A 72,089-nucleotide genomic window follows, 5' to 3' on the forward strand; every position below is an offset into this window, starting at 1 on the left:
CGGTTGAGTTGAATCCTCAACTTTTTCATTTATCTTTTCATTCTCTTCAATTCTGCCATTCTTTGCCACCATCTCTTCTCCTCCACTTTCCACCTTCACTACCGCCTCCTCTGCTAGCTTCTCAGCCACATCAGAGCCACCTAATTCTTTCTTTTTACTCTCCTCAATTGGCAGAGTTGGATCCTCAGATATCACATTCCTCTCTTCATTATCTTCAGTTATGACATCCTTTGCCACATTCTCTTCTCCAAAATTTTCCAACTTCACTACATCCTCGTCTACTAGCTTCTCAATCAAATCACCTCCATTTAATTCTTTCCCTTGTTCCTCTATGATTGGTTGAATTGAATCCATAGTTACCAAATCTCTCTTTCCATCCGCTGCAGTCTCCACCTTCTTTTCTCCAACCTTTTCCAGTTCCACAGCTTCCTCGTCCCCTAGCTTCTCAACCACATCAACCCCACTTGATTCCTTATTTTCGTCTTCTTTAATTATTTGAGTTGAATCCAAAGGAATCACATTGCTCTTCTCATTCTCTTTGGTTTCCACACTTTCTTCCCTGACCTTTTCAGTCTCCACAGCTGGCTCTTCTGCTAGCTTTTCAACCACACCGACTGCACTTATTTCTTTCTTTTCGTCCTCAGTGGCTAACTTTTCTGTGACATCAGGTAGAGAAGCATCCCCTTCCTCTTGTACTTCAATTTGAGCTTCTCGACTAAGCGAAGCCTCCTCAAGATTTTCAATTAGACTAGGCTTGTTATCTTCATCATTTTTCGCTTCTTCAACGACCGTTGAATCTTCGACCTTATCAACTGAAGATCCTTCCTCTTTCACTTTTTCAACCTCCACACTTTCCTCAGGCCCAACTTCATCATGTTTCTTTTCTTGTTCCACAAGTTTGGGCTGTTCTGTTTTTTCCTCCACAGCTAGACTAGGTGCGTCCTTTGTTTCAGTTTTCCCTTCCTCCAAGACTCTGGTAGGCTCAGCCTTTACAGCTATCGAGCCTTCATCTTTCACCGTCTCATCCTCCACAATCTCTTCAGGCTCTACTTGCTCAGGTTCTTCTAGTTTGTCCTTCACTTCAAAAAACTCCGGTTCTGAGTCTTTAATCTTTTCTAGGACTGGTGCTATGGATCCTTCGTCCGAAGTGACCTCCAATGGCTCCTCTGGTTTCTCAATGGCTTCAACTGATGATGGAGGAGCATCAACTATCGTCTGTTCTTCTAGTTTGTCCTTCACGTCAAAAAACTCCGGTTTAGAGTCTTTAATCTTTTCTAGGACTGGTGCTATGGATCCTTCGTCTGAAGTGACCTCCAATGGCTCCTCTGGTTTCTCAATGGCTTCAACTGATGATAGAGGAGCATCAACTATATTTGGTTCCTCTAGTTTGTCCTTCACTTCAAAAAACTCTGGTTTTGAGTCTTTAATCTTTTCTAGGACTGGTGCTAGGGATCCTTCGTCCGAAGTGACCTCCAATAGCTCCTCTGGTTTCTCAATGGCTTCAACTGATGATAGAGGAGCATCAACTATCTTCGGTTCCTCCACTTGCCCTACTTCAATGCTATCTATGGATGGTTCTTTCGGTGCTTCTCTCACTACAGACTCAACTACACTTTGAACCTCTGCCGGGATCTCAACAGCATCAGCCACTTGCTTTGGAATATTGAGTGTTTCTGAATCAGGAATGGATTCATTTTCCGCCTTTGTTTCTTCTACGAGTGGAACATCTGGCACCGGAGCACCAACAATCTTTGGTTGCTCCACCTGACCTACTTCAATGCTATCTGTGGCCACTTCTTTGGGCAGTTCTCTTTCTAAAGAATCAATTGCACTCTGAACCTCTACCGGGCTCTCAACAGCATCAACCACATGCTTTGGGATATCGAGTGTTTGTGAATCAGGAACGGCTTCATTTTCCAATTTTGTTTCTTCTACAAGCGGAACATCTTGCGCGGGAGCATCAGCAGCCTTCTCAGCCTCAACTGCCGGAGGCTTGGATGGTGTTGCTAGACTCTCTAAATCCTCAGTTTTGTGCACTTCTCCTCCATTTTCTTTGGTTAAAGAAACACCATCTTGTTCGATAGCCTTTTCTCCTTCAATGGTCTTCTTCTCAACTTGCTGCAATGGTTAAGAATGATCAGAGGGAAAATAAATACACAGAGAAATAAACTAGCTTTCAATCACTTTTATTTTAAAAATTATGTAACTGACATGTAAATTCATTATTGCATTAATGCTAGGGACCTTGATCAAAATTTGAATACTAATAAAATTTCAATCAAAGAACATTAGTTACTAAGGACTGGATACTAATTTTTCCTTTAAAATATATATATGTGTGTGTGTGTGTGTGTGTGTCTATATCAATTGTTGAAGATCGTACACAGACACCACCCTTCATCTGCATCATCAGATTATTCATGATACGGATATATTTTCAAAACCCTATATCGAAAGTTACATACAGTACATCCCTATATATTCTAACTATATTATCTGATAATTAAGTTTTTGATTAATTAAACAGAAAAAAAGAATTACAATCAATTTAAGCATAATATCACAAGTTAAAACAACACGTAAACTTTGGACCATCTGAATAAACTAAACTAATAAATTAATTATCACGGTAAAAAACTGAAGAAACTAACCTCATCAGTGGTAGGAATTTGAAGTGAGGCAACAGTTTCAGCAGCCATGAGAGTGATCAGATTCAGCAGCAAAAGCTAACACTTGTTCTTAGCAGTAGTAAGCGAAGATTTGGTCAAGTTCAAGTAAAAAAAGCAGAAGCAGAAGAAAAAGAAGAAAAGGAAGAAGGGGTTGGAAAGAACCCCAAAAAGAAAGCAGAAACACGCTTTAGGGAAGCAGAAGAAGATGATGAACAGCTACCACAAACTGATGAAAAACAGGTTGTCAAATGGCAGGCCACACCACATGGTCTCCCACAGCAGCAATGATTAGGTTAGAAAACCACTTTGGTAATTTTTATTCATCCACACAAATATTGTTAGATAAATGGTGAGTGTGACAACAACTATAGGTTTTTTTTTCTTCTTTTATATAATGATATTGGAGAAAGTAAATCAGATTGAAAATCTCGACTTCAAAATAAATATTTTAAACGAACTAGAGCTGTAGGTTCTTTGCGTGTGATAGGGGTCATGAGATATGAAAGGCACCAAAACCTTTTGATATTTAACGGTCTAAAAATTATTGAGTTAATGTCGTTGGGGTCATGCCGACCATGCACAGTACAAATTAAAAAAAAAATATCCCAAGATCCACTTGGTGTACTTGTTTATATATATTTTTATTATTAATATTTTAGTAATTAAGACGTAATTTATGTATAAACGTTTTTTTAATCATGGAAAAGGACTTAGAGAGATGTTCGGCTATGTATTAAGTTCTACATGTTTTATACAAAATCTAACCGTTGATTTTTGGATCACTTAGTAGTTCATACTTGAAAAAAAAAATTATTTAGACAAACAAGGATTGAAAAGTCATAGAATTTGGAACGAAAGTGATTGCAAAGTCATGAAATTTGTACCCTTGGTCACATATGAATGGTTTGAAGATTAAGGTCTCTTGGTTTGCTCCTGAACGTTGAGTTTTTAGGTTGAGAATCAAGTGTCGAGATTCTAGATTTAAACATCAGTTTAGGGTCCAAGTTGCAAAAATCAAATTGCCAAGCGTTACTTCGACTCTATGACACATCTAAGTCCCATGTAAACCCCAAATCCCATCTCGAATTCCCTCACCCGAAGTTCTGAACACACGTTTAGAAATGGATGATTACTATGTGGATGGATGTGGTGGAAATTAACTGAACATGTTATCATTACTTGTTGGTAAAGTTTCATACCCTAAAGAAAAGGGTAAGTGTAGCATGTGATGTGACTGACAATTTGAGCCCACCAAATTGACCAAACGCAAAAAGAAAAAGCCCAAAAGCTACTTGAGGGCATCAAATCATATGGCTAAGCTTCATGTAGATGAGTCATTTTATTCTTTTCAAAAAACTATGGGCCTTGTTGAATAAAAGCCCATGATGGTTACAGTTGGGTTTGGGCCTTCTTGTTTTCATCTTGGCTTCTGGGTTTGAGAAGCTTTATATCCAGTATTACCAAGTACCCGCAAAGCCTAACCAGCCAAAAAAACAAAATTGCAGACCCAGGCATTCTAGTCACTAAGGTACCGTTTGGTACGTGGGACGGGACGGAACAGAATGGGATAAGGCGTTCCATCCCACGTTTGGTGTGCCTAAAACGGGTGGAACGAGCTGTTCCACGGGACGAGTTTTGGGTGAATTTTCGTTCCACCTCACCCCCCTGGAACGTCTCGTTCCACATCCGTGGAACACAAAATTATAACCTCTCCGTCTCCTTCTTCTTCCTCCTTGTTTCCAACCGAGGGCATCTTTGCCCCCGCTCCGTTCTGTTCCGTCCTGTCCGGTCCGGTCCGGTCTCATCCCGTTCTGTCCCGTCCCGTCTGCATACCAAACGATACCTAAAGGAACGTGTATTTATATTAAGGTTCTAAAAAGTGCTATACGCTAATTCATTCTTGTTAAATGCGAGTTTGAACCATATTATTATTAACTCATTGTGAAGTTAAGTACCCCCCTCCCATTAGTGTAGATAATACCGTTTGTTCAAAAAAAAAAAACGCTAGACGTTACTCGGGTAGTGGCCTAAATAGAGGCATCGACGATTTTTTTTTTTTTTTATTTATAAATTTTGATTAACTTTATTATATAACAATAAAAACATATAAATATGTGACTGTATAAGTAGTTATATTTACAAAAAAAAAAAAAAAAAATTATATGTTTACACTTGCACTTGGACACATAAATGCAAAATGGAAGGATAATTAAATTATTAAGCACTACAATTGATTGAATACATAAAATGAAATGTGCATTCAGAGTTATTTTACAAGAAGGAAAGTTTAGAGTTCTTTTACATGAAAATTATCTTCAGACTCTTAACTAAAAAAAAAAAAAAAAATTGAACCGCCTGCCCAGATCGCTTAAGCGGCCGCTTAATTGCCGCCTAGAGGTTTCATTGTTTTTCTAAACGCCTAGTCCCTAATCAAAATGCCTGCTTTCCGCTTCGGCCGCTTTTTCGAATAGTGATTTATATTACCAATAACTGAGGTCTTATCTGTAATGTATATGATAAGAATTGTTGTGTGTTACTTAAATACTGTCAGGTTGTAATGTTTCAATGTTCAAACAGTCAATTAATTATAGGATCGCCAGTTTGAAAGTGTCATCTTGTAACCCATTGAATCTTGACTGAATGTGTATGTTGGATAACTAGATCCAATCTCTAGGCTCAAACTAGGAAGATTTAGGTACGACGGTCACATTTCATGTGATTTTATTGATCTACGTCGAAGTGTTATGATTTGAGTGACCAACATAACTAATATTTTTTTATGAATTATGTATAATATAAATGAATTAGTAACACCACGTTGCATTAAAAAGTTTCTCATTAATATACTTTACAATGGTTTCCACCTATAAGAAGTTTCCAGTAAAGTTGCATTTACAAAAATGCTGATGCTGTTCAAAATTCTAAGTTTAAACCACCCAGAAAAGCATGATGTGATGTACAAACTCTAATCAAGTGTCAAGTTCTAAGTAGTCTTTGCTGAGAAAGCATCCTCGTCAGATTCTCTTTAGAAGGATTTCGAAGATTTTATAATTACATTCGTTTATCGTACATTATGCGGTCAATTTTTATCAGGTACTATTTATATTCAATTTTAAATAAAAAAATTGACAATGATTTATGATCATATATTATACGATGAACGGATGTGATTGAAAAATCCTAAAGATCCTCACAAAGAGAATCCGGAAAGGATCCTTCTGGATCTTTGCTTATATCAGTATCTGACAATTGTAGTTCACAATTATTGATATACGAACGTGTCCATTTCACAATAAAATTTGCACATTAACGGCTAGAAGTTCAAATACGTGTGGTGGTGGTCGCAATCGAGATTTGAGGAAGGGATGGATTTAAATTCGGCCTAATTATACTGGGATGGATTAGAGATTGAAGTGTCTGCCATGTACCTCCTATTTCTTTTTTATAAATTTGATTAGACACCTCTGAAAGAAAGTCTTGGTTAGGGATAAGCAACGATTATGCTAGACAAGTAATCGTGATTATTTACCTATAATCGTTTATGTTCATACCCGCATAACCTATTAGGTAATTGCATATACGGTTATATATATATATATATCCATAATCGTTTAAAAATGGTTAATTATACCCATAACCGTGTATCCATTTAACAATAACTGTTTACCCATTTAACCACAACCATTATCCGTTTATTTTTTTTTTTTTTACCCATTTTTTCTAGACCTGACAATTTCTTACACGACCTGTTAACACGACACGAAAACAACACGAAAATAACGGGTTTCGGGTCAACACAATAACTAATCGGATCATTATCAGGTCACACGATAATAACCCGTTAATAACAGGTCCTTAATAGGTTTACACGAGAATGACACGCATGTAACTTGTTTCGACGCGATAAGAAAAAAAGTTATTTTGATGATTTTAATTTTTTAAACCACTAAAAAAAACTTACTATAAAATGCAATAGATATAATGAATATGTATATATTGTTTATTAATTATTATTCTAATATTATTTTAAAATTTAAGTTTTATTTATTTATTTATTTTTATAGTATATTATAGGCAAAGATTGAGATTAAAAATCATAAAACACATTAAAAATAAAAGTATCAAGTAATATAAAAATACCAAACACAGAAAAAAAATTAGAATAATTAATTTATATGTGCTAAAAATATGAAAAAAATATACAAACGCTCATAGTCGCATCCTCTACGCTTTGAAAATGGGTATATGATCATTTGAAAATTTTAAACCATACAAACTCTCATGAATAGTAGTTTGAAGGGAGTTGAAAATAAACAAAATTCATAATCATTAATGTATAAGTCTGAAAGATGTGAAAGTATAATAAACGTTCATAATTGCATCCTCAAACACTTAGACGATGGTTACACGGTCGTTTAGATTTTTAAAACCCTCCAAATCTCATGAACAATGTTATTTATTTGAGTGCAAAATTAATAATAATTATTGTAGAAGTGTGAAAAATATAATCACTCGTAATGAAAAGCTTTACAATTTTCATGAAGGGGTCAACTCCAAAATTTGGTATGTATATACTAATTTAGTATTATGTTTTACATTTTTTTTGGGTCAAATTATGTTTTTCATTTTCATTTTTATTGATTTAAAATATATTTTTCTTAACGGGTAACGGGTCGGGTCATATTACTTGATAATATTAACAGGTTGATTTCGGGTCGGGTCATACTACCCGTTTACTTTAATAGGTATTACACGATACGACCCGTTAAGCTATCAAATATAACACAAAAACGACACGAACACGAGAAACACAACACGAATGCCAGGTCTAATTTTTTCACTCGTCTACATGTTTTTATTTTTTAACAACTTGAAAATTACAAAAGAAAAATTTGTCATAATTTTCGTTTTCTGACAAAATGTACATTTTAGCAATAAGATCACACACACACACACACACACACACACACACACACACCTTTAATGGATTCATTTGCATAGAGGCAAAAACGAAGGAAACTATCTTATAACCATTCATAAACAAATAAATCAATAATTAATCAGATAAGTATGAAATCAGAAAAGTAAAACGCACCTTGAGGGGCGAGAAGAGAGAGATGAGCGGCGGATATGAGGGAGAGATGAGCGGCATAGATGAGAGAGAGGGTGGCGAGGAGAGATAGATGAGCGGCGAAGATGAGAGAGAGGGCAGCGTTGAGGGAGAGATGAGTGGGGGACGGAGCGTTTGAAACTCTGAATTTAGAGGAAAGATTGAAAATTTAGGGTTTGTATTTTTAATTTTATTTTTAATTTTACACATTAAATTAAATGGGTAAATGGATACTCGTTATAACCGCTGGTAATACTCATAACCGATGGATACTCGTTATAACCACGGGTAATATCCATAACTGTCAATTTAAATTTTACAGATAAACGGTTATATCCATAACCGTTTGTTTGTCTAAACGTTTGCCCATAACTGTAACTGTGAATTTTAAATGGGTAGCTAACCGCGGTTACCCAAATCCATGGGTATTTTGCCCATCCCTAGTCTTGGCGCGCTGAAAATGTTGTTGTTGTTGGTTTTTTTTTTTTTGATCAAAAGGTTACAGATTCGAGTTGTGAAAACAACCTCTTTACAAAGTAAGAGTAAGGCTACGTATGATAGACATTTCCCCCCCAAACCCTCGTAAAGCAGAAAACCTTGTTGGCTTGGGGTCGCCATTTTTTATTAGACACCTCTAATCAAAATCTATTAAGGAAAAGCCCCAATGAGAATTTGACACCACAAATGAGAATCTTCTCCAGATCCTCTTACAAAGGATCCTGGGGATCCTCAAATCGTATCCGTTTATCATACATCGTACGACAAAAAATCATTTTAAATACTTTTATTTAAAATTAAATATGAATAGTACCTGATAAAAACTGACTGTACGATGTACAATAAACGGACGCGATTTGAAGATCTCCAAGATCCTCACAAAGAGAATCCGAAAAGAATCCTAATTCTGACACCAGTTCTTAAAAGCACACTGATTGAGAAGGCAATTTCTGAGATTATTCCCATTAGAATCTCAAATTAGGGGCAGGGGCATTCCCCCAAAATTATAAGTAATCATGTAAATGAGGCAAGAAAGTTGACTATCATTTCCCACCATAAAACAAAAGCAATTATGTAATTATTCACAGATGGGGTACAGAGGGAGCATTTCAACCAGACAAAGCTTTCTATAATTGATGGGATTAATTAATTTAAATGACAACCCTCAAACCCTTCTTATTATTAGTCTTTGCCTTCTTACTAAAGTCATCCATTTCCAGAATAATTTTCACATAATCAGTTGGTCTAGCAGTATTCGGTCTCTATTTAATTGGAGGAGGTGTTGGTTCTAGCATAAATAAATGTGAAAACATTTTATATAAAAAAAAATTCGATAATAAGTTATGATAAATCGTTATTCGTTGTAGGAGAGTTAACTGTGGAATGAATAGTGGCATGTTTCACTTGCCACTGTAATTTGCACCTCCCCTCTCTCTTTTCAACTTGATTACATGTTGCTAAACCTTATTAAAATAACTAGTACATGGGGATCACTGTGGAATGGATAGTGGCATATAATACCTAATGATGGTTAATGAGATCTTAAGCTTCCACATGTGGTACTTAGCGAACGTCACGATTCATGATGCTGATGTTCTCGTGTTTTTCCTGTCATCATCACTCTCTTTCGGACAAGATAATTAAGTTTCAGTTGTGGTTTAACTTAAATCTCATGAGAAAGCCATGTGCTTGTGTTTCCAACTGGCGCTAATGGGCCAATTGAGTAGATCACATTAAGGTCATCTCAAATGTAACCTTTCTGTCTCCATTCGATCCATCTCTCCAGCAACACAATGTGGAGTGTTTCCCGCAAATTTTCTTTTTCTTTCCCTACATTCCACACCTGTATTTTGCAGCACTTTCTAGCCATAAAATTTGGGTAGTTTGTGAAAAGGTTATCTATCTCATTCACAATCTTAATGCACAAACATGCATAATCACATAAAACCCAACCAAAAGCCTAAAAAATCAGGGATATTATTCTACTCTTGGAAAGAAAATGCAGGCAGAAGATCGAGGGAGAGACTACATGCATGCGTGCTCACATTGAGAAAGACTTTGCTAGCTGTCACAATGTTCATGTAACCCTGATCATATAAGTTATCAGGTCACCCGATGAGTGCTACAGGTCACATGATGTGTGCTATAGGAACACAAGGACATATTTCGATTGTTTGTGAATCTCCCCTCTCATATTTGGGGGATTTTAATATATAACCGGTTGTATCGCGTGATGAGATGAATTTTTCCTGCTTTTTGTCTTAATTTCAGTGGATTGAAATAACTGTTTGCAATTTAAAGGAATTTTAGTTAGCAAAAGAAGTGTCATTTCTTTGATTTTGGAGTAATAGTTGTTTTTTCTGTCAACTAGTTGTCTCTTTTTTTTTGAATTAGCTTATGAAAATATGGCTTTAAGGATAATGAAAATGAGGCATCTTTCAAAGGGCATATGGAGTGTGTCTCCCTCTATTTCAATGACTTTTTTTAATTACTATGACCTTCTACAACTCTCCTTTCGCTTCATGAATTTCATTTTACAAATTTCTCATCAACTAAGGCCTTTAGCATCGTGCCTTTTCCTTAGTAATTAGATGTTGTAATTTTACACTTGCTTAAATGATGAGTTTTTTTTAAGGTAGTACTAATAGTTATCTGAACCTGCCGCTTGATGACTCACACTTTGCCTAAAATCTGATAAGACTGCCTTGTTTCCACAGAATACGTAAACCTGAGTGGAAGATTTCTGTAAAGTGAACTCACACATTTATCTTTTGTAGACGAAGGAATGAACGGAAGAAGATAACCAAGTTCTGCATGCAATACATGTATGATTTGTTCATGTGATTGGTCATGGGTAGTTTGGCTAGATCACAATACTCGATCCATCGGAGTGCCACCAGATTAGGGTTTATCCTCCTCTTACACCTTATGTCACAAGCCGGACGCTTGCTGATACTTATCTCCGACGCAGTTGTAACCCTAGCTAAGATCAGACCCATTAATTCTTATCTGCTGCAAAACATGCTGTGTGACACGATATGCTGATGTATAATAAACTCTTCATAGATCTTTTTACTTGGTCAACATTTTGACTGGAATGCTAATGACTTCAAATCCATAGCGAAACCCTGACACAGTTAACGAGGTAGTTTAATTATATAGAAGCAGAAACATGCAAAAAGAAGAAGAAGGAAAAGGAAAAATGCACGGCCTTGATTTTAAGGGAAAGCCCCCAGCACAATGATGGTGTTGTGATGACTGTTTGAATTGAAAAATTCAGTCTCCCTTTAAAGAAAAATTTACACTATTTTACATGGGAAATAATTTTCACACAACTTTTTTTAGTTTCTCACATATTTTCTTTATTTCTAATTGTTGGATTGAATAAAATCAAACGTCCTCAGGGGTTAGGATTAAACATAGTTGTGTAAGAAGCTAAAAAAAGTGCTTATCATTTCCCCTTTACATAGCTGAGACTCGACTACAAAAGAAACAAGTCATTCAAAGTAGTAGAAAGGTATTTATCTGGCATGGGTTCAAATTATCGCGATGTCTCGTAGACTCTCTCTCTTTCTCTCTCTATGACCTTTTATTGGTGACCAAGGACACTATGGTGACGGTAAACTCTTTCAATAAAAGTTTCTCTCCCATATATTTTATTTGAACAAACGATATTACTTACATTAAAGGAGAGTGGGTGGACTTAGCCTCACAATGGGCTAGCAATCTTGTAGTTCAAATTCGCATTTGGCGAAAATTGAACCTAAGACCTTTCACTTACAAGTGAAGAAACTAGACCGTAATATTAAATGGTAGTTTCTCTCTCATATTTGGTCTTTTTCATTCCAAAATTAGTTATGTTATCATAGAATAGATATATGATTGTATACAACTAGTAGCGCAAATATTAAATGTTATCCTACTCCTATTCAAACGGTTATAATCTCTCCATTATGTCAACGAACATTGTGGACCATTATAATTAGCTAAGTTAATAATTAAGGCAATATATGGGCCTAAATATTTTGCTAATTGGTGATTAACAAAACCCCACAAATCCTTTTTTTATGCAATTTCAATTCGAAGCGTTCTTCCTTGAAGCTGATAAACTTGGGGGACCAATATTTTTGCCTTCATATAGTGTATGTTCTCGAGTATGGAATTGGATCCTCTCTGAGGCAAAGCCTCGAGATCCTCCTGACCCACTAACATGAGCCGTTGAATTTTGATCAAACGGCTACAATTATTATAACTTTAGAGGGACCCCCCTGTTTGTAGCCGTTAAATTTTAATCTAACGGTTCATGTTATTAGGTCAGGAGGTTCCCAAGGATTTGCCTCGAAGAGGATCGAATTCTCTCGAGTATATAGTCATTCATTCAATTCTACCTTTTTCTGTAGCTAAAGTCCAGCTCAGCAATTCGTACTATACAAATACACATTAATTTCAAGAAGTGATTATGGATTAGATCTGTCCCAAGCTTTGTCTGGCCATGATTACTCAAGTGTTTAAGAACTACGACCTTATGCTTTTGTCCGTGTGACGGTTGTACAGTAATCTGAACATTATCTTCACTAATATCAGCTTGGCCTGTTTATGTGTTTCTTGAAGCATAATTAGACTAAATGCATGCACCAAGAATCTGCAGGTAATTGCAGTTACTAATTTACCATGCCTAAGGTAAATGAACATTGAGTGAAGAATAATAGCTACCTTCTCTTATCTCGTTTTTATCTGCCAATAGTTTAATGATCAAAATGGTCTACCTTCAAGGCCATCCTTCAAAGATCTTCTAAGCAAAATCCAACCAGAATGTAAAACTAAATAGAAGAACCCCATGTCTTGATTAAGCACTGAATATCACACTAGTATTAATCAAGCATTTAATAGATTTATAATGGATTTTCCATTGTTGATTAAGCAATGAATATCAAACTATTAATCAAACAACTAACAAATTTCAATTTAATTAATTTGATTGATTTTTTTTCATGAATTATCTGGATGTAATAGTCTTGAGAATGAACAATTTCAATCTTCATGAAACATTAGACAACATACATATGAATGGAGAAGATAAAAGAGAAGATAGATAGTATTTCGTCGAAATAAGAGTAATGCTAGTTAGATTAAATTTTCATATCAAATTTTTATAAATTATGTGGTGTGTCATAAAATTGGAATAAACACGTTAATCAACACTTAAGTAATAATCCAATCATCAACCACCACATCACATAGTTTACAAAATTTGATCTAAATAGTTGGTTTCCTTAACAATATCCGAAAATAATTGAAATTACATGTGATGAACTATGATTTTTTTTTAAACCTTTCAATCATTTGATGGCAGAAGACAGAGATTCATTCCCTCGAATGGCGGGTCAAAAAGATAAAACAAACCGACCACAATATTATATTATATAAACATAGAAGTAAACATAGTTAACAAATTCTATCCCGGTTCAAATTGTGGAAATTTTAAAAATTCTCACATCGTAGTCATTCATTATGCATTGTACGGTTAAAAATTATTTGTCTTTTTTTAGTTAAAATTAAACAAAAATAATATTTGATGAAAACCGACTATACGATATACGATACACAGTTAGAATGTTAAAATTCCTAAGATCCCTACAAAGTAGATTGAGAGAGAATCCTCTTCCGTTAAAAACCAGTTTCAATACGCAGAAATATTGATTAAACAAAAGTAAAAATACAAAAATGACAGCAAAGCCGACAGATTATTATTATTAAAACATATGATTTTATCAAGCTAAAAAGAACAAGAGAATAAGCATGCAGCAATGGTTGACTTCATAAGAACAGCTCATCTGGTTCATATATATGATTGAGGCATGGAGATTTCAAGCATCTTCTCCAAGGGTTTTAATATTCAATTTCCCAGCAGGATGTTCTGAGTTCAGACATTGGTAAGGTCAAGGGAAGCTTCACAATACAAGAACAAGTTGACAGGATCACACAAAAAAAAAAAAAAAAAATCATTATTATAAATTTTAAAATGTGATTAATTAAGGAAATTATTTATTTATTTTTTTGGTAAACCATAAACATTCACCAGTTTTGGATGTTTGTATGCCAATCATGGACTCTGTAATGTAGAATAACAGAGTGTTCTCCCATCCATAACTATAGGAGATGATACATTGTGTTTGAACTGTTTTTCAAATGACTGCAAGCCCTTTTAGGAAAATGATTTTGGAACCAATTCATAGTAAAAATACAAGTAAATCTTAGAAAAGTACTCCAAATGCTTTATGCAAAAAACACATAATTAGTGTTTATTTCAAAAAACACTTCAAGTGCTTTTGAAACCTAAAATCATTTTCACCAAAAACGTTTTCAGTCATTTTAAAATCATTTTTCTAATTTTTACATTATTTAGCTTATCTACTTACTAGTATAAATAAGAACATTAATTTATTCATACCATATATTAAGGCCTTTGCTTATAACATTTGCCACTGCATATTTTGATAAACAGCCATTAGGATTCCATTAACGATAAAATAACGAGTTAGAAAAGTTTGAGTATAATTGGCCTCTTTAAAATTTTGCTCAGAAGAAAAAAAAGTACCACCCGAACATTACATATTACCAAGAAGAGTACCATGATTAAATCCGATCGTTCCTAAAGCATGTAACCGGCCCCTAATACCAATATCCAATAAAAATTGCGCAAACTGTTGATCAGCACAGTTAGCTTGACAACAAAGATGGGTTCGCAACCACTAATTACCTCTTCGCGTCCTCAATCACTAATAACCCTTTTAGAGAGGTGTGTCCAAGACTTGGACGAAGAATAACTGAAACGATCTGGAGGGATTCACTCTCAAACCTCCATAACCTCAACCTGTAGAGCTGTGATGGCCCCCTTTAAAACCGTTAACCATGGCAGCCAAATGCCCTTGTATATGGACTCGTTTGGAACTGCTTTTAAGAGCAACTCCACCCCTAAAGACTTTGCGCCAGCACCCAACCCATTTATCCACTTCAGTGAATAGTAATAGACCATAATGAACAGTAATAGGCCAAAGCATCTCCACCCAAAAAAAAATGTGCTGGCACCTAGTCTAAAAATGCGCTGGCACAAACGATCTCCACCCCTACAAAATGCGCTGGCATCCAGTCCATTTAAAATATTAAATAATTGTTTTATAAAATAATAAATAAATAAAATAGTTTTAATTTCGGATAGGATTTTAAACCAATCTCGTCACACCACGTGTCATTATCCGAACGTACTATTTTGTGAATAGATTTCCGCTAAGATTTTCAACCAATCCCGACAACCCACGTGTCACTTCCTGTTTACAATAATTTAGGTAAGATTTCGATAAGATTTTTAACCAATCTTGTCACACCACGTGTCATTATCCGAACGTACTATTTTGTAGATAGATTTTTGATAAGATTTTCAACCAATCCCGACACGCCACGTGTCACTTCCTGTTTACAATAATTTAGCCAAGATTTCGATAAGATTTTCAACCATTCACGTAGTGCCACGTGACATTGTCCAGAACCTCATCTTCTCTTTTTTGTCCATATAAACCCTACATCCCTACATCCATCCTCACACTAAACTCAATCTTTTTTTTTAGCTCAGAATTCTTCTTTATCGTTTTCAAATCTTGAGTTCTTACAATGTCTTCTTCAAGGAGAGCGTATAAACAGTTGCAAGAGCAGCAGAAAAGGTTGTTGGCACAACAGGAAGAATTAGTCAATCTTGACCAAGGTTGAGGTGGAGATGAGGCCTTCGCAATGGAGAAGGATGAGGATGATCACCATAGAAGGCGGAGGGCCTCACAGTCCTGCCGTATCATGGAAGCTATGGGTCAGATAGCCAAACCCAGACGTGAGGCAAACATCGATAGAAAAAGGGAAAGACGAGGTAAAGATCTCTTGGAAGATTATTTTATTCCCAACAGCGTTTTCCCTGATCATGTTTTTAGATGTCGTTTTAGAATGCAACGAAGTTTGTTCGATAAAATCATGAGTGATGTTTGCAACCATGATCCATATTTTGTGTAAAAAGATGATGTTTTTCATGTTCTAGGTCTTCTTCCTGAGCAAAAAATTACGGCTGCCTTGCGAATGCTTGCATATGGAGCATCTGCAGATCAAGTGGATGAGATCGCAAGGATGGGAAAAACAACAGTTTTGGAGTCCCTGATGCGGTTTTGCTCTGCAATTGAAGCCCTCTACACCAATGAGTACCTTCGGAAACCCACGCCAAGGGACATGCGAAGGCTTCTGAGGAAGGGTGAGATGCGAGGCATCCCTGGCATGATTGGAAGCATCGACTGCATGCACTGGACATGGAAAAACTGTCCAAGTGCGTGGCAATAAGCTTATGGCGACAGAAAAGGAGCCAAAAATATCATTTTGGAAGCGGTGGCTTCTTTTGATACATGGATTTGACATGTTTTTTTTGGTGTTCCAGGAGCTCAGAATGACCTAAATGTTCTTACCCAATCTCCAGTGTTTGACGAACTGCTACAAGGAAATGGGTCGAGATGCACATATTGGGTTAATGGTAATAAATACGAGGGACCATACTACCTTGCAGATGCTATTTACCCAAGGTGGTCAACATTTGTCAAAACAGTGTCACATCCGCAGAGTGAAAAAGAGAAACACTTCACAAAGTGTCAAGAAGGGTGTAGGAAGGATGTCGAGCGTTGTTTTGGTATTCTGCAAATACGAGGGACCATACTACCTTGCAGATGCTATTTACCCAAGGTGGTCAACATTTGTCAAAACAGTGTCACATCCGCAGAGTGAAAAAGAGAAACACTTCACAAAGTGTCAAGAAGGGTGTAGGAAGGATGTCGAGCGTTGTTTTGGTATTCTGCAAGCTCGTTGGGCCATTGTCAGGGCTGCAGCTAGAATGTTTGATGTCGAGGCTCTTCGATCCATCATGATGACGTGTATTATTCTCCACAACATGATTGTTGAAGACGATTATGATTATGATGCCGTCGATGAATACGAGCCGAATCCGATGAACAACTCAAGAACACAAATCTACTATGCTCATGATCGGACCGAAGATCCCGTGCAACACGAGCCATTGGAACGGGATGGACGTTACAATGAATTGATTGTTCAGTGGTACACTTCATTGCAAGAGCCATACTGGCACATAACCTGCCAGAATGACTTGATTGACCATCAGTGGGATTACACGAAGACGAAGATAATTAAAATAAGGCTTGTGGTCGAAGAATAAAGTGTATTGTTTTTTAAGTAATCTTATTTAGTGTGTTTTTTTTTTTTTAAAGTTTAAATGGTGAGGTTATGTAATTTTATTTGGTGTTTTTTTTTTAAATGTTTATTTGGTGAGTTTATGTAATCTTATTCAAATATTTAAATAAAGTACAAAAATTACATAAGAAATTAAATAAAGTTCTAAAAATAAATAAGAAATTACATAAGAAATTAAATAAAGTTCTAAAAATGTTAAGAAATTACATAAAAAATTAAATAAAGTAGTACAAATAAATACGAAATTATACAAAGTCTGTGGAGTTAGGATATGTGGTGCTAGGATCTTGGTTGCTAGGATTTATGTAGCTGGAACCCCCTTAACTTGTTTCGGCATCTCTTGCGCCTTCGCACGACATCTCTTTTTTCTGATGTCCAAAAATATTTTGAATTCGGAAACATTCCTACTAGAGACTTGTTCATAGTGTCACGATCTGTTTGAGCCATCATTTCTTCTCTAAGCATCTCATTCTCTCGATGAAGTGCTTCTCTAATCATCTCGTTCTCTCGATTAACTATTTCTCTTTGTCTCTCAGCCGCCGCATCACGAGCCTCAATAGCTGCTATTATTGCTGCCGTAGCAGTAGCTTTTTCCTCATTTCTAGCCTTTTCCCATGCCATGTTCAGTTCACCTTGACGAGCAAGTTCCTCCATATATTTAGTGTAGTCATTTTTGGAAGAACTACATTTTTTCTTTGATGCCTTTTTACCTTGAGGCCTGAGGGACTGACGAGTCGGTTGGGTCTCTGGCACTTTTTCAGGCGTCCATTCCGTGTCTTCAAATGTGTTGGCTTCTTGTTCGGCTCTGTCTGCTTCTGGCGAACTGTGTAGACTCATACCGTGCATGACAACTTCTGGACCGGTTGCCACAATTTTGTATCTAGGGCAATCTTTGACAATTTGCCAACATTCCCATTTGTTGAATGATTTGTTACGGTTCTTTGCATTGTAGAATGCTTGTGCTTGTAGTGTCTATAAAAATGTGGGATAAGATAGTATTAAAAAATACGGGTGTAACACAAATAAATAAATTAAAATATTGATGGGCGTGGAATGCATATAAATTACATAGAAATTACATAAGAAATTAAATAAATTAAAATATTGATGTGGGTGGAATGCATATGAATAAATAAAAATATTGTTACCTGATCCGCTAAACTTGTCCCACTACGCAGATTACCAGAAGCATGAGAGATGGCGTTTTTCCAACAAGTAAAGGATGCGTTGAGTTTTTCCCAACGACCTTGAAGACCTTGACTAGATCTGGCATCTTTTCCATGTACATCGCAAAACGATTTCGTAATTTTACTCCCCATTTCTCGCTTATCCATCTCATTACCCGTAATCGGGTCATGAGTAGTGTGAACCCAACATTCACACAACGTAACATCTTCAATGAGCTTCCACAAAGTCATTTTTTTCTCTCAAAGTGTACAAAATATTCAAATGTAGAAAGTGTAGAAAGTGTAGAAAATATTGAAATGTGGTGTAAGGTGGAAGATGAGGGTTAGGTATTTATAGAAGAAAAAAAAAATTAATTTTTTAAAATTTTTCTGTATTTTTAAAAAAAATTTCACAATTTTTAATTATTTTTTAATAAATTTTAATGTTGTAATTAATCTGGACTGTTGGATTTAAAAAATAATCAAATCCAACAGCTAACCAGCTGCCACGTGGCCAATGGTCAAAATTATGACCGTTGGGCCTTTTTTTTTTTAATTTTATTTTTGGTGAAAAAAAGTGGACTGTTGATCTGTGATCGGACAATCCATTTTAAAAGTCAAATTTAATTTTTTTTTACCGTTGGAAATCCAACAGCCTACAAAAACTAGCCGTTGGAAATCCAATGACTCTGAGGAGGGCCACGTAGCCCTCAGCTGTTCGAAGCCAAGTTGGCCTGAGACGTGGGCCCCGCCGCTTGCAACACGGTCTCTTACTCGCGCCCAGTCACGAGTGTTGTGTACGCGCCAGCCTTTTGGACCGGCTTCTGGGTCTGTCCGAAATGGGCTGGCCTGCTGCCTGGCATGGGCTGGGTGCCAGGTTGTTTCACGGGCTGGAGCTTTTGGACAGGGTGCCAGGCTGTGTTTTGGACTAGGTGCTGGGCAAGTCCACCTCTGGTGGAACTGCTCTAAAATGATTGAAAGTAACAGATATTTGTTTCTCGCAATAAGCACTTCAAGTACTTTTCCAAGATCGACTTGGATTTTTACTAAAGATCATTTCCAAACTAGCCATATTTTGCTTCAATTCAATAATTAAACTTTATCATGATATCAATACTGTCCAATTAGTAGACGCTTCTGCCAACAAAAGTTTAGGGTCTTTTCCTTAATTATGTTTTTTCCATATAGACAAACTAATACAGAATGGTGAAAACACATTGTCTTTATTGAACTCATCTTGCAATTAATTTCAATAATTCATTCCATTTGTCCTCATTAAGCTTTCAAAATACATAATCAACCAAGAAAAGGATAGCTATGCTAATTGTCAAATTTATATTAAAGAAATTTTCCTTTAATTACTGATTACTTCTTTCATTTTTCATACCTTTAATTAGCATCTCATACAGTAATACAACTTGCTGCATGCAGCAAGAAGATCAAATGAAATGGGAAAAATATTAAGGCAGACCTTAGCCATGAGCAGCGTGCTATGCCATATGCATTTGAGTTCGAATCTTCCTCCACATAGTTTAGATAAATTTTTAGTGTGGAATATCGCTTATATTGAAGACAAAATGGGGAAAAAGGAGGCATGACAGAGGAGTTGGCAGAATTTGAGTTATTTTTCTTTGAAATTTCTCAGCTATCTTGGAAATATTTCATTCTTTTGCAATCAATTATGAAACTTTTCAAAGTAATCATGATTTGGGAAAAGAGAAATGTTAAGGAGATTTTTTTAAAGTGAGATTCTTTATGAACTCTCTGTTACCTCACATTTTAACGCTAATTCTCGTGCCAACATTATATTATGTAAAAAATATGAAATGACAGAGAATTTTACTTTTGAGAGAATCTCCTTGACATTTCTTAGAAAAAAAGATTACCCAAAAAGCAAATGGAAAATAAAGGGGATTCCAATATAATACCAGAAGTATGTGACAGAAAAGTTAGTCAATAAAGGAGTGTATCAAAGGAGTATTCAGTATTTAAACATTTATATAATTAGAAAAAATTTAATCGACATAATTATTTCGATAAATATTAATTTATTAGTTTGCTCGCAATTTAGACAATATATTTTATTGAGAACTTGATTAATTTTTTTCATAAACGATGTGATTACATAATATATCAGACTGTAAAAACTGGAACAATTTGAACTAACGAATACGTAAAGCTTATTTATCAATAATTTATTACAAAATCCTATATGAGCGAGCAAACATTACTAGTCCTAGGGATTTCTTTTCATCAGAAAATTTCCCCCTTCCAATACACGTGGCTGCCTCAGAGTTTAGAATCTTAGGATAAGAGTTTGATGAAATAGGGTATTACTTAAAATTCAATACAAACTTCAAAGTTGTCATTTTTCATTTTCACAAATGTGTTTATGGGCTGATATTCATTTACATCACCTAAATCCTTAATTAGCACGCGTTTCTTTTTTTTATTGAAAACGATAGCGGTCAAATATATCTGAATTTGGATGTAGAGTACATTTTTTTACACTCAAATTTTACAAGTAACATGCGCTTTCTGAAATTGAATTTTCTCTGGAAAATGGTTATATTTCTTGAGAAATGCTGAAGAAGTAGTGCTGCCAAATTGTGATATACTCTCAACATTGATGAGACATATCAAAGTCAAGTAATTGGAGCTCCATCTCCCCGAGCTAGTAGTACTCCTCCTATGATCCTATCCATTGACCAGGGTTTATCCGAACGTATCTGGACCGTCGGATAGCGTCGGACCCCCGTATGAAGGGTCAAGAGGCTGAGTTGAACCCTGCAGTTGAAAGTAGAGGAACCAAACTCAGGAAAATTAAATACTAATTCAAAAGAACAATCTCCAATCACCCTCAAGAATGTGACTTTTCTCTTTAAACCTCCTATTAATTTGATTCCCTACCAGGCTGCCATTTCATTTTCTTAACCCCCTTATCTCTCTCTCTCTCTCTCTCTCTCTCTCTCCCGTCAAATTCCACCACTTCCTCACTTCCTAGAAAGAATACATATGAGAGGCTTCCTCTCTTCCTGTTGCTGACAATTCACATCAAAACAGCCACTTTTTTCTTTTTTTTTTTTTTTTTTTGTGTTGTAAAGTTTTGTGCCAGCATTGCAGGTGTAGTGTTGAACTCAACATGGGGAGGCACTCTTGTTGCTACAAGCAGAAGCTAAGGAAAGGCCTCTGGTCTCCTGAAGAGGATGAGAAGCTTCTCAATTACATCACCAAGCATGGCCATGGCTGCTGGAGCTCAGTCCCTAAATTAGCAGGTATTTCCCTAATTCTCCAATCAAATTGTTCATCACTTTCCAAAAGAGGGAGAGAAAACCACAGGACTAAAGTATTGTCGGCCGGCCATCTCAGAGAGTAGTTTAGAATATTGTCCTGTTTAGAAAGAGTTGTGTCTTTCTTCATGTGACATATAGTGTGATGTATTGGCAGGTCTGCAGAGGTGTGGGAAGAGCTGCAGGTTAAGGTGGATAAATTACCTGAGGCCTGATTTGAAGAGAGGACCATTCTCACCGCAAGAAGAGAATTTGATAGTAGAACTCCATGCAGTTCTTGGCAACAGGTAATATATATTTATAGTTTTTATAACTTGGCTTTTATTTCCTTAAAAATTAAGATTATAATTTCCTATGGGCATTAATTAATAAAAATCATATCTTTTTGCTGCTGCAATATCAGATGGTCTCAGATTGCAGCCCAGTTACCAGGAAGAACAGACAACGAGATTAAAAATCTATGGAATTCCTGCATTAAGAAGAAGCTGAGGCAAAGAGGCATTGACCCCAACACTCACAAACTACTCTCAGAAGTGCTTCATCAAAATATTGACACAGAAACTAACAACAATAATAATATTAAGCTCTCCCCAACTTACAAGAGTAATGAGAAGGCCTCTGAGGGATCCAATGAGCTGAGCTTGGTTGAGGCAGTGAGTTCAAAGCACCCACCTTCAGCGTCCGAAAACAGGTTCAACCCTGTTGAAGTTTCCTCCACCTCCAAACTCATCAGCAGCAATGGCGGCAGCAGCAGCAAAAGTTTGACACATGAAGGCTCCATCAGTAGTTGCAGGCCTTGTGATTTTGTGGGTTACTTTTCTTTTCCTCATCAAAATAACCAGAACAATTATGGGTCGTCGTCAGATATGGGGCTGCAGGCAGTAAATCAAAACACCACTTTCAGCTTCCTCAATCAAAATCCAGAGTTCCTGCAACCGTCCATGTCATCAAGCTCCGCCATTTTCACCGCCTCTCCTCCTCCTCCTCCCACACGTGTGAAGCCTTCGATCAGCCTCCCATCTGATAACTCCTCCACCTGGGACTCCATTGCCAACAACAGCAACAGCAGCGGCGGCGGCTATTTCGACAACTCTGCAGCCTTTTCTTGGTGGCCTCCGGAGGCGGTAAAATCCAACGACCCAGAAGAGATCAAATGGTCTGAATATCTCCACAACACCTCATTTCTGATGGGAAACCACCAAACCTCTCAGCCTGCTAGTTACTCAGAAATGAAACCAGAATCCCAGTCACACATTTTATCAAACAGTTGGAGTGCAACATCTTGGCACCCCCAAAACCACCAGCACCAGCACCAGCAAGCTTTACAAGCTTCAGAGATGTACACAAAGGATCTTCAGAGACTTGCCGTAGCTTTTGGACAAACCCTTTAGAACCAAAAACAAAAATACAAAAAAATCAGGTGCAGGACAACCCACTCTAAGCTAACTTTTCAGAAAAGCATTTCAAACTTTTATCAGAAGAGTTGTTAGTTTGTGACAGAGAAGGGTTTGCAAGTTGAAAGAGTTCTTCTGCGTTTTACAATTTACTGGTGTGTGTTATAGGGTTTTTTCTTCTTCTGATTTTTCATTTTTATTTTTATTTTTTGTAAATTTCCAATACCAAATTTTAATTTTTCAGCCTTTTTTTTTCTAATTATTGTTGTTAGTAATATATTTGTGCATGAATTAATACGGTTTAAGAATTACAGAAATAAGGGCCTTTGTTACATTTTAATTCTGTAGCTTATGTATCATGTTGTTCTTGATTCAATTATTGTAGATTTAATTGAAAAATATCAAAATACATTATTGATTCACCCGTGTACACGAGTTGTGTGGCCGGTTCGTGTGGTTGGATTCGCTTCCTTCCCCTCTAGTGTATATTATTCTCGGAATTTCTCGACAGAGCAGAGTAATAGAGATGATTTATTCTCGATATTAAAATAACACAAAATTATGGTGTTTTTATAAATTTTTAGAAAAATATTCTAATGACGTGGAATCACATGTGACTCTTGCCGCACCAAGATACGTCATACGGTAAAAAAACTACACACATATACATGTGTGTGTTTAAATATGATCAGGTTCCCATAAATACGGACTATTTAGAACTGATTTTAAAATGACTGTAAACGTTTTCGGAGAAAATGTTTCGAGTCCAAAAGCACTTAAATTTTCATTTTTTTACTAAGAATTGATTTTAAAAATGTTTTTACTAAAAACATTTTTAACTATTTTAAAAATACCTCCAAACGAGCAACAAGATCATCACTTTGTTTAGCCTTCACCTTTTTCAAATCTGGAGTCGAGAGTGATTGTGTGACTCCATCTGCAAGATATCCAAAAATATATTTGATTTCATGGGATCCATTTTTATTTTTAAATTTGATATACATCACTTTCTGTCTTGATCCTTTTCACGTTGAAAAAAAAAAAAACAGAAAATTATATTTTTTCTAAAGTTCAAAAATTCAAGAGGCCATTTTTCCCAAACGAGTGTCTGTCACTGTCTCCTATAGATAGAGATGTTTTCACCCTTAAGTTTTTAACAGTCTCTATGTCCCTTCCTCTGCTTTCCAAACTCATAACAAAACTTAGGTAAGGATGGATGTCCAACAATTCGTCTCTTTGACACTTCTCACAAAAGATTATAATTTTTGTATTGCAAATTTCAATGCGTTTTTATGTGGGTCATATTCAATGTAAGAGTTGACCTAATCAGACAGTCCTATCAAAATTTTCCTGTCAAGGGTCTTTTTTTTTGTTTTTTTTTTTGTCGAAAGACTAAATGGTTGAAGACATGAAATGAAATTACGGTCTTTCTTTTATGCTAGTCATACTCATAGCGAAAGTTGCTCTAATCAAACAGTCCTAATGAAGTTTCCCTCCTCTTCTAAGAGTCGATGTTTGAAAACATGACTTTCCAGCCTTTCTTTTACTACATCAATATCATATAGAAAACAACAAAAAGATAAGAAATAATTAGGCGAATTAAAATGAAAAATAGATAAGAAGGGAGGCAGGATTCCAACACTATATTGATGAGAATCCAGCTACTAGCTAGAACAAGTCAGAAAATAAGAAATGACTTGTAATACAATTAAAGCTATAAGTTCTTGTTTTCTTGGTGGCAATAGGCAAAAGACTACGTAGCGTAGAGACGAAGGTGACATTATGAGAAATCTATCTAATTTCGTATTATATATATTATAAGCTTTTTAGTCACAATAATATGTAAGATTGACATAATTTATTATTTTGGTCATTGAAGATGAAAATCGATAGAAGTAGTTTATGAGTTTGTCCACCGTAAATTATTTTGGTTATTCTAAAAAAAATCTGTTAATATTCTTGTTAAGTAGAGGGGTTAAATTGACAAAAAGACCCTTAAAAATGTGGTCATGTTGTTGTTCACGTAACAATTAACGAAGATATTGACATATTTTCACGAAAAAACCAAAATGATTTAAGAGAACAAACTCAATAGTCACTTCTATTAATTTTTCTTATCAAAATCAAAAGAAAGGGTTATATCAATTTCAAAAATTATTTTAAATAAAAACCTGATATTATCTTCCAAAAACTAGCACACCGTGTCCCAAGGGTGGGGCCTAAACCTTTTCCTACTTCTGTGAGGAATCGAGAATTGGGTCCCTGCAAGATGCTGAAACTTCATGAAAAAAGGAAAGACTTTACATGGCACACTATAACGTGATATCTTGTGTTAATAAAATAAAAATATATGAACAAAATTTACGTATTTTATTTTATTGACTTGTGTAGAAGAGTAGAATTGACCTTGCAGAGTCATAGAGAAAAATTCTGTGGGAGTATAATTTTCTTCCCTTCAAATCTTCTGCCGTCCTATCCCTACCTTCATTTTAGGCCGTTGAAAACATTTTGCATGTCAAGATTATGCCACGGAAGCATGAGATGAATTGCTTGCAAGCATCTTTACCTTACGCAGCAAGACATAGGGTAAATCTTTGCTATAGGAAATGAAAAGCAATAACGTAAATATAGTACAATTATATGTGCATCAATATAACCTTTTTACATGGCTAAAACTAGGAGTAGGATTCTATGTGGGTTAACCTCATTTCTGTTATTGCTAACGTGGCATAATTGTGAGCGTGCAAAATGTTTTCAACGATTTAAAATAAAGTAGGGTATAGGAGGGTAGAGAGATTTAGAAGGAAGAAAATCATACTTCCTAAATCTAGCATGAAACCGAGATATATTTAATCTGTGATTTGTCTCTCTCCTCACGTGATGTGTTTGGTAAGGAGAGAGATAGATACATAAGGTTATAGACAACTAAAACGCAAAAAAAAAAAAAAAAAGATGTCAATTGTCATTGATATATTATTACGACTCTTTATCACACATTACGTGAAATTTAATTATGTACAATCCATGACATAAAAAAATCTCTCATGTAGAAAATAAAAGAACTGACTCTGCCAGTCTGCCCTATGCAAACTCATAAAACGAAAATTCACAAGAGGCGTGGGTATATTTCAAGTGCAAAAGGCCACGTCTTTCCTCCTCTCAAATACACGAAAGACTCCATTTTGTTTGTCCATGCACACAGACATCGTTGTATGGTTTCCCTCGTCGAATCTGCCAGAGTTTTCTTTATATCGTTTGCAGATTAATATATATATATATATATATATATATATATATATATATATATGCGCTTAAAGGTTTGATAATTTTTTGAACGATTTGTTAACTCGATACGAAACAATATGAAAATAAATAACAGGTTTCGGATTAATATGTTAACAAGTTGTGTCATATCGGGTCACTCATTAATGAGTCAGGTCATTATCAGGTCACCAGTTAAAAATCCGATAAGATATGTCAGATCTAGACATTAGGCATGACAATTTGTTGCATGACCTGTTAATCCGACACGAAATGACACGACCCGTTAATGAATTAGGTCATTATTGAGTCACTTACCCATTAAGATAACAGGTTTCACACGACACGATCCATTAAAATAAAGAGTATGACACGAAAACAACACGAGCACACCAAACACAACCCGTTTGCCAGACTTATTTGTTTATATAATATATGGAGCTGCATGTGAACCAAATTATTGGGTCTTCCCTGTTGGGGACCTACAATTTAAAGGGTGCTGGTGAAGAACAAAAAGCATTGCAATATTGGCCGGACTGAGAGAGGAGAAGATGGGATTACAGTAATGCAGTTGCCAATTTTGATTTCTTTGGTATTTTATAATCTTGTGCTTTAGAGAAACTCAAATGGTGTAATTTAATTAGTTGGAATCTTTACTTCTTTTTTTCTTCTAATACATTATATTAATATTTCTATCAACCGCTGAGATGAATGGAATCTGATTAAATGATTAACCTAATCATGATCGTCTATGTAAAATATTATAATAGAAGATTTTTTGTGGTGCAAATATACAGGAAATATCAAGATGATCAAGAATTTAGATAGAATGAGAAGTTTTTAGTGTGTTTGAAAAATATTACATTAATTGTACGCGACTGTATCTCCAACACACTAAAAAATTCATGAGATAAAAGGAAATTAATTGTTCAATTTCCAGGTTGACAAAAACAGTTACCTTTCTAGATAGCCACGTTTAGACAGAGTATAATTAAAATAATGTTAATGTTTCTTGTATTAGAATCAATATTCGTAGAATGTTCTTTTTCACCTAAACACTTTGAGGTTCAGAGGAGATTTTAAAAAAGTTGAGACTTTGGATGCGGTTTCTAACTATTTATGTTTTATGATTGAAATCTAGTTAGTTTTCAGTTTTTTATCGAAGTCTCTAACATTAATATAATAATGTATTTTTATGTAGGTTATCATATTTTTTTTTAAATTAAAAAAAAGAAATTTGTAGTTGTTTATATTAATGAGATTTAAAATAAAACCCATAATTGTTGGAATAAAAAATATTAAATGATAAATTATATTCTCCAATATATTGTATGAATAAATAAATTTGCATTCATCAAAATTAACCAAAAAAATTATTGTACATTTTCCAAAACCACCAAAAAAAAAAAAAAAAAAAAAATTTAAGCTTGATAACATTATTAAATTTCTTCAATTAAACTTGACATGGTACATTCTCAAATCAACAAAATAGAATGTACCTATATAAATTAAAAAAATAGATTAAAAAAATTGAATGGATTTATATAAAAAAAGGGGTACATTTTTATTAAAATGATACATATTACATATAATAAATTTATATATATATTTAAGAATGGGTACATTTAAAATTTAAAAAAATTATATGAATGGGTACATTTTTTTTAATCAAAATATGAACATTTAAGACTTAAAAATTAAAGTCCTTTTATTAATTTTTTTTTTAATGGGTGCAAACTTATTATATTTTTTTTTATTATAGAAATATTTTGAATTGAAAATTAATTAGGAGTTTAATAAGGATGTGAGTATTAAAATGCTAAATCAATTACTAATTTTTATTTTGAAATTATGTAACTGACATATAAATTCATTAACACATTAATACTAGGAACTTTGATCAAAATATAAAAACTAATAAAGTCTCAATTAATGAATATTAATAACTAGGGACCGGATACTAATTTTTCCTTAAAAAAAATGATCGGAGTATTAGTTGTTCTTTGTTGGCAGAGATTCCATCAATGAATCTGCAGCACAGAAAAACCAGCAATCTCTCATTTGTGATAATATAAGTGCATGGCCGTCATGCACAATTAGAATTACCCGATGACGTCATTTATAGGGCATCACTTATGAAAATATTTAATCTCTCTTTCATTTTGTCATACCATCCTTACACGATACCATCAAAATGTGAGAAACTATCACAATCAAGGAACACAAGTCTTTCCAAATAATTCGAGAGCAAGTCTCATATCTTGCCACAATCATTGAAAGATTGGTAATTTCAACTCTCCAAAATGTGAACTGAGAGGGGGAGAGAGACAGGAAAGTTGATTCCTGCACACAAACACAAGACCTTTCTGTAGCAAATATTAAAATATGTTGCAAATTATGAAGAGTAACATGGGGGTAGGATCATTAATGGCAAATAATACACAAATTAAACTCAACTCTCTTTGTCTGGTTTCGAACTTTGGAGCTTATTTTAATCGGAACAGAGACGCAAGTAAAGCAACTAGCAATTAATTAATTAATCAACAAAGCAGAAAAGGGTTTATATATAAAAAAAAGATTTAGAGATAGAGGAGAATAAAAAGATACAAACAAAGGATACATACAAAGAGAAGTCTCGAAGAACTTGGTTGTTCAGGGAAGACGCCAATCTATACCTACTTTGTCAACGTATGGAATTAAGATTAAAACTATCATATCGTGATAGTTTACTTCATAGGAATGGATAGGTTTTGCAGGGTTCTACGTGCGATGCTAATGGCAGTAAATTTTGTGTGTGCTTCATTTCTGATGGCGAAAGGGGAAGAATGTTTTAATCTGTGATTGATTATCCAAAAAAAAAAAAAGAAAAAGAAAAGAGATCTGATTGGTGAAGTGATGGTATTTTTATTTTAAGGAAAAACAATTGAGATTGAGTTTGAGTTCTACAGGTATAGGTAGGGATGGTCATTTTGAACTTGTTTTATTTTGTGTTGTTTTCGTTGATTTATTCAATTTAACGGTAAAAAGTAAAAACAAATATGGAAGAAACTAAAAAAGATGTGTTGAAATCATTTTCGTTTCGCATAATATCAAGCTTTCGCATTTTGACAAATGTCTTGTAAATGGCCACACTGATTTTCCCAATTCCGTTTTCGGTATTGTAAGCATCTCCAACAAATTTCACAAAACTTAATTTCATTTGGTTTAATTTTAATTCAAATGACACAAAAGGTTACTTGTAAGTTGTAACTAGCTATTTTAATTATGATACTCCAGCATTGTTCTCCAGCTTTGATTAACATTGAATATTTATTTATCTTTTAATGAGATTAAATCATTTAAGGGAAAAATAGGAACTAGATTTGACTCATGGCTTGTACTCCTTGGAGAATTTTAGTCAAAGACTTCAGGCTATGTTTGGGTAAGGGATTTGCAATAATGCTCACGCTGTCTTAACACAGCCACCCTTCTCAATAGCCATATATTTTACTGTCTTTTTACAATTCTTTCTTTTGTATTTTGGTGTTAGATAGTATAATTCTATTGATTTCAACTGCTTTACGAAGTTATTTCATTAAGCTCGAGGGATATTAGTCGTAGTATTATGGTGCAGAACCAATTGATCAAACAGTAATGCTCATTTGAGAGCCAGACGGTGGCAAGATTCATTGACAACCTTAACTTCCGCCCGATCGAAATACCAATCTCCAACCGCTTCTGCGATTGTCTGCGATAGTCCACACGAGATAACATTAAACATGATCTTGAAACTCTTTCTCTATATGTATAAATGTTTGTGTGTTAATAGAGATTTTATCACACACGCAAACGGGTTAAAAACTCCTATATTACTTGCAAAAATGACAAGGTTGTTGTAGTATAAACGGTTTTAGCAAGGTCGTTCTTCACAGGGATTATTAAATAATTCAAAACAAACCAAATTTCAATTAATTATTGTAAAGCAGAAAGTTGAGATGATTGGTTTTATACCCTACTTAAATTAAAACGAATTTAATTAATAAAAATAAACTAATATGCAATATTAAAGATGAAGGGGAAACAAAACTGTTTTGGAAAAATCAAATTAAGAAAGCCCTAGGGTTCCACCATCACCTAGCAATCTTATGTATTTTTACCAATTACTTATGATCTACACATGCCACTTTGAAGGTTAGGTTTTCCTAATTTATATTCTACTTGGAACCTCCAACATAGAACATATATCTAACATGCAACCCGTTCGGACTTTCGGATCAAATCTAAACATGAAAGACTCATTATGCTTCATGAAAACCCTTTGAAAAACCATGCAACCCTTAAGACGTGGTGTTCATCTTAAGTGAAATTACAATTATTAATCACAAGAAGCCAGCGTCAATTTCAAGAAACCTTCCGACCAAAACTGCATTAAATTACTTTTGTAAAGATCCTAATGGTGATCATGCATTAAGACAATTAGATAGTTTTAATCACGGTGATCAATAATTCAAAGTATGCATGCAATCAATCACAAGCAATTAAATAAAAATTACATATTCATGCTAAGGTTTAAGGATTCGCCCTAGTAAAAGGAATTAGTTACGCATATTCATAATTAAAATCATTGAAAATATTATTAAAAATAAAAGGAATGAAAACACCTTAAAAGTAGAAAATTTCCAAGAACCCTAGCAAAGTTCTCTATCTCCAAAGTTTCATAAAAGCAAAACATCCCCCAAAACTAGAACCGGCCAAAGCCTTTTAATATCTCCCTAAAGCCAGCGCACAAACCCTAACGATCAAGTATTTTATTCCCACTAAGAAACTAAATAATAATAAAATAAAATAGAAAATAAAGTCCTAATTAAACTAGGAAAAGCTGCACAGAAACTGTTCAGCCACGTTTTAGCCTCAAATCTCCTCCAAATCCGGCCCAAGATAGCTTGTTTTAAAGATAAGAACGTTCTGAACACATCTTCAGAAGGCCACAAACCCATCCGAGCTCATCTTGAGCTCCAAAAACGCAAGTTAACCCCAAAACGTCACTATTGCAGCACTGCGCATTACTCCTTTATTTTATTGTCAGAAAATCATTGCTTAGTAGAAAAATCTGATATTTTGATATGATCAAGCCAAGTGACTCACGAACGTCCTCCAATTGGAATTACTCCAAAATTCATTAATTTGACCATGTTTTGCTCCAGAAGAAGTCGAAAGTCCTATATTAAAAATACAATACAATTCAAAGTATCAAATTTTTTTTAAAATATTAACCAAAGTATACTAAGAATAGGGTAAAATATATAATATGAAATTGACTCGTCATGTGTTTCTGTGTTGGAACATGCTCTCACCTTGTTTCCAACAGCTGGAGAATTACGAGCAAACCATGTGCCTTGCAACGTTAGCAAGTGCGTGAAACACGAATTTATGAACATCCCCTTTTTTTTAGACACCGAGATTTGTTTTACTGCATTCAGAAATTGATTCCTAAACCCTGTTCCAAAAAAGTTAAGATAATGTCATAATATTTTCATGTTAATTTAGTTGCTTTGTTTCTGAAGCAGCTACAAGATTTAACAATTCATCTGATATGTGGGATTTCACCTTGCAGAATTTCCATCTGTGATGCAGAACAACTTGAAAGGTTTAATCTGCAAGTCTTCCATTCGCCACGGGGATCTGCTGATGGTGGAGCTAAACTGTATGGGATCTGATTTTAAGTGGGAAAATACAGCTTAATGCATTCTTTCATTTAACTCCATTTAGTAATTGTGAAATTAGACATTAAAAATAATGAACAATTACCTGCCATGAATCATATGCTGCATTGAGTATAAATAGCGGGGTTGTAACGTTCGCAATGAAGTTTTCGGGGAAGAAGCACTGTAAAGCAAGAAGTAGTGCACAACTTAGTTTATGCGATCACTATTTTTAGATCAATTACTGCAAGAGAAAAAAAAAAATTGATTTACCGAAGTAGGATCAAGGTGACTAGTACAGAATCGCGGCAGATTTACTTGCACACCCTGCAAGCCTACAACACCACTATAGTGATCTGCACACCCTGCAAGCCTACAACACCACTATAGTGATCCCCGAGTGCACGTCCACCGGAAACATCAACCCTAAAATTTCAAACAGGATATCTTCAATAAATTTTGAAGTATTAATAATTATCTAGGAACATTGACAGGTAAAGGAAGAAAAAAAAACCTAGCTAGGAACATGCCTGCATATTAATAATGCTGCTAAGAGAAAGGGCATAACGGAGAGTAGTACTCACGCGTCGAGAAAAAATCCACCATCACTCAGGCACTTCACTCTTGTAGCTGTGGGAAATAAGCTCCGAAACTCATCACAGTGCAAGATGGATCACAGACCGCCGGCAGAGACGCCAGAAAGAAGAGCCTAATGTATGATGAAGGAAGATGTTGCAAGAAGTATCATAACATGGGAACAAGAAATGATCTACGATCAAGAAGAAATTTTATACCTCATTTGCATCGCGCATGCCCTTGGACATCAAATCTTCCATTGCAGACAACAATATTCGCTGTCCTCTAAATTGCAGTTTTCTTTCCTACAAGCAGAATCGTTATATTTTAGCTTCACATTTACGTATATAAACATATACGTAACGTACCTTCCTATACAAGTAAGTCAATTTTGATTCCGGTAGCTGGATGTGAGATCCTAAGTTTTTATCTTTATTGCTCACCTTTTGTCTTGCAACAGAACTATAATCACTACCACTATATTCTGAAGAAATGTAAATGGCAAGAATCGAATACCCACCTGATTTTCGCTGTCCCCAAGAAAAGAAGCGCCATCACAATAGCGAAGCAATACTCTATTCCAGTTGAAAAAATCTGCAATCCCATTCCTAAGCATGATAAGGATCAAGACAGAAAAAAGGAGATGCAAGCATCGATTAAACAACTGAGTATTATGTTTGAGGAGAAAACCTGGATTCTTTTCTTCTGCGTTGCTTAGTATTCCCGTAAATGCTATCTCTGTTTCCATGCGTGTTGATGATCCATACGCTGAATACTTACGGTTAGTGCAACTTCTGATGTCGTTACACCACGCTCCTCCCTGCCACAAAAAAAACTTGAGATGCTTGCTTGGTGATCAATCAACTAAAAGGACTATGCAGTAAAAAGAGAGAGAGAGAGAGAGAGAGAATATAACTAAAGGGAAAGATGTACGTGTTATCTGATCATTTCAGTCACAACATGCTCTGAAGTGTAAGTTTCTTCTCACAAACCTGAAGGTGAATGAGCCAACTATTCGCCCCCGATCCATATCCACGATGCAAATGATAAGCAGGTACTGTTCCAGCCAAGCAGCTCCTTCGATGATGGTTAGCCCTACCATCAGTATGCCATTTGCAGCCTTGGAGGTTCCTCCATAGGTCTTCAACAAAGGTGGTACCGCCTCATTGGGACTTTTCTCCGCACACCCATTGGCCCAAATTATGAAAACGAGTACTGTCACAATGCCTACACACAAGAACTTCACCATGGCTCTCCTCTGCCTCAATCTCTCCGCCACTCAAACCTTCGTAATCATAGCTATAAAAACGAAGCTCAAATCCTAAACCGGAAAGGATTAGAATGTACGTTAATCCTTGATTGAATCTTACACATCTTTTAATAGGAATCAGTTTTTTTTTTCACTCAGCACCAGACGCCCCAACAACAAAATTATACCAAATCAGAGTTTTTTCAAATTGTTACTCCATTCTACTTGTCATAACATGGAAACAAACTTCAAAACAGGAAATGAATTGTTGTGGGAGTAAATCAACTAAAGCTACCCATAAATGGGAAAAGTAAGATGCAATGGCTGCATGGATTGATTTCTTAAATCTAACAAAAGCTTGGAGTTTTCGGAACGAACAATTCAAGGCCTTTCCAATCCACACAACTACGGGTTTTAGTAGTTTATAAGGGACACAGTGTTTGCCAAGTCATGTATGTAACAATCACACTGATTTTGATAAACAAGGCAATCAAATTCCTATCAATCTTCAGATGTTTTTCAGGGTTAATTTTCTCTATGGCGGGATCCCGCTGAATTGTAGCTGGATTGGTATCAACATGGACAACATATCGTCAACGATATGCATAGTAATACAGTAGTTGCACAGATGTTATCGACATGGATCCCGTTTAATTAGGAAGAGACACTTAACTGGGATAATGGAGATTTGATTGTGCCTACTTTACTGGGGTACGTCTCTAGATGTTGCGAGAGCGGATCCTGCTAGAGCTACAGATGAACGGATTCTGCTCAAGAATTGGCCCAATTTTCTCTATACATTTGGTATATAAAATACATACATACATACATACATATATATATATATTATGATTATGTCAAAATACAAATTACTCCCGAAACATGTACATGAATTAGATGACAAAGGCCATGTATACGCATCCAACAATAAATATCATCATACTTCCAAGTACACTGCTTGAATTTGTGTCTGGAGGGTAGAGGGAAATCAGGTCCAGAGTCCAGACCATGACCAGAGATTGACTGTGTTGGAGACAAGGACCCAATTCATCGTCCAGACAAGGAATCCGGCATCACCAAACTACTCACCATTGTCACCATGGAAGAAGGAGAACATTCTTCAATCATCTGCAGGCATATTCTTTAATCGTCTGCAGGCACTCGTTGTACAATGCGTTGGCATTCTCATTAGCCATATGTTTTACCGTTTTCTCCAATTCTTTCATTTGTTTTTTGTTCTTTGTAGAATTCTATTGACTCCAATTATTACAAAGTTATTTCATTAACCAGAAGGGCTAGCATTATGGTACCTACAACTCAATACAATGACCATGTAAATAATCGATCAAACAATGCTCACTCGAGAGCCAGATGGCGGCAGGTTTCATCAACAACCTTAACCTCTGCTCTATCAAAATACCAATCTCCGACAGCTTCTGCAATTGTCTGCAATAATCCGTCACATTATTAACTTTAGATATCTTCAAACTCTTATCCCTTCATATAATGCATGTGTTTCTGATTCTGTTTTTGTGTGTTGGTAGTTAAAACAGGCTCACCTTGTTTCCAACAGCTGGAGAATCATGAGCAGACCATGCACTTTGCCCCGTTTGACAGTGCGCGAAACACGAATTTATGAACATCCCAGTTTGATTAGACACCGAGAATTGTTTTACTGCATTCAGCATTTGATTCCTGAATCCTGTTCCATTCCAGAAAAATAATGTCACAATAGTTACACAGTTTGTTTCTGAAATTCTGATGCTTCTGCAAGATTTAGGAGTCGAAAAAATTCCTCGTTTGTGGGATTTCACCTTGCAGAATTTGCATCTGTGATGCCGAACAACTTGCAAGGTTTACTCTGCAACTGTTCCACTCGCCTCGGGGATCTGCTGATGGTGGAGCTAAACTGTTATAGATCTGATTTCAAGTGGGAAAATACAATGCAATGAATTTTTTTCAGTAAAAGTCCTTTCAGTAACTCTCAATTAAGACATTAAAATGAATAGTGAACAATTACCTGCCATGAGTCATATGCTGCATTGAGTATAAAGAGCGGGGTTGTAATGTTCGCGATTAAGTTCTCTGGAAAGAAGCACTGCCAAGCAAGAAGTAGTGTACAACTTATTATGCTATCACCTATTTTCAAATTGAAAAGTGCAAGAGTAAAAAAAATTGATTACCGAAGTAGGGTCAAGGTGACTAGTACAGAATCGCGGCAGATTTTCTTGCACCCCCTGCAAGCTTACAACACCACTATAATAATCCCTGAGTGTGCATCCACCAGATATATCAACCCTACAATTCCATACAGAATCACCAATAAAATTTCAAGTGTTGATAATTAGATAGGAATATTGACAAAGGGAAAGGACGTTACGGATATAGTACTCACGCGTCGAGAAAAAATCCAGCATCACTCAGGCACTTCACTTTTGTAGTTGTGGGAAACAAGCTCCGAAACTCATCACAGTGCAAAATGGATGACAGACCGCCGGCAGAGCAACCAGAAAGAAGAGCCTAATGTACGATGGATTAATATTCTTTGAGAAGTGGCTTAACACGGGAACAGGATTATATCTTTAGCATGAATAAATGTTGCACCTGATTCGCGTTGCGCATTCCCTTTGACATCAAATCGTCCATTGCAGATAACCATATACGCTGTCCTCTAAATTGCAGTTGTGCTTCCTAACAGAAGAATCACTATATTTTAGCTTCTGATTTGCACTTACGGATAGAAATACATGACGTACCTTCTGATACAAGGAAGTCAATTTTTTATTCCAAAAGCTGCAGCACTACTACTAATCACTATCATAATTTTGTGGAAAAAAGGTAAATGGCAAGAACATTCCACCAACCTGATTTTCACTGTCCCCAGAAAATGAAGCGCCATCACAATAGCGAAGTTCTACTCTATTCCAGTTGAAAAACTCTGCAGTCCCTTACATGATAATGGTTAAGAAGGCTGAACCAAAAAACAGAAAAAGAAAAAAGCAGATGAAGGTATCTGCCTTAAACAATGGAGCATTAAGTATGAGGAGAAAACCGGGATTTTCTTCAGATTTATTGCTTAGTATTCCAGAAAATGCTCTCCTTTTCCATGTGTGCTGATGAACCATATGCTGAAAATTTGCGGTTAGAACAACTTTTGGTGTCATTACACCATGCTCCTCCCTGCATCAAAAAGGACTTGAGAGGGTAGCTTGGCAATCAATCAAGTAAAAGGAATCAAGCAGTCCATAAGACAATAACTAAATGAAAACATGAACTTTTTGATTTTCCTCAAACTATCTCACCAACCTGAAGGTGAATGAGCCAACTGTTCACCCCCGATCCATATCCACGATGCAAATGATAAGCAGGTACTGTTCCATCCAGGCAGACTGCAAAGTAGGTGAATTAAAACAAATAAAGGAATAATTAAGAACTGTAAATTTTGGAGTACGTCAATGTATGTCATACCTGCTCCTTTGGCAGCAGCTCCTTCGACGAGTGTTATCTCTACCATGAGTATGTCATTTGCAGACTTGGAGCTCCCATAGGTCTCCAACAAAGAAGGCACCGTCGCATCAAGACTCTTCTCTTCCACAAACCCATCAACCCAAGTTCTGAAAACAAGTGCTGTTCCAATGCCAACCCAAAAGAAGTTCACCATGGCTCTGCTCTCCTTCAATCAATCCGCCACCCAAGTCCTCGAAAACTTAGCTACCAAAACGAAACTCGAATCCTAATGAAACGGATAGGATTCAAATGTATGTACGTTACTCCTTAGTTAAATCTGATACATATTTTCCTAGGAATCATTTTTTCACAGCTCCAGACGTGCATGAACATTAGTTTACCAAAATGAGATTTTTTTAAATTCTTACTCCATTCTACCCAACTTATCATATCATAAAAAGGAAATAGATTGAAAAAAGAGGAAGTAAATTCTTGTGGGAATAACTCAACTAAATATATGACTTCATATTTTCCTAAATTTAACAGAAGTATGGAGTGTTTGATTTCGAAAGGAAAAATCTAATTCCATTCTCCAGCACCATGGTAAACCATCAGACTCCTGGACTGGAGACTTCGATCTTCTTCTTTTTATTGCTGCAAAAAACAACACTGTTAGGGGATGTGAATAATGCTTCAAAGCAAAGATTACTTCCAAAAAACGTCCCCTCTTTCTTTGGCCTCAAAGTTTACGCAACTTACTCCGCAAGTCCAATATATAGATCAGTGCTTCCCAAGTCAGTAGGCAGTCTTTTTGGTGAACACAAAAACCATCTGAACAATCAAATTATTTTGAAAAGTATCAATCAAAAGTTCAACAATGAAGATTGTTTGTAATTTGATTGTGGATGGAAATCCGACATCGGGAATTTGACAAAACAATTTACAACTTAATATTACATACATGGTTCTATTCCTAATTACACTGATACGTACCTTTTAGAATAAAATCTTATTCCTACTGGGCTAGCAGTTAAGTTGGGGACAACATATATCAGTGTTGGACGATTGACCTTATCTCTGAAACTTTGACAATTAGTAAACTCTGATGCCAAAATCACTACAAGAAAAAGCGGCAACAACCACGGTTTGCCTGGTCAGTAAAGTCTCTGAATTGTATATCCTCGGTCTTCATCCTTAGTGGCAATCTAAGAGCGCTCTGAGACATCTTTATGAAATGCTTTTCTTCCATGGGAATTTGACATTTCAATTTTAGCTTTCTGAAACTGGCAAGAAAATCCTCTGCAGCTTTGCACCCTTGTAGTTTAAGGCGTGTCACAATTTGATTTAAAAATTTGCAAAAACTGTTACACCATTTTTTCTCTCCGGCGGTCAAACTATCAAGTTTATTAATTCATGTTTTTTTTAATAGGGCACTCATTGAGCCTATTTTTTTTGTTTACATGGGCGCCAAATCGATACCACCTAGTCCATTTTTTATATATAAAGACGAGAGTTTCATTCCTTGCATGAGCACGAGAGTTGTGTTCCTAATATAAGCATGAGAGTTTCATTTCTAACATGAATGCGAGAATTGCGTTCCTAACATAAACACGAGAATTTCATTCCTAACATAAGTAGGAGAGTCTCGTTCTTCGAACCAAACAAAACCTATGATTTACTTGTCCTATAATTAAATACAATTTATTCTACATGATGTTATATTAAATATATTGTGAAAAAAGTGGTGAAAGGGGGGGGAGTGCGTTTGTAACATAAACACGAGAATTTCATTCCTAACATAAGTAGGAGAGTCTCGTTCTTCGAACCAAACAAAACCTATCATTTACTTGTCCTATAAATACAGTTTATTCTACATGATGTTTTATTAAATGTGTTGTGGAAAAAGTATTGGGAGGGGGGGGGGGACTCTTAGTTAACCTACGCAATGAAGCTAATTTTAACTTGTTCAATTGTAGAGAGGTCACATTAATAATGGTGGCTAGCTAGTAGCAGTCATCACAAAAATAGTAACAAATTATGTGCAATAATTAGTAACAATTTAATCATATAATTAAGTAGAAAGATGACTCCAATTATTGCCAACCTGTGTTGTTCTGTTTTGTTTTTCTTTCTGTCATTTGCAGGTCTTTATTTAACCTTAAAAACAAAGTATAAATCCCAAGCTAAGTACGGCCCAATTAATTAAAAAAAAGAATAGTAGTGACTTGAAGTAGGGAAAGTGACAAGAAGTAAGGTGAAGGAACAAGACAATTTGAAAACCCACTCGCTCAATTGCAAAGAATAAGAATCTCGACGGTGGGAATGTAGAGTTGAATTAATTAAAAAGAAATATAATATAATTAAATAAATAACCCAATGTAACTGTGTGACAGTTATAAAAAAAGTTGCAGGTACGTTGAAAAGTTTGAACAATAAAAATGTTATACATTGGATATTGCCATTTGTAGCATATTTATTGACGATCTCTCTAGACCATACCTATATAAGTGAGATTTACATGAATTATGGATCATTATTAATATATGTATTTAAAATAATTATCATCTCGACGGTTAGATGGTGATTTAAGGCATGTTTGAATTTGATTTAAAATTTTGCAAAAATTGTTACACTATGTAAGCAAAAAAAGAGCCAATTGAGTGCTAGGTTTGAAAAATATATGTATACCTAGCAACAGACTAGCCGGACGGACCAACGGTTAAAAAATATGTAATAAGATTTCTTTTTGGCAATTTTTAAACGACATGGATTAATATGTTTTTTTTCTTTTATGCAAGCGATATGTTTGAAGGAGACTCAAACATGGAACCTCATGCAAAAGCGAATGCTTTTAACCATCTGAGTTAAAAACTTTTTAAGCATAGATCAACATTTTAGGTGCCCTAAACTACACATCGTGTAATTAACCATTTTTCAACGAATAAAATTTATTGTTAATTAAGCAAATATTTTTCTTGCATATTGTGTTAGATGGATTTAACATAACACCAAATCTTCCCTTCTCATTAGCCATATGTTTTACTGTCTTCTATCCAATTTTGTTCTTTGCAGTTCTATTGAGATATCAATTGCACTACAAATTATTTCATTAAGCAGTAGTAGGGTTAGTAGTGGCGGAGCCAATGCAGGGGCATGGGGCTCCCTTAACCCCAATAGATTTATAAGTTATCTCTTTAAAAAAATATTTGACCCCTTTAAAAAAAAAATATTTGACCCTTTTAATAAACTTTCAATTACCATCTTCTATTAGAAAAGTGACTTTTCCCATGCTATCAGAAAAGTGACTTTTCCCAAAACCCATTTCTCACGGTGTCAGAAAAGTGACTTTTCCCAGAACCCAATCCACACCAGAACCCAACGATCTCTCTTGTTCTCCAGGTGCGTTCTTCCGTTCCAGCGATCTTTCTTGTTCTCTAGGTTGCATTCTTCCGGCTCGACATCCTTCCTTTAGTAAGTTTCTCTAATCTGAAATTTCATTATTTAGTTGTTTGAGTTTTTAAATTTGGAGAGGGGAGAATTTGAGTGAAAGAGGGGTGGGAAATTTAAAACCATCATAAGAAAAATTGAATCAATTCACTCATGTTAATTAATTCATGTATTGTAATTCTAAACCAAAATGAATGATAACAATATAAGATTTTAACATACGATGATGAAGTTGTAGCAGGAAAAAAAATAAGGCAATCAAATGGAAAATAAAGGAATAAGACAAATTCAATCACATGTAAAATGAAATCTGAATTGCATAATAGAATGGATTGGGGAAGGAGGAGGTCTGGGTATTAGACTTAATACATTTCATAAACAACTAAAAACACTAACATGAAAGAATCCATAAATTATGCTCAATTGATATGGTACTTGAAGTCAACATGGCATGTAGGAAACTGATTATGCAGAGTGATACTGCAAACTGATTTTGCAGAGTGATGTGGCAAACTGATTCTACAGAGTGATGCTGCAAACTAATGCTGCAGATTGATACTGCAAATTGATTCTTAGATTAATTGTGGGTTTATCTTAAGGTTTGTGGGGTTTGTATTGGTTTGTGATTATGTGAACTCTGCTTCTGTTAATTTGATCAAATTTATATTATGTTGTTGACTCTTTTTGGTATTATTTAAAAGAGTTATGGAGAGGTATTTTAAGAGAAAATCAATTGAAGATAACCTCTCACCATCTACAACGGATATTCCTGAAAGTTCAAATGAAAATAACATAGAAAGTATACTGGCAAATCTTCCAGGAGATCCTGGGCTTCGACTCCGGATATTAAAATATGATCCAAATATTAAAGATCAAGTCTGAAGAACTTATTTACAAAGGGAATTGGTTCAACCTCGAACCCATCAATTTCCATATACGTCATTTGCAAGAGTACAACGCAGTTTTAATCTGAAATGGTTCGATGACCTTTCTACTTGGTTGGAGTATAGCATATCCAAAAATGTTGTTTTTTGTCGAAACTGTTATCTCTTCAAGCTAGAAATTCTGGAGTAAGCAAGTAATGCCAATTTTACTAGCAAAGGGTTTCATATTTGGAAGAAAAAATGTCGACTTCGAGTTCATGTTAGAGGTCCTAATAGTGCTCACAACCAAGCTTTACTTCATTGTAAAGCTTTAATGAATCAAAATCAACATATTAAAACAATTATCCACAAGCAGTCGGATCAAGCATGTATTGATTATCGCACTCGTTTGAATGCATCATTTGATTGCATTCGCTTTTTATTGCGATAAGGTCTTGCTTTTCATGGTCATGATGAAAGTGAATATTCAACTTGCTCTTATAGCCGTGGCAAAAAATCATATTCAAATTGGCTCTTTTTTCTGCTTGGTTAATAATGTTGTTTCTATTGTTGGAGCATCATGTAAATGTCAAGACATGGTTAGAGAAAGACAACAAGCCAAGGTTATGGAAGCTATTCAAAATTATGAGCTTCCAAGTGGGCAAGGCTTGAACCAAGAAACTAGTCTTATACGTGCAAGTGATGCACATTGGGGCTCACACTATGTACTTTGGTAAGCTTGATTAATATGTTCTCTTCCGTAATTGAGGTGCTTGAGATGATTGTAGATGATGGTGAAAGTCTTGATCAATGAGGTGAAGCGGATATTTTGTTAAATGTTTTGAAATATTTTGATTTTGTCTGTAGCCTTTTTCTGATGAAAGAAATATTGGGAATCACAAATGTGTTGTTGTCACATCCCGGCCCGGGCGGGACCATTTCCCGAGCCCGCTCCACCACCGTAGCATGATATTGTCTGCTTTGGGTCCTGATCACGCCCTCACGGTTTTGTTTTTGGGAACTCACACGAGAACTTCCCGATGGATCACCCATCCTAGGAGTGCTTTCGCACGCTACTCGCTTAACTTCGGAGTTCCCATAGAACCTAAAGCTAGTGAGCTCCCAAAAGGCCTCATGCTAGGTAGGGATGGGAATATACATATAAGGATCACTTCCCTGGGCGATGTGAGATGTCACAGTTGTCACATGCATTGCAAAAGAAAGATCTCGATATAGTGAGTGCTATGGCTTTAGTCAAAGCATGTAAGCAACAACTACAAGCAATGAGGGATAATGGATGGGATGCTTGGCTTGATAAAGTTTCTTCTTTTTGTGTCAAGCATGATATTGATATTCCTGATATGAATGATATCTTTGTAGCTCGAGGGAGGTCACGGCGTAAGACAAACCTTCATCGCTAACATGTAGATCTCTTTATTGATGTTATTGATAAGCAATTTCAAGAGTTGAACAGTCGTTTTAATGAGACAAGTACATAGTTGCTTCTTTGTATAGCATGCTTAAGCCCAGATGACTCATTCTTAGCTTTTGACATTGAAAAGTTAGTTCGACTTGCACAATTTTATCCAAAAGATTTTTCTGATATGGAGCTCACACTTCTTGAAGATGAATTGAAGAATTATATTTTTGATATGCGTTTGCATAATGAATTTTCTGCGTTGAAAGGAATTAATAGCCTTGCACAAAAGTTGGTGGAGACAAAGAGGGATAGACAGTATCCCTTGGTGTACTTGCTAGTAAAATTAGCATTGATTTTACCTGTTGCGACTGCTTCAGTTGAAAAAGCTTTTTCGGTGATGAAAATTGTGAAGAATCCACATCGTAATAGGATGGGTAAATGAAAGTATATCGATTTTTGAAAGCTATTAATAATGATGTTGTAATACGACGCTTCCAAAATATGAGAACATGTCGTGGACAATTGTAAATGAAAGTATATCGATTTTTGAAAGCTATTTTTTGACCTCATTGTCTTAAATTCCTCGCTCCGCCGCTGAGGATTAGTACTGTAGTATAGATTATGCTCATCCGAGGGCCAGATGGCGGCAAGTTTTATCGACAACCTTAACCTCTGCTCGATCAAAAAACTAATCTCCAACAGCTTCTGCTATTGTCTACAATAATCCAGCACACAAAATAACATTGGATTCATACTATGTGTGTGTCTTTCTTCTGTGCTGGAACATGCTCACCTTGTTTCCAACAGCTGGAGAGTCATGAGATTTAAGAGTTCATCTGATACGTGGGATTTCACCTTTCAGAATTTCCATTTGCGATGCAGAATAACTTGAAAGGTTTAATCTACAACTCTTCCATTCACAACGGGGATCTGCTGATGGTGGAGCTAAACTGTATGGGATCTGGTTTTAAGTGGGAAAATACAGCTCAATGAATTATTTCATTAAACTTCATCTAGTAATTGTGAAGTTAGACCTTATTAAAAACAATGAACAATTACGTGCCATGAATCATATGCTGAATTGAGTATAAATAGCAGGGTTGTAATGTTCGCGATAAAATTTTCAGGGAAGAAACACTATCAAGCAAAAAGTAGTGCACAACTTATTTTATGCTACCACTATTTTCAAATCAATTATAGCAGAGGAAAAAAAATCTTGATTATCGAAACAGGATCGAGGTGACTATCTACAGAATTGTGAAGCCAAAAATAATCAAGAAGAATACAGAGGTGACATGTGGATTCTAGAGTAAAAAGACAAAATTACCCTCTAGGAACACTGGAATTCCTACGCGCTCAGTGGATAATCATCCTACAATCAAGTCAAAAGTGCCCAAAATAGGTATTTATTCAAAACCTATTTCATCCATCCTCATCAAATCTTCTCCACAAGGTAACCCCCAAAACATTCCTTTCAAATTATATTAATTAGCTAATTAATTGATTTATTACCTAATTAATCTATTAATTGGCTAATTAACTACCAATTACACCTAAAAATGCCACAAAGGGCCAGTTACCATCTCTCCAAAGAGGGCTGGCCATGCCCTATATATATTACCCCATTTTCTCTAAAAACCTAAGTTTTACACTCTTATTAAATTCTCTAAACACTTTTCCCTCAAAATTTTAACTTTGGCATCGGAGGTCGTGTGAGGCTTTTGGCCTTGACCAAAGATATTATTTGTTTTGTAGGTGCAATTTTGTCCAAGAAAAAGGAGGAAGAAATTTGCATCCACAAACTAGTGTTTTCATTGAGAGTTGAGTCACATGCTTGTAGAAGACTCTTGCATCTAAGGTTTTTTTTGTTTCTTTGCTTATTTGTAGATTTTTCGTACGTTCTTATTCTTAGAATCTTTATTTCTAAAAATTCTTTGATAAAACGTAAAAGAAAAGTACAATGGCAAAAGATTCGGAAACCTCGACAAATGGAAATTCCAACGTCTAAGGATTAAGACTGCGGTGATCTACAAGGCTCAACATAACAGTAAACGGAATGGCACCCCCACGGGGCACCACCGTGGCAGCCACCTTTCGCAAAACCCATGGCTCCAAGGTCACAGCCCAAGCCGTGCTACTTCAACCTTCAAGGGCCCAAGCCATAGCTGAGCATGCCGGTGCTGTCCAAACCCAACGCGTTGCCAAGCTGAGCCCAAGCCTCACACCCGTGTGCGCCACACGTCGAGCAGCCCACTTCCGTGGCCCAGCTTGCTTCCGCCGAGCAACTCACTTCCGTGGCCTAACCTACTCATGTGGCCTAGCCTGCTCCCGCGGCCCAGCTTTCTCTCGTGGTCTTCCAAGCAGCCCAAATCGGTCCAAGATTGGTTCAACCTTCCTGGCTTCAATTTTCTGAGCCTATGATCAAACTAGGGGCATTTTCACCACATTTCTCTACGGATTTGACATTTCCCAACTCAAATTTCGCACCCCGGAGTCTGGCACACTTCCATTGCTCAAGGAGACGCATTCCTTCCAAGCTTTTCCAACCCAAATGGAGAACAACACTTGTCTTGACAAATCATAGAGTTGACGAGTGCCCTTGCACAGCATACGACCTTGGTGAACCAGCTCTTACAGTGCACTAAGATGCAACGTGTTCTAGACGAGGTCATCCGAAGTAGGACAAGGGCAGACGAAGAACCTCTTCAGCAACGTCCCAACAAATAGCCACCTGACCAGCCACAAACTAAGTGTTCAGGCAGTGTACACTCCCGACTAGGCCATCGAGATAATGTGTACTCCAGTCTTAGCACGCGGAGGAGTATGCACTCTCAACTAGGCATACGAATAAGCATACATTCACGGTTATGGCTACACTCTGAAAGTCAACATGAGTAACTTTTCAGGTGAAATGTTCATTCACGGCTAAGCTCATAAGGAGCATCCTCCACCTCATATCGGAGTAGGTAGCACGACAGACGGAGAAAATTAGTCACTCAATTAGGCTCAAGTTCAATCGGCAGCCTGCGAAGAATTCGCTCGCCTGCTAGGAACGCACCACATGCACTGCATCTACGACATAGATGAGTCAAACACATGGAAGAGTAGCCTAGACCAGTAAGTCACAACTGAGGGTAGCCGAGAGCTCAACTACCCCAATAAAGGAAAATTCAAGAAGAAGTAAAGAAACTCTTGACCAAGCGATTGCGCGATTTCGAACGCAACAAGGTCACCAGCGAGGCACTACAACGGGACATAACCAACATAAGCAGGTCACCTTTCACGTAGGAGATTGAGCAGGCAGAGCCTTCACGCGAGTTCAGCATGCCACATTTCACATTTTTCAAAAGGGATAGAGACCTGGAGAAACACCTAAAGCACAACAGAAGCACAATGATCCTCTATTGAAACAATGACGATTTTATGTGCAAGATATTCGCCACCACTCTACAAGGCAAGGCCCAAGATTGGTTCTACACCCTGCCACCATAATTCATCGGGAGTTTTGACGAACTTTCTTTGGTTTTCACTAAAGAATATTCATCTTATCGCTCGATTAAGAAGAAGTCTGACCATTTGTTCAACGTCAAGAAGAATCCAAATGAGTCGCTTCGTGACTATGTGAAGATGTTCAAAGTAGAGAAGGCAAGGATTTCAGATGCAACAACTCGATAGCTAGAGTAACCTTCCAAAATGAACTTCCAGCAGACCACCCGTTGTTTGGAAACTTGATCATGAAAGAAGGTTTAACTCTAGCAGACTTTTTCGCTTTAGCAGAGAAGCATGCACTTTGAGACGAGGCTCACCAATGCACATTCAAGGACTTGAAGAAGTACCCGACGTCACCTCCCTACTATCCAAACCGGAAGCAGCGGATGACTTATTCACATGTTTGACGGTATCTAAAGCAGCAATAAGCTCTACCATTATACGAAAAGAGATGGGGGCTCGACTACCTGTATTCCACAGTTCAAAAGCTCTCCTTGATGCTGCCAAAAATTCAAAAGCTAACTTTGGCGACAGTTGTTGCAACCCGGAAGCTCATATTTTACCTTCAGATGCACACAGTCATCCTCATGACGCACTATTCCGTCTAATCCAGATGCACGACAATAAAAGTGTAGACACAGGCAGATGCAAAGTTTTCTGACGAATGCAACAACTTGGCCCAAAAGGCGCTCTAAGGGCAGACGAACATTAGAAGAACATACTCGGAAACAAGTTTTGTCCTCGTAGTCCCAAAAGATCCTACATAAGAGCAACATTTACCGGTAATTGAGCATCTCTTGCTGTGTGTAAAAGGACAACCCAACGATGGCTCCACAGCTTTCCCTACTGCGCCTTCACGCCTAGCCTAGAAGACGCACCAGAACGACCCAAAGACACCTCGGAGGTAGCCGAGCATGCCTAGCCGCGCCTGTTTTAACCGATAGAGACTTCTGACATTTGCCTGTCGACGACGCATCTAACTACAAAGGTTCGGGAGCAGGCATGGTCCTTGTCACCCCAGACAGCTTGATGCCCGAGAAGTCGATCACTCTAGACTTCAAAGCATCCAACAAGACGATTCTCGACTGCCTCAAGAAATCTCTCACCGATAAAAAAGGAAAATAGCCAGACGAACTCCTTGATCTATGGGCATATTGCACCACCAAAAGATGAGCAATTGATGAAACTATTTTTTCTTTAGCATTTGGCTTAGAAGAAATCATTCATCCCAATGTCATCAAACCGAGTATCAGCACTCCACTGCCAAGCATTGAGCAGAACAGTAAGGAGATGGCCACAAGCTTATATCTGGCAGAGGAAAAACGTGAACATATCATTACCCGCATCGTAGTCTACCAGCAGTAGCTCTTCTCCAGCCATAACAAAAGGGCCAAGATCTGACAGTTCCAGCCCAGAGATCTAGTCCTAAAAGCCTTCATTATTACTCGCAGAGAAGTCTCCAATAAGATAAATCCCATATGGGAAGGTCTATACAAGATCAGTAGAGTAGACATTAATAGTAGCTACACCCTTGCCACCATGAACAATAAAAAGATCGAAACATAGTGGAATGCCTACAATTTGAAGAAGTACCATACGTGACCTCCCACTACATCAAAGCGCGAAGACTTAAGTAGCTCAGTGGGCACTACTTCATAAGCTGATGACTATCTAGTTGTTATGCAGCTCCTACCTTACACCTAAGTTCTCGTTCGTTTCACTCGTTTTTCAATGAGGAATTCAGAAGTAGTTTATAACTTGGTTCGGCTGCATGCTTACAACAACGGATCATTTCTGCACTTCAATAGAAGACTGCGCCCTTCTTAGTGACTTATCGTAGAAATTAAGCCCCCTGAGGGACCAACCATGCTCTCGAGTGCGATAGGGTAAACCAATTCCCTAACACTTATTTGGGTCTGCTCTCCAGTGCGAGAGGATAAACTAATTGCTCTCTAGTGCGAGATGGTAAATCAATTCACTAACACTCACATGAGTCTGTTCTCCAAGGCGAGAGGATAAACTTACACTCTGAATATCTAGACGTGGATGAGCCGGGCTGCCCTGGTATAACTAAGTGCACGATGGCTTGTGCCTGGATTCCCAGAATTAGCCACAATGGCCTTTTTCAAGGCTTAGCTAGCTAAAGGATTTTGGGTTTCTTGGCCTAATTCGCAGGCAATCAGGCCCTAGAGACGAAGGGGGCACATTGTGCAGTATGCCCTACAGACGGCTGCCCTAGAACCCTAAAGCTGCTACTGAGTGCACTAAGGTAGCCTACGGTTTCCAGAAAATTACCTAGGGCTTGCCCTTCGAGTAGTAAAGCCATGTTGGGCTTATACAACCATACATTTTTGTGAAAGGTTAAACAAGCTAGCGTGTATATACGAAGCTTTATTTATTGCAGACATGCTATGTAGTCGATAAGTTTCACCTCTGCCAAGCTACGCAACCTACGGAATTAGAGAAAGCCAAGGTTAACAGCCTAGTGGTCACGCAGACTTGTCTACTTCTGTAAGTAAGGTGTCCGGCTGCCGACCTTATAGCTAACAACTTTGAAAAGTTCTACACCAACACCTACAATTGCATAAGCTACGCGGCATGTCTGCTTATAGAAAATTATCACGCCTGCCATTGGTCTATAAAGTCTAAAGGTTAGGGCATGAACAAAAGAAACAAAGATGGAGAAAAGCGAAGGAAACAAGTTTATTAAATTTTCTAGCAAAATTGATAAACGACTAGCAAAGACTGAAAGAGTTCAAGCAAAGCAAAAGCAACAAGGAACACAAAGAAAATCCTAAAGACTAGCTAGAAGACTACTCTTCAACAACTTGGACACTCCACGACTACTCGGTCGCCACACCTTCAGCAGCCATGACATTCTCAGCAGCTGCATTATCCGGCGCTTCACCCCTGGCTGCTCTAACCTGGGCATCAATCTCTCCGAACACTTCACCAATAAAAGCCTCAAAAGTAAAAAAGCAAGGCTTCCGGAGAAATAAAGAAATAAGCATCCATGTCTTCAAGCAGATTTAGTTTCAAAAACGCACAAATCTCAGCAGCCTTCCCAGAAGCAGGCTTAGTGGATTTCTCACGACTACCTACGTGAGCAATCTCATCCTTCCCAGCAGGCGAATCAATCTTAGCAGCTGAAAGAATGGGCCTTAGCACCACTTTAGCAGCAGAGTCTACCTTATCGCTCTTCATAATAACAAGCCTATCCAAAGGTGAACAAGACTTAGCTCCCAACAGACATCTTGGTACAAACTTCGACACTGGGGGCATGACAGGACCTCTACGCTAAGCAATCCTATCAGCATTTGTACTAGCCATTCTCAACATGGCAGGCGCCACAGGCTCAGATCTAACAACCTCATTTTTCTTCCCATTAGAAGAAGTCATGTCAATAACAGGCTTTTCGGCAGCAGGCGGACCCTCATGAGCAGGGGATGAAGTTTTCAGTTCTTTTCTTAACCGACATCTCTTAAGCAGGCGAGGAATATCTCTTCTTTCTACCTTCATTCATAGTAGGCTCCACAACAGCGATCAGATGAGCCAATGCATCCACCTTGATCCTTTTTACCTCATCTCTTAGGAGTAGCCCACTTTTCTCCCGGCGAAGAAAACTAAGCAGCCAACGCCATTCATGGTACTCAGCAAGGGAGCTACCCATATTGGCTTTTCCTTCATTTTTTCTCTCGGACTAGCAAGCAGAAGGCCTGCATGCCCATCATTCTAACAACTCATGAGGCCTGCGACCTCCTCATTTATCTCAGTCGCCGCCCTGGCTCGTGTCAAGTGCAAGAGCCCAAAGGACATAAGCCATGCGGCTCTTAGCACTGCACCCCAGTGCTTCAATTTGCAGCCCTAGCCGCACAAGCTTCCCTTGGCTCTAGCTAAGCCAAGCAGCCTAAGCAGTGGTCTCTGCCACAACACCTCATCGGCCCATGCTAAGCTGACTCCTGGCCCCTACGAGCCGACATGCTGCACCACCCCAACGGCTGCCCCATGACAACAATATCCAAGAAGAAGACGAGAAAAATTAAAATTTTCTTACCTTGGTGTGGCGCGGAGAAGATGAAGCAAGCAACGAAAGACGATCCTTTGCAAGGGCAAGATGTAGAAGATTGCTAGAGGAAGGGGAACAAATATCCTCTAAGCTCTCTCTCTCTTGTCGGGTGGAATAAATCGTTTTCCAAAGTTGATTTAATAATCCACTTAAGGTGGACTTAAATATGCTTTGAGAGAAATTTATTTCCCTTTCCTAAAATGATCTAATTTCAAATTAAAGAGAAAATCTACATCAAAATAGGAAATAATCTTATGTTTCCTAAAGCAAGAAGATCTCTACACCTACTGCCCTTTCCTACGAGCAACCCAACATGTGTGGGGGCATTTATGGTGCCAAAAATAATCAAGAAGAATATGGAGCCTCATTTGCACTGCGCATGCCATTGGACATCAAATCTTCCATTGCAGACAACCCTATTCGCTGTCCTCTAAATGGCAGTTTTCTTTCCTACAAGCAGCAACAACAACAACAACAAAGCCTTTTCCCACTAAGTGACAGTTTTCTTTCCTACAAGCAGAATCGTTATATTTTAGCTTCACATTTACGTATATAAACAGATACGTAAGGTACCTTCCTATACAAGTAAGTCAATTTTGATTCCGGTAGCTGGATGTGAGATCCTAAGCTTGTATCTTTATTGCTCACCTTTTGTCTTTCAGCACAACTGTAATCACTGCCACTATATTCTGGAGAACTGTAAATGGCAAGAATGGAATACCCACCTGATTTTCGCTGTCCCCATGAAAAGAAGCGCCGTCACAATAGCGAAGCAATACTCTATTCCAGTTGAAAAAAAAATATGCAATCCCATTCCTAAACATGATAAGGATCAAGACAGAAAAAAAGGAGACGCAGGTATCGGTTTAACATTTGAGTATTATGTTTGAGGAGAAAACCTGGATTTTTTTTCAGCCGCGTTTCTTTGTATTCCAGTAAATGCTATCTCTGTTTCCATGCGTGCTGATGATCCATACGCTGAATACTGTCGGTTAGAACAACTTCTGATGTCGTTTCACCATGCTCCTCCCTGCCACAAAAAGAACGAGAGAGAGAGAGGGGGAGAGAGAGAGAGAGAGAGAGAGAGAGAGAGTATAACTAAAAGGAAAGATGAACTCGTAATCTGATTATTTCAGTCACAACATGCTCTAAAGTGTGAGTTTCTTCTCACAGACCTGAAGGTGAATGAGCCAACTATTCGCCCCCAATCCATATCCACGATGCAAATGATAAGCAGGTACTGTTCCATCCAAGCAGACTGCAAGAGCGAAATTTACCAAAATAAAATTGGGACATTACTCAAAATAACAAGAATTAACTATCATTAATGACATGGACTAAGAACTGTGAAAATTCTTTATATATCGTTGTTTAACAAAACTTTAAAAAAAATAAAAAAAAGAACTGCGAATTTTCTTGAATGCATCAGTGCATGCATACCTGCTCCTTTGGCAGCAGCTCCTTCGATGAGGGTTAGCCCTACCATCAGTATGCCATTTGCAGCCTTGGAGGTTCCTCCATAGGTCTTCAACAAGGGCTTTGCTGCCTCATGAAAACAAGTGCTGTCACAATGCCTACACACAAGAACTTCTCCATGGCTCTCCTCTGCCTCAATTTCTACCCCACTCAAACCTTTGAAATCATGGCTATGAAAACGAAGCTCAAAACCTAAATCGGAAAGGTTGGGAATGTACGTTAATCCTTGATTAAATCTTACACATCTTTTAATAGGATTCAGCTTTTTCACACAACTAAAGGTGTAAGTAGTTCGTTAAGGACAGAGTGTTTGCCAAGTCATGTATGTAACAATCACACTGATTTTGATAAACAAGACAATCAAATTCCTATCAATCTTCAGATATTTTTCAGGGTCAATTTTCTCTATGGCGGGATCCCACTGAATTGTAGCTGGATTGGCTACAACATGGACTACATATCGTCAACGATATGCATACTAATATTGTGGAGATTTATCGCCATGTTTCCGCTTAATTAGGAAGAGACACTTAACTGGGATAATGGAGATTTGATTGTGCCTACTTTACTGAGATACGTCTCTTCTTAATTTTGCAAGAGCAGATCCTACTCCAGCTACTGATGAACGGATTCTGCTTAAGAATTGGCTCCATTTTCTCTATACATTTGGTATACAAAATACATATATAGATTATGGTTATGTAAAAATACAAATCACCCCTGAAACATGTACATGAACTACATGACAATGGCCAAGTATACGCATCCAACGCTAAATATCATCATACTTCCAGGTACACTGCTTGAATTTTGTGCCCGGTAGAGTAGGGGGAAATTGTGTCCAGACCATGAACGGAGATTGACTGTATTGGAGACAAGGAATCAGGTATCACCACACTAATCATTATTCTCACCATGGAAGAATGAGAATATTCTTCAATCATCTGCAGGCGCTCGTTGAACAATGCGTTGGCATTCTCCTTAGTCATATGTTTTACTGTTTTTTATCCAATTCATTCATTTGTTTTTTGGTCTTTGAACTTTGGTAACAGAATTCTATTGATTTCAGTTTAGTTATTTCATTAAGCAGAAGGGATAGTATTATAGTGCAGACAACACAATACAATTACCATGCAAATAATCGATCAAACAATGCTCATTTGAGAGCCAAATGGCGGCAAGTTTCATCAACAACCTTAACCTCCGCTCGATCAAAATACCAATCTCCAACAGCTTCTGCAATTGTCTGCAATAATCCGTCACATTTGTAACTTTAGATATCTCTGAGCCCTACATATAATGCGTGTGTTTCTGTTTCTGTTTGTGTGTGTTGGTAGTTAATACAGGCTCACCTTGTTTCCAACAGCTGGAGAATCATGTGAAAACCATTCACTTTGCCCCGTTTGACAGTGCGCGAAACATGAATTTATGAAAATCCCAGTTTGATTAGACAACGAGAATTGTTTTACTGCATTCAGCATTTGATTCCTGAATCCTGTTCCATTCCAGAAATATAATGTCACAATAGTTACACGGTTTGTTTCTGAAATTCTGAAGCTTTTGCAAGATTTAAGAGTTGAAAAAAATTCCTTGTTTGTGGGATTTCACCTTGCAGAATTTGCATCTGTGATGCCGAACAACTTGCAAGGTTTAATCTGCAACTGTTCCACTCACTGCGGGGATCTGCTGATGGTGGAGCTAAACTGTTATAGATCTGATTTCAAGTGGGAAAATACAATGAAATTAATTTTTTTAATTAAAAGTCCTTTAAGAAAGTCTCAATTAAGACATTAAAATGAATAATGAATAATTACCTGCCATGAATCATATGCTGAATTGAGTATAAAGAGCGGAGTTATAATGTTCGCAATTAAGTTCTCAGGAAAGAAGCACTGCAAAGAAAGAAGTAGTGCACAACTTATTATGCTACCACCTATCTTCAAATTGAAAACTGCAAGTGGAAAAAAATTGATTACCGAAGTAGGGTCGAGGTGACTAGTACAGAATCGCGGCAGATTTTCTCGCACCCCCTGTGATAATCAAAGGAATTTACATAAGCGCACATTAGAATTCCTTAAAATGTTGCCAGGATTTCAGAACAATAAATTTCAAGTTAATAACATATTTACCTGCAAGCTTACAACACCAGTATAAATATCCCTTAGTGTGCGCCCACCGGAGATGTCAACTCTACAATTCCATACAGGGTCACCGAACAAAATCAAAGTGTTTATAACTAGCTAGTAAGTACATGTCTGCATGTAAATAATGCAGCAAAAGAGTAAAGGCATTATAGATAGTACTACTCACGCGTCAATAAAAAATCCGCCATCACTCAAGCACTTCACCCTTGTAGTTGTGGGAAATAAGCCCCGAAATTCATCACAGTGCAGAATAGATGACAGGCCGCCGGAAGAGCAACCAAAAAGAAGAGCCTAATGTATGATTGATTAATATGTTGCAAGAAGAGCCATAACATGGGAACAGGAATAGATCTTGAGGATGATAAAGTATGTTGTACCTGATTGGCGTCGCACATGCCCTTTGACATCAAATCGTCCATTGCAGACAACCATATCCGCTGTCCTCTATATTGCAGATGTTCTTTCTAAAATGCAGAATCACTATATGTTAGCATCTGATGTACACGAAATGTATAGAAATATTTAGGGTCCCTTCCATATTATGGTCACGATCACTATTTTGTGCAAAAAATGCAAATGGCAAGAACTTCCACCAGACCTTATTTTCGCTATCCCCAGAAAATGAAGCGCCATCACAATAGCGAAGCAGTACTCTATTCCAGTTGAAAAACTCTACAATCCCAGATATGACAAGATAAGGATCAAAACAGCTAAACTAGAAAGAAAAAAAAAAAAAATCAGATCCATTAAGTTTGTGATCGAAAACCAGGATTTTGTTCAGCTTGATTGCTTAGTATTCCAGAAAATGGCATCTCCGTTTCCATGCGCGTTGATGATCCAAATGGTGTAAACTTGCGGTCAGAACAGCTTCTGGTATCGTTACACCATGCTCCTCCCTGCATCAACAAGGAATCAAGCAGGCTACTTGGCTACCAATCAACTAAAAGAAAACGTGTCATCTGAAAACTTCAGCCTCACAACATGCTCTGAAGTGTGAGTTTCCTGGAACCATCTATATGATGTAATTATCCCTATAGCGATAATTTTCTGATTAGTCTCACAAACCTGAAACTTAATGAGCCAACTATTCACCCCCGATCCATATCCGCGGTGCAAATGATACGCTGGAACTGTTCCATCCAAGCATACTGCAAGAGCCAAATTCACAAGGATGTAATGTAGCCCAAAAAAAGGAGACAGAACTTAGATAACAAGCATTAGAACGAATAAGAATTTATGAACTGTGAAAGTTTTAGAGTACATCAATGTATGACATACCTGCTCCTTTAGCAGCAGCTCCTTCGACGAGGGTTAGCCCTACCATCAATATCTCACTTGCAGCCTTAGAGCTTCCATAGGTCTCCTCCCACAAAGGCGGCACCGCCTCATTGATACTGTTCTCCACAAACCCATCAGCCCAAACTCTGGAAACAAGTGCTGCCACAATGCCAACCCACAAGAACTTCACCATGGCTCTCCCCTGCCTCAATCCCTCTGCCACCCAAACCTTCGAAATACGGCTATAAAAACGGAACTCAAATTCTAACCTGATAAAAGATTCGAATGCACGTTGGTCCTAGGTTAAATCAGAAAACTTATTGAATTATTACTTCACTGTGGCCAGCTTATCACAACACAAAAGGAAATAAAATTTAAAAGAGAAAATGAATTCTTTGGGAGTTATTCAACTAAAGTTGCCCAGAAATGGGAAAAACAAAGAGATCTAACAAAAGATCGGAGTTTTCGAAACGAACACTTTAAGTCCTCTTCCAATCCACCATGGTAAAAACTAGTAGAGGATGAGATTGTTGGCTGTCCCACATCGCTGAGGGGAAGTAAAAAGAAAGAGTTAGCAGAAGACAGATTCATTCCCTCGAATGGCGACCAAAATATTATATTATATAAACACAGAAGTAAACATAGTTAAAAACCAGTTTCAATATGCAGAAACATTGATTAAACAAAAGTGAAAATACAAAAATGACAGCATAGCCGACAGGGAGAATAAGCATGCAACAATAGTTGAATTCATAACAACAGCTCATATGGTTTATACGTTGGATTTATTCTAATATAAATCAACCTTAAATGGTCTACAACATATAATAAGAATTTAATATTGGATATTAATGTAGATGTTGTGATTTGATCTCTTAATAAGATATCAATTTTATATTAGGTGTCTTGTAATACAAATTAGATTGATAGAGTCCTTGATTATACCTGCAAACCCTAGACACGCAACAAACGCTTCTCATAAAGTAGTTGTATCTAGCCAGGTGCTTTGTAGAAGATTTTGGTGTTGCCGCAACCTACATACTCTTCGCTTGGTCTCCAATGGCTATCGCTTCAAGCCTTTAAAGCAACTCTCACTCTAAAACTGAGTTCTAAACCCCCAGGAACAAATTTGAAACCCTAGGGAACAAATATACCCAATGAGATCAGAATTTTCATCAGCCAACTTGTCCCAATGACACTTGTTGGCTGCAAAAGAGATCTAGCCAAATCAATAGCCAGAAATTGACCACCATTAGACAGGTGTCAGAAAGCCCATGTGAGCTGTCTTAATTTGTGTGCCTACATAACTCAAAGTCAACGCTCTAAACTGGCTAGACAATCAAACTAGTCATAATGCAACACAAATAAAGATATGAAATGCACATGCATGAACAAACCTTTGAGTTGAAATGTGCCACTTCTCGAACATTTACTCCAGCAGCAACATCCCATAATCTGAGCATATTCTAAAGCTAGATTGAGTATGTGTGATGGTTCAATAACAGTATTTGACAAGAAAGCCAAACACTTAAAGCTAGACTTTGCATAATGTCATTTGTTCGCAAGACTCGAAGCTTGAATCATGTTGTCATAATTTTGTCACTTACAGCTAACTAATCCATGTGACATTTGTATTGTTTCAGGCTGTAATTGATCAATGTCTTGTCAACTCAGCAAGCCGTAGCGGCTTAGTTGATGTTGGGACAATGGTTTTAAGTTAATTTGATCAACATTGCATCTTAATTAGAATACAAGGGATAATCTTATTGCCCATAGATTGTTTTAATTAAGATGACATAGTATGGATTTTATTTCATAGGAGTTTGTGGAAGCTTCATCTTGCCCGTAGGTGTTGAATTTTTTTTCATGAAGTTAATTCTTGTGACATATAATCCAGTACTAGAATAATTTGCTTGCTTGTACGTGTAAATTAACCTAGTTTCATGAAGTTTTATTGGTGATTAAGTTTCATGTCTTCAATTACAAATATTTCCACTATGAGCCCCATTATAGGTTGTGGTTTAAGGCATGAAATTAGTTGCATCATGATGTATTTTTATCTCTTCATGAGACTTGTTGATGCAAAGTATTGGGCCCATGAAGGTTAATCAAGAATTGCTAAGGTACGCATTGTTTAAGTATTATGTTGTAAATCTTTTCAATTTGAACTATGATATCGGTTTAGAGGATAAAATTTGACTACTACAGCTTCCTTTGAACATCAAAATTGAAATGATATGAAATTGAATTTGTTATGGATGCATAGATTCATGATAGATGCACATAACTATTTCTGGCAGATTGTATGTCTTGACTAAAATTGGATGAATGACAAGTCTAATGGTCACCAAATGACCTGAATTTTTTATATGTTCTACATATGCATGTCTACTAAGTTTCTGAAAATTCTCGTAATTTTTTGCCATGTATTGTTATTATGGTGAATTTACTAGTAACCCATGCTGGTATTGACAGTTTTGCTGACAGATTGTGTTGGTCTTTTGAGAAGTCACTTTAGACTACTATTTTGATCTAAAACGACTTTATATTTTTATTTTATGAAGATTAGTATGTCTAGTTTGATCTATATAATTTTGGTAGTGACTAAGCTTATGAATTAATTATGGTAAATTCTAAAGTAAGTGTAACTTATTGCTGAAATTCTGTTTGACAACTTTGTGTTTGTTTTGGTATCTATTCTATTATGTCTAAAATATGAAGTAATTTTATTTTGGTATATCTTTGAAAGAATGAATTAATGAGTGTTTGCTCAAGTGGGAAAATTAGTGAAAGAAAATTGGTCTTCACTCATTAACTTATTTGTAATAAATGTATAAACTCTAAAAGCATAGTGGGAGTTGTTCTAAAGTTTTGAGCATTAAGTGGACTTGCATAAATCTATTAAAGTGTTATTCTATCTTCCATGAACATTTGGTTGCATGAATGAGTACTTGGTGTATGTGTATATTTTTCATGTTACTTGCAATCATTTGGATGCCTTGATTGATTATTTGTTAATCTTTATAAAGAATTTTGAGGCTCAAGGGGACTTAGCATAAATATAATTATTAATACAAACAAGATGGTTGTTGGATGCCTGATTTTGCATAAACAACGGTGAATGTCTTAGATTTTACTTTTCATTGAGATTATGTTATTTAATGTGTTAAGGAAAGATAATTTTGTAGTGAAATGCATTAATTGCCTCAGTAAGGGTGTTCCCACAAGCATATTTTAAAAGTATGATTTAAGTATTAATTTGCAAATTAAGTAACGATGTTGCAGATCAATGGGACCTTGAGTTTCATTTTAGCCTTACATTTGCAGATGACCTATAAGGTATGTATGATTTTTGAATCCATGTATTCAATCTAATCTTCGGTTGGATTCATTGAGTCACATTTTTATGTGTTGGTCAATTATCAAATGACTATATATCTAATATCAAGTTAATCAAAAGAACTTGTTATTGGCACTCCAAATTTCTCATTCTACACTCCAAACTTTCTATATTTAGAAAGAAAAATACACTTGTAAGGACTGTAGAATGAGATTTTTGGAGTGCCAATAACACTTCCCTAATCAAATTGTATTTTAAATCATAATGGAAGGGTTAATCTTCTTGCTTGTAGGTGTGGACTAATTCTTTTGGTTCGGCTTAAAATTGCATGACATGATTTATATGTTGTATTAGTTGTGAGGGTTTTTTCGTCTTGCTCATAAGTGTTGGAATTTTTCTCACACAAGTAACTAATATGGTATATGAACTAGTGTCAAAAACTTGTTAATTCATCTTGCTCATAGGTGTGGAATAATTATGTTTTATGAAGTTTTGTTTGCAACTGCAATAAAAGTTTACATTAAGGATGACCTGAGATGATAAAAGTTGAGACACATTCAGGTAATTAAAGTTTATCTATGTAATCATAATTTGACGGTGTTTCATGTGATGAGGATTTTACACTACAAGAAAAGTGATTATTAGGGGCGGAAAAAAATAATTGCCCCAATTAATTGACATTTGAGGCGGATTTAGTGAAAATGCAGATATGCATTAGGGGCGGATTACATGCAAACTAGGGGCGAATTAAATTGCCTGCATTAATTTAGGGACATTAGGGGGCGAAAATATTGGCCACAACTATTTATTTTTGTGTTTTTATTGAAAGAAAAAAAAAAACTTTATTTTCTGTTGTAATTCAAAATTTTATATTATTAAATGTAGAGTTAGCACGTAATCCAGCTTCTAACTTTTAAAAACCCTAAATCGCCTTTTACATTCCCATTTCTTCACTTTCTCAACCACGTTCCTTCACTTTCTCCACCACTTTCTTTCTTCTCACCAGCTTTCCTTTCGTTCTTCCTTCTTTCTTCCGTAATTCTTTTTTTCCTGGTCCAAGCTACTTGATTGAATCGAAGACTAGGAGATGATTCAGGGTTTCAAAAAATTTGAGATTTTATTTTCTGAGTTCCCCGTTTCTTTCCTCGTGTTCATGAAGGTAACAATTCCCACTATTTTCCCTTATTTATTTGTTATTATTTTATAAAACTTATACTTGTATATATTTTGTTTGTTACCAATGAAAACGATCAAACCCAGGTCTCTCAGTTTGGGCTTGGACATTTCCATCTTTGTTTTTGTTTGTAGGTTTTGATTGGTATTTCATCTGGGAAGGGTGACTGAGAGTGGTTGCTCATTTCATATTGGTGAGTAATTATTTACATATTGTTATTTAATATTGCATCTTTTAGTTGGGTTTCGTGTGTATAAATTTATTGAAAATTTTGTAACTTTTTGTGCTTTGACTCTGCAGGGATGACGAAAGACAGACATGTAATCTACATCAGTTGTTTGTTCGGATTAGAGAATGGGTCTTCATTAGATTTAGTTTTAAATTTTGTTCAAAGCCTTATGTACACTACTGGATTTGTAGTTCAAATATCAATCTGTCATGTTCATGTATGTTTTGTATCTAATGAAATGAAATCTGAATTTTTTTCCCCATATTTGCTGGTAATAGCTTCTTCTGGTTTTTGTTTATCAAGTTCTTGTAGGTTATTAATTGTGGAAAGAAAACCTTTTCCGGTTGAAACGAATTTCTCAAAATGCAATAATGGCTAATAAATAGTAATCTTATATTATAATTATAAAATACTAAGTAGGGGTGGAGCATTCTGCCTTTAATGTGCTAATTTCCAGCGTGTCATGCAAAACATGAGGTGCGGATGTAAAAACAATAGGGACGGATTTAAGAAAATATTTGCATCTAATTCTTTTAGCAACGCCTTTTTTAGGGGCGAATCATTTATCTGCCCTTTTTTTGTTTTTAGAGGCAGAAATTGATAATAAATGCCCCTAACAATAGCAAATAGAAGCAAATAAAATTGCCTCTAATAATTCATTCTCTTGTAGTGTTAGCATGTGTGATTATGAAGGTTCTAGGTTGTGTCAACCTTACAACCATATTAGTTCCATGTTGAAAGACTTATTTGACAGAAACTTGTATCAAAGATAGGATATTATCACAACTACATGGCCATTAAAGCGATATCAAGTATAAACATAAATATTATATTTGTAGACTAGTGGGAGAATGTTGGATTTATTCCAATATCAACCTTAAATGGTCTGCGAGATACATTAGGAATGTAATATTGGATATTAATGTAGATATTGTGATTTGATCTCCTAAGACATCAATCTTATATTAGCTTATTACAAGTAAGATTGATGGAGTCTTTGATTAATTATATGTGATTATGATACCTACCTTGTCACATCCCGGCTCGGGTGGGACCACTTCCCGGGCCCAACTTCACTACCGTAGCACGATATTGTCAGCTTTGGGCTTACCATTCCCTCACGGTTTTGTTTTTGGGAACTCACGAGCAACTTCCCAATGGGTCACCCATCATGGGATTGCTTTAGCCCCCTTCTCGCTTAACTTCGAAGTTCCTACGGAACCCGAAGCCAGTGAGCTCCCAAAAGGCCTCGTGCTAGGTAGGGATGAGAATATACATATAAGGATCACTTCCCTAGGCGATGTGGGATGTCACAATCCACCCCCCTTAGGGGCCCGACGTCCTCGTCGGCACACACGCAGCCAGGGTTAGGCTCTGATACCAAATTGTCACATCCCGGCCCGAAGCGGACCACTTCCCGGACCCGACTCCACTACCGTATCACGATATTGTCCGCTTTGGGCTTACCATTCCCTCACGGTTTTGTTTTTGGGAACTTACGAGCAACTTCCCAGTGGGTCACCCATCATGGGATTGCTCTAGCCCCCTTCTCGCTTAACTTCGGAGTTCCTACGGAATCCGAAGCCAGTGAGCTCCCAAAAGGCCTCGTGCTAGGTAGGGATGAGAATATACATATAAGGATCACTCCCCTAGATGATGTGGGATGTCACATAACTGATAGGCTGAAAATGAGATTTGGGATTCCTTTATGAACAGAACCTTAATGCCTTAGTCAGTATAAATACTAAGGTCCCTGTAAGCCCTAGACACACAACAAACGCTTCCCTTAAAGTAATTGTATCCGGCTAGGTGCTTTGTAAAAGATTTTGGTGTTGCCGCAACCTACATCCTCTTCACTTGGCCTCCAATGGCTACTGCTTCATGATTAGGTCAACCAACTTCTTATTTTGAGTTTTAATTATATAACCATATAAGTTTACATCATATATATGATTGAGGCATTGAGATTACAAGCCTCTTCTCGTAGGGTTTTGATATTCAAATTCCCAGCAGGATATTCTGAATTCAGACATTGCTAAGGTCAAGGGAAGCTTAATAATACAACAAGTTGAAAGAGTATCGCAGAAAGGGAAAAGAAAAATCATTATCATATTTTTAAAATGTGATTAATTTAGGAGATTATTTATTTATTTGTTTGGGAAACTATAAACATTTACCAGTTTTGGATGTTTGTATGTCGTATTGCCATGCATAGACTCAGCAATATAGATAATAGAATATTCTCCAGTCCAGAACTATAAGGCAGATGATACATTAATTTGGCTTGTTGTGGCCAATTTATCTGACAAAGAGAGAAGGGGTGCGGCAATAGTAGAGTGAAGTGTGTAATTTTGAGGTTGTGTTATTCCTTTTACGCAATGCTTTTATTGGCTTTTTAGCTATATAATGGTTCCTGAGATTTGCATAACTCCTCATTTTGGTCTATGAGATTTGAAATCAAAGTAGTCCATGAGTTTGTCCACCATCAATCATTTTGGTTCTTTTATGGAAAATCACCATTAAATAAGGCTAACATGATAAAAATACTTTCAAATTTTGTCAATTCATTTGGCCCATCATCTATTAGATTGAGGATATTTTTGTCATTTTGATCCTTATTTAATATAATTTTTTATGGAATGGCCAAAATGATTGATGGTGGACAAACATATGGACCATTTCTATTTATTTCAAATCTCATGAACCAAAGTGATGAATTATACAAATCTTAAGGACTATTTTGGCTAAAAAAAACCGTTTTTATTTATAGTAATAAGGAGGAAAAGAAACCTATTTCTCCAAGGAAATATAGTCCTAATACAATGGTGTTGATAAACACAAATCATCAAGACGATCAAATTATTTACAATCTTCTATTTTTTACCATGCGATATTCTAAACTACTTTTTGGAGGGTGATTGAGTGCAAGAGAGGAGGCTAACCTAAAATGATCTAGTAACATCTAAAAATCACTAACTCTTCTCTTTTTTAAGATGGTATTGTAAACTATTCTAATTTACAGAGATGGTGATTGAGCGCAAGAGGGCATGTTGATCTAACCCACGTCTGCCAAGTACTAACAATCTTTAGTTTTGATTGATTTTTTTTACTAGGGGATAGTTTCTTTATACCCATCATGTGAAAGATTTGGTTGACCTAGTAGGTGAAAGCAGTATACTCGAAGATTTGACTTTAACTAGCTTTTAGTCTAGTGGTATTTTCATAATCTTTCTATTTTGTGTTTCTGTTGAATTTCATGAATCATAACAGAAATCGAATGCCTGCAATAAAGAATTGCTAACCCCTTGCATAAAATCCAGAATCAAAATTTACACAAAATCTATTACAAACTCCTTACAGAAGTGGCTTCTCCCTACCTTCTTCAACTACGAATTTGCTAATGAACCGAGTTTATTCGAGACACAATCAAAGATACGAAGAACTTACACGAAAAACATTACATCAACTGCGAAATGCTTGCCGATAGCATTTGCACTTCTCAGCAGATTTCTGTTTTATGGTCGTCTATACCAATTTTCAATCGAACTATCGAACTATAAAACTATTTCGTTTATGGAAAGGGAAAACTAAGCTTTTTCGAAATTCAGATTGTGGCAAGAATTGTCACATGGGTAGGGACAATCTATGATCTTCACGCTTGTTCGGTCGAAATACCAATCTCCAACTGCTATAGCAATTGCCTGCATATCATCGGTCACACATAAACATTAGAGTTTGAAATTTAAGATCTCTTGATTTTTATGATTGGGGGAGAACTTGATATACTGTGTTGCATCAGAAACTCACCTTCTTTCCAATAACTGGGGAATCATCAGCAAACCATGTATCCTGCCTCTCGGATTGGCAGTGCGCAAAACACGAATTTATAAACAACCCGTTTTGTTCAGACATAGAGAACTGTTTTACTGCATTCAGCATTTGATTCCTGAATCCTGTTTAAAAGAAAAATAAAAATCATTACAAGCAGTACGAATTTAGTCATGTGTTTCTGAAATGCTATGAAATCTTAAGACTCAAAGTAATTCCTCAAATGTGGGATCACCTTGAAGAAAATTGATCTGTGATGGAGTACATTTTTCATGGTTTAATCTGCAATCGCGCCAGTAGCCGGCACGATCTGCTGCCGGTGGAGCTAAACTGGTCTGGATCTGTTTTCAAGCAGAATCAGTCAATCACTTATCAAACACTGTGCGGCATGGAACATCAGGTAAAACCAAATTTTAGAACCCTATAAAAGCGAAACTTTACCTGCCACGAATCATATGCTGCATTGAGTATAAACAGTGGGGTTTTGATGCTGGAGATCAAGTTCTGAGGGAAGAAGCACTGCAAGGAAGGATGGTAACTTAACAGTAAATAGCGGCGCACGTAACTTTTCGATTTTTCCACCTATCTTCACGTTAAGGACTGCAAAAGAAGAAATATATAGAAGGGAAAAAGGAAATGATTACCGAAGTCGGGTCAAGGTGATTAGTGCAATATTGTGGCAGATTTGGTTTCACCCCCTGTGATAATCATAAGAAAACCATAAGCGTGCATCGAAAACATGGAATAAATTAAAAGAAAAAAAGAAGAAGATAAAACATGAATTGGGGGTGGGTTACAAATCTTTGAGATCGAGTCAATACCTGCAAGCCGACAATGCCACTATATAAATTCCTGAGTGTGCGTCCACCAGAAACGTCATTCCTGCAAGTTGATACAGAATCACCATTAATATCTGTGTTAAATTAATAAGTTAGAGCAGGTATTCACATTGGACAGAGAGCGAGAGCGAGCATTCCGGATAGTACTTACGCATCAAGAAACAATCCAGCATCACTCAGGCACTTCACTTTCGTAGTTCCTGGCATTAAACCCCGGAACTTATCACAGTGCAAAATAGCTGCAACACCACCGGCAGAGCAACCCGAAAGAAGAGCCTGAAATACAATCTGTCAATATACTGAAAGATGTGGCATAGCATGAGAATAGACCTTAAACAAGAAGAACCTGCTTGGCGTAGCTCATGCCCTTTGACTTCAAGTCTTCCATTGCAGCCAACCATATACGCTCTCCTCTAAATTGCAGTTCCTTGGCCTAAAAGCAGAATCACAATATTTTAGCATCTGGTGAGCAAATATGAGTGAAAACAGTTGAGGTTTATGTTGATTTATCAGTTTTAAGCCAATTTTTTAGCCGCCAAATGATATCAAGGCCGCCATTTGGTAGAAAAATGTAAACAGTGAGAACATTCCACTAACCTTATCTTCACTATCCCCAGAAAAAGAAGCACCATCGCAATAACGAACCTTGACTCTGTTCCAGTTGAAAAAATCTGCAATCCCATAAATGATAAAGATGAGGGTCAAGACAGTTAAACGAGGAAAAAGCAGATGCGCAAGCATAGCATTAAGTTTGAGGAGCAAACCAGGATTTTCTTCAGCTTTATTGCTCAGTATTCCACTGAATACCAACTGTTTTTCCATGTATTTTGATGATCCCCGCCTTGTTGTTTTTCGATAAACACAAGTTCTAATGTTGTTACACCATCCTCCCCCCTGCCACAAGATGTTAATTCAAGTCAAGTCCTAAACTACGCCAATTGTCAGCAAATCAAAGGACTTGAGAGCCTTGTTTGGAAATCAATCAACCAAAGGGTGACATGATAAAAACCTGGTTTTCGTATAAAAAAAAAAAAACCATTGCACTACTGCAGATGATTGTAAAACTTGTCATCTGATTACTTTCATTCAAAACATGCTCTTAAGTCCGCAGTTTCAGAAACAATCTTCAAGATTTTGATACACAAAGGTATGAAGGTTAAGGGTACGCGATAAGACGATACTGCGTAACCACACGAATCACAAACCTCCAATTGAATGAGCCAACTATTTGCTCCTGACCCGTATCCGCGATGCAAATGATACCCCGGTAAGGTTCCATCCAAGCAGACTGCAAAATTCGAAAGAACGATTTGGTAAATTAAGCCAAAATAAAAATAAGACAGATCCCAAATAAATAATGAAATTCAAATCACTATCATTCAGGAATAATGAATAAGAAATTATTCACCCAATGAATTGGAAAACAAAAGAAAAGTAACAAATTTAACACCAATCACATCAGCTTCATGATAAACAGTATGCTAACAATTCAAGCAGGAATCTGACTCAGAATCTTTGACCACTGAAGGGAAAAAAGAACTGAGAAAACACAATTTCAAGTAGTAAATAAGATGTTTCCATGAGAATTGCAATATAAGCTAAAAGAAATACATAAATGGAGGGACAAAACAAGGCAATCAACATATAGCATACAATCTGTTATCTCACCTCTCCAAAAAAGTACAGAGAAAAACAGAGAAAGGTACTAAATTTATCAAAATCAAGCAATATGCAAAATATTTCGAATTGAAAAAAGAAAAATAAAGATGTGGGTTAGGCCAGTTCGTCACCACCTGTCCCCTTGCACAGAGTTCTATTCCAATCCTCGTAAACCAGAGTAGTTTAGAATATTGTCATGTAAATGAAAAAATAACAATATGCAAAATGTATATCGTAAGAGCGGAGATTTCACCTGCTCCTTTGGCCCCAGCTCCTCCAATGAGGGTCAGTCCTACCATCAGCAAGTTAGCTCCAACCTTTGATTCTCCATAGCCCTCCAACAAAGCCATCTCTGTTTCATTGAAGCCGTACTCCATAAACCCAGCAGCCCATTTGCTGAAAGCAAGTGAAATCACAATGCTAACCCAGAAAAGCTTCATCTTTGCTCTCCCTTCCGCCCTCTCTCTCCTCTCTGCTTCTTCAGTGGTTCAAATCTCTCTGCCACCACCCAAGTGCTGTAAAAATATGAACTTTTATTTATGAATAATAAAAAATAAACGGAAAAGAATTGAAGAAATAAGGAAAACTTTGATTTGCCTTGGTATTTGGCGAAATGGGTAGTGACTGGTTGCTATAACATTTCTTGGAAGGAAAAGTTACTCAGCTTGGGAGTTTATATGGAAGGAAATCAAGCTCGGTAAATCCAGAGAGAGAGAGAGAGAGAGAGAAACAGTGTGTGCAGGCCTTTTAAGGTTTACTGCACCAGAAGCACGCACCCTTCGAATGTTAATTACGTAATTTAGGAGGGTATTGGTAAAGCTACAGGGACAACGGGACAAGCTAGGTCACAGGACAATTACTGCCTTTGATTTGAGCGAGAACAATCATCGCCCCTTGATTAGATGGTCGATAGGAGTGGACCTACCATGGACATTGTTGTAGGTGACCTTTGGTCGTAAATATCGTGGTAATTGGAGTTCAGATCTTGTGCAGTGTTTTTTGACTTGTGTCCACTGATTAAATGGAAAGCAGAACTAAACAGTACATATAATTAATCAATAATTTTGGCGGCAAATTATTTTCCTTGTAAGCATAACCAAATGAATATTTTTTTTTATTAATATTTAGAGTGCATCTTTACGGAAAGAGATCTTCTTTGGATTCTTTCTACCAAATTCACCAAATCTACTAATCGGGACTCTTGAACTTGATCCAACGGCTAAAAACTAGGGTTTTCTTTAAAAGTTATAGTAATTTTAGCCGTTAGATCAAATTTTAAAAGCTCGAATTTGTAGATTTAGTGGAAATGATTCGGAAATGATCATTTTTCCATCTTTACGCACTTCATCAGATTAATATAATTTAAATAATTTAAGATGCAAATCTCAAAATTAAACTAATTTAACGACAAGCAACAATGCACTAACCTGCAGTTTTTATTACGCTACTATACGATAGAAATAAATAAAACCTTTACATGCAAATTTGGGAAGACAGAAGGGTGCCTCTACCATCATCTTTTCTTCTGGCCAAAACCTTTACACTGCGAACTTCAAATGGTGAAGGAACTCATCGATCCTGAAAACTAAACAATGGAAGATATGTATTATATATACAATATACTATACAGTCTATACGTCATACCAACATTTGTTGCTGTTAGATCATGAATTGCACATTTAACGTTTTATTCATTCAATGCATATCGTATATCAGAGTATAATATAACTTTTTAAAAATTAATATGCCACGGGGTCTAATAGTATATAATTATCTTATGGTTAGTATAATAAATACAAAACAAATATATCCCCAGTTGTATGGTAAATTATCTGAAACAAGTGGGAAGGAACCCTAAACTCTTTTTAGGAAGTTAACTCAAGGTAAGGCTGCCGACAACTTTGGGAAAAATATATAGGAGGGAAAGATTGATATAGTGTGAATGGGGATTGTAATATAAAGCCAGCTAAAACCAATCTAAATCTAATCTAACAGAAAGCTTGGAATGTTCGAAATGAACAAATTGATTAAAGCCATTTGAGCTTAAGCCTTATTCCCATGCATTAATATACTATTATTTTGTATAGAGACTGCTCAATTATTAGGTGGACGGGACGTCAACATTCTTCTCAAAGCTTCCAAGCGAAGAAAAGAAATAAATAATGCACAATTCAATGACTTTTTAGTTAAAATGGATTTTAACATTGATATAATTCATCACTTTTATCTTGAGATTTAAAATCGCTCGAATTAGTCTCTGAGTTTGTCCACCATCAATCACTTTGGTCATTCAAAAAATCTCCGTTAAATAAGGTAAAAAAATGACAAACACACTCATTTTTTGTCAAATCATTTTGATCCATTGTTTATTAGATTGAAAGTATTTTTGTTATTTAGTCCTTATTTAAATGACATTTTTCATGAAATGACCAAAATGAGTGATAGTGGACAAACTTAGGAACCATTTGTATCGATTTCAAATCTTATGAACGAAAATGAGAAGCTATGTCAATCTTAGAAACTATTTTAATTAAAAAAGCCCAATTTAATTAGTGCATAGTGGATGAAAAGAAATTGGCGTTTTCTTGTACGTAATTCCCTATCTAATAAGATTAGGTCAACAAACCATCTTATTCCTTGGTGTTCACGCAATTAATTGGCCATCAACAAACCATCTTATTCCTTGGTGTTCACGCAATCAATTGGCCATTAATGTACACCGCGTACAAGTACATACATCCACACACTGCGTAAACTAGGTTTTTTATTTTATTTTTATTTAGAAAAAGGGGACAACTGACGACAAATCACGGTTATCTACATTTTCCGGAGATTAGGAAGACTTACAGAAGTATTTCAGCATCCCTTGGCTACAAGTCTGACTTCCACACCAAACAAGGTTTTGTGGACTCGTGTTTTCTTCTAAGGATGTTTTAGTTCCTTTGCTTAATTAGGATGGATTTTCATGGGAGGGAGGACATCGTCTTTATGTGGTATGAGCTCTTCATAAAGGTAAGATTTTTTTAGTCTGATTGTCATATAGTTATGTATATTATATATACAGTCAGAAAATTAGTTTCTTCATTTTTATTGGTTTTTTTGGCCCAATGTTATGATTCATTGCCCGTTAAGTTTAAGATGTTTTGCTCATTAAGTTTAGAATTTGCTTTCGTTTTCTCTATTTATAAGAGTGTTCGTATTTGTTATTTTAACATGTACGTGAAGGTATAACCTCTTCGACTACATGCTCTTAAATGACTCCTTGGAAAATACTTCCTCTTAAAAAAACGACTTCTCTAAAAAATCTCGTCCATGAGGCAAACACTTATATGTTTTCTAGCAGAAAACAACCCCAGATATACCTTAAATTTTGCATGTTACATGTCTTGATATGGTCAATGAATTCAAGATTGTATTCAAAAGAATTGTTGGATCTCAATGCATTGTGTTGGGCTCTAGAAATAATGATATGCACTAACATAGTAGTACTTTTCTATAAACCCGACACACCCATGATCCTTTATTCCTTTTGTTTAGCAAGTTTTCTTAATGCAAGAGGTTTCTTAAGGATTTAACTTGGCTCCTCAATGATTAAGGAGGAGATTCTCCTCAATTCATTGTGTGTGAATCTACGGAAATTTATATTTTTTTTTTAATCAGAATTGTTCCTATTTTAAATTACTCTGTAAAGATTATTTGTAAAATAATTAAATATGAGATCATTTAGTCATCAAACTGTATAAAAATAAATTGATAGATTCGCTAAAAAAATTATTAACCATCTATTTATTTACTACAGTTGACTGAAAAATCTTAGCTTTAAATAATTTGTTGTACATGTGATCTTTACAGAGCAATTTATATGAACGATTCTGATTATAAGCATGAAGTTCTGTAAATCGGAAACTAAGTGAATTTAAGAGGAACTTTGCCTCAATCTTGAAGAGCCAAGTCATTCTTCCATTTTATTTTTTTTTTGGTTAATCAAGTGTATTTATATGAATTTCCCACCTCTAATACCGTTTGTATGTATCTATATACATCAAAATTAGAAACGATCTAAAGGAGGAACATTTTTGGGCAAAATTTAAACCATATAAGTGCAACTATTACGTAGTAGCTTAATAGTTGGGGATAAATTCTAGGCCTGTATTTTATATGGCACGTTTTATGTTTGATTCCTAGTGCTGGTATATGACATGGTGGTAAAAAAATAAAAAAAAAAAAAAAAAAAAAAACACCGTATAAGTGTATTGCAGTCACGTGTAAGAGACACAATAATTAAACGAAGAATTCAGTTTATTTGGAAAGCCATCATATTAATGAAAAAAGGTGGTGGCCTGTGAGCTAGCTGAGCTCTTTGTCTCGGTCCCATAATCACATGCATCTTTTGAAGCTTGAATGGCACAACCCACCAAGTTCTGTCACGCACTATTCTTATCCACATATTGTATTCCACCAACAAATCTGGGTTTGGTCGGCACACTTGGTTTTACAACTCCAAATCCCTCATTAATTCGCCTACTTTTGCTAATTAACCACAGAATTAGCATGATAATATCATTGTGGAGGTCACCACTCAAGTTGTCAACGAAGGTTGTTTGAGTTGGTAAGGATCGTTCCTTTCGCTAGACCAAATCTTAGGTTCGAGTTCTGTTATCGGCAATCCCTCTTGGTGGGAGATTTTTAAACACCAAAAAATGGGCTAAGACCCCTCTATAAGTCTTCAAAGAGGTTTGTGGTATGCCCTGTCCTTGGCAGTGGCAAAGCCAGAATCTTGCTTTACAGGAGGCCTTTCACAAATATGAAACTTTTATTTTTAACGCCTAAGATATTGTGTAGGTTGATTGTATTTTATTTATCTATCTCTAATCGCATCGACCATATAGTCACTTAATCCGAATAATACTTAAGAGCAGAGCTTAAGAAAAGAGACAAACGATGGACTAGAAGTTCAAGCCAACGGTCCTTAGCTTAAAAACAGTCAATGATAAATCTTGACTATTAGATTCAAAAACTGTGCTTGAAAACTCCGACCTAGATTAATCTCCTCCACCCAAAGGGGAACTTGATGTAATTAACAAGTAGAAGAAGGTACATCATTATATGTAGAATAAGAGAATCTCATATCCAGGGACTCCAAGATTGCAACTAAACTTACTAGAAATAAAAGGAGTTTATGCTATATCTTATACATAGAAAATAAAATAAAAAATTGCAGGATAGGCCTAGGACTTCTTTAGTTCCATAGTGGCTCCGCCATTGGTCCTTGGAATGGGGTAGTCTCCCCTGTCCTAAACTCTTTGTAATCGAAAACCTAAACTCTTTGTAATCGAAAAGAAGTCATCATCCAAGTCCTAAACAAACAAGAACAAAAAAAAAAAAAATGTTAGAAGGAACTGGTTCATTTATTGCATAGTTCAGAATTCTTAGTCGTTGGATCTTAAGTTATTTTGACATTGATTAAGGACTCTTTGGCATCCTGAGCGGGAGAAAGGGGTAGGTTGATTTGGCAGCCACAGTCTAGATCTTGATGTGTAGTCTGACTTGCCTAATCTTCTATACATTGACTAGTTTTCTCCCACTTGGATGTAATTCTTCTTATTCATTATTTATATTATCAGTTATCATTTAAAATTGATTAAAGATTCAACAACTAAAGACCTGAACCGAAATATATATATATATATATATATATATATATAT

At 36.5% G+C, this 72,089-nt stretch overlaps 5 protein-coding genes and 2 pseudogenes across 5 annotated transcripts in view; 2 read left to right on the plus strand and 5 right to left on the minus strand.

Annotated features, from left to right (window-relative positions):
• The window catches only part of LOC137744949 (uncharacterized), a 3,830-nt gene extending 880 nt beyond the window's left edge, over positions 1-2,950 (minus strand). Inside the window, exons 1-2 of the mRNA XM_068484772.1 lie at positions 2,652-2,950; positions 1-2,118 (exon numbers count right to left, since the gene is read on the minus strand). The exon at positions 1-2,118 is cut by the window's left edge and continues 880 nt beyond it. Of these exons, the coding sequence (XP_068340873.1) occupies positions 1-2,118; positions 2,652-2,699 (2,166 nt within the window). The 5' untranslated portion in view covers positions 2,700-2,950. The remainder of the gene's footprint in view (positions 2,119-2,651) is intronic.
• An 18,241-nt stretch (positions 2,951-21,191) lies between these two features.
• On the plus strand, positions 21,192-23,150 carry LOC137745872 (transcription factor MYB61-like). The gene is made up of 3 exons (XM_068485905.1): positions 21,192-21,508; positions 21,681-21,810; positions 21,927-23,150. The coding sequence occupies exons 1-3, from the start codon at positions 21,376-21,378 to the stop codon at positions 22,912-22,914; spliced, it is 1,251 nt and encodes a 416-aa protein (XP_068342006.1). The 5' UTR covers positions 21,192-21,375; the 3' UTR covers positions 22,915-23,150.
• Positions 23,151-29,815: 6,665 nt separating this feature from the next.
• LOC137746227 (pectin acetylesterase 12-like) lies at positions 29,816-33,684 on the minus strand (annotated as a pseudogene).
• Positions 33,685-34,562: 878 nt separating this feature from the next.
• LOC137746092 (pectin acetylesterase 12-like) lies at positions 34,563-37,345 on the minus strand (annotated as a pseudogene).
• Positions 37,346-42,685: 5,340 nt separating this feature from the next.
• On the plus strand, positions 42,686-43,303 carry LOC137745533 (uncharacterized). Its single transcript, XM_068485495.1, has 2 exons — positions 42,686-42,839; positions 42,957-43,303. Exons 1-2 carry the CDS (start codon positions 42,686-42,688, stop codon positions 43,301-43,303), a joined length of 501 nt encoding a protein of 166 aa, XP_068341596.1.
• Positions 43,304-53,039: 9,736 nt separating this feature from the next.
• On the minus strand, positions 53,040-55,513 carry LOC137746172 (pectin acetylesterase 12-like). Its single transcript, XM_068486252.1, has 12 exons — positions 55,315-55,513; positions 55,102-55,184; positions 54,803-54,932; positions 54,635-54,708; positions 54,414-54,500; positions 54,203-54,327; positions 54,022-54,082; positions 53,869-53,922; positions 53,707-53,784; positions 53,501-53,606; positions 53,245-53,387; positions 53,040-53,138 (listed from the first exon to the last, which is right to left on the minus strand). The coding sequence occupies exons 1-12, from the start codon at positions 55,505-55,507 to the stop codon at positions 53,049-53,051; spliced, it is 1,224 nt and encodes a 407-aa protein (XP_068342353.1). The 5' UTR covers positions 55,508-55,513; the 3' UTR covers positions 53,040-53,048.
• Positions 55,514-63,339: 7,826 nt separating this feature from the next.
• Positions 63,340-67,125, minus strand: LOC137744847 (pectin acetylesterase 12-like). Its single transcript, XM_068484654.1, has 13 exons — positions 66,981-67,125; positions 66,637-66,898; positions 65,930-66,012; positions 65,489-65,618; positions 65,322-65,395; positions 65,071-65,157; positions 64,876-65,000; positions 64,707-64,767; positions 64,530-64,583; positions 64,327-64,404; positions 64,121-64,226; positions 63,865-64,010; positions 63,340-63,758 (listed from the first exon to the last, which is right to left on the minus strand). The coding sequence occupies exons 2-13, from the start codon at positions 66,821-66,823 to the stop codon at positions 63,645-63,647; spliced, it is 1,245 nt and encodes a 414-aa protein (XP_068340755.1). The 5' UTR covers positions 66,824-66,898; positions 66,981-67,125; the 3' UTR covers positions 63,340-63,644.
• Between the last annotated feature and the right edge of the window lie 4,964 nt (positions 67,126-72,089).

Source organism: Pyrus communis, chromosome 9, assembly GCF_963583255.1.
Source record: "Pyrus communis chromosome 9, drPyrComm1.1, whole genome shotgun sequence".
Lineage (NCBI taxonomy): Eukaryota > Viridiplantae > Streptophyta > Magnoliopsida > Rosales > Rosaceae > Pyrus > Pyrus communis.

Bases quoted from the DNA above. Each gene is read 5' to 3' on its own strand.
- LOC137745872 (XM_068485905.1), top strand. From the start codon at position 21,376: ATGGGGAGGCACTCTTGTTGCTACAAGCAGAAGCTAAGGAAAGGCCTC. The intron at 21,509-21,680 runs GTATTTCCCTAA...ATGTATTGGCAG, and splicing joins CTCAGTCCCTAAATTAGCAG to GTCTGCAGAGGTGTGGGAAG. The intron at 21,811-21,926 runs GTAATATATATT...CTGCAATATCAG, and splicing joins CATGCAGTTCTTGGCAACAG to ATGGTCTCAGATTGCAGCCC.
- LOC137745533 (XM_068485495.1), top strand. From the start codon at position 42,686: ATGGCTTTAGTCAAAGCATGTAAGCAACAACTACAAGCAATGAGGGAT. The intron at 42,840-42,956 runs GTAAGACAAACC...TTCTTTGTATAG, and splicing joins AGCTCGAGGGAGGTCACGGC to CATGCTTAAGCCCAGATGAC.
- LOC137746172 (XM_068486252.1), bottom strand. From the start codon at position 55,507: ATGGTGAAGTTCTTGTGGGTTGGCATTGTGGCAGCACTTGTTTCCAGA. The intron at 55,185-55,314 runs GTATGTCATACA...TGGCTCTTGCAG, and splicing joins AGCTGCTGCTAAAGGAGCAG to TATGCTTGGATGGAACAGTT. The intron at 54,328-54,413 runs GTACAACATACT...ATCATACATTAG, and splicing joins GCATGTGCGACGCCAATCAG to GCTCTTCTTTTTGGTTGCTC.
- LOC137744847 (XM_068484654.1), bottom strand. From the start codon at position 66,823: ATGAAGCTTTTCTGGGTTAGCATTGTGATTTCACTTGCTTTCAGCAAA. The intron at 65,619-65,929 runs GTTTGTGATTCG...ATCTTGTGGCAG, and splicing joins GTTGGCTCATTCAATTGGAG to GGGGGAGGATGGTGTAACAA. The intron at 65,001-65,070 runs GTTCTTCTTGTT...ATTGTATTTCAG, and splicing joins GCATGAGCTACGCCAAGCAG to GCTCTTCTTTCGGGTTGCTC.